Source organism: Cervus elaphus, chromosome 3, assembly GCF_910594005.1.
Source record: "Cervus elaphus chromosome 3, mCerEla1.1, whole genome shotgun sequence".
Lineage (NCBI taxonomy): Eukaryota > Metazoa > Chordata > Mammalia > Artiodactyla > Cervidae > Cervus > Cervus elaphus.
This window is the reverse complement of record NC_057817.1, coordinates 28,692,286-28,756,919: the sequence shown is the minus strand read 5'-3', so window position 1 is coordinate 28,756,919 and position 64,634 is coordinate 28,692,286. Positions and strand designations below refer to the sequence as shown.

The window sequence follows — 64,634 nt, the reverse complement described above, 5'->3', positions numbered from 1 at the left end:
AAACCCACAGCAAATATTATCCTCAATGGTGAAAAATTGAAAGCATTTCCCCTAAAATCAGGAACAAGACAAGGGTGTCCACTCTCACCACTACTATTCAACATAGTTTTGGAAGTTTTGGCCACAGCAATCAGAGCAGAAAAAGAAATAAAAGGAATCCAGATAGGAAAAGAAGAAGTGAAACTCTCACTGTTTGCAGATGACATGATCCTCTACATAGAAAACCCTAAAGACTCTACCAGAAAATTCCTAGAGCTAATCAATGAATATAGTAAAGTTGCAGGATATACAATTAACACACAGAAATCCCTTGCATTCCTATACACTAACAATGAGAAAACAGAAAGAGAAATTAAGGAAACAATACCATTCACCATTGCAACAAAAAGAATAAAATACTTAGGAGTATATCTACCTAAAGAAACAGAAGACCTATACATAGAAAACTATAAAACACTGATGAAAGAAATCAAAGAGGACACAAACAGATGGAGAAACATACCGTGTTCATGGATTGGAAGAATCAATATTGTCAAAATGGCTATTCTACCCAAAGCAATCTATAGATTCAATGTAATCCCTATCAAGCTACCAACGGTATTCTTCACAGAACTAGAACAAATAATTTCACAATTTGTATGGAAATACAAAAAACCTCGAATAGCCAAAGCAATCTTGAGAAAGAAGAATGGAACTGGAGGAATCAACCTGCCTGACTTCAGGCTCCACTACAAAGCCACAGTCATCAAGACAGTATGGTACTGGCACAAAGACAGAAATATAGATCAATGGAACAGAATAGAAAGCCCAGAATAAATCCACATACCTACAGACACCTTATCTTTGACAAAGGAGGCAAGGATATACAATGGAAAAAAGACAACCTCTTTAACAAGTGGTGCTGGGAAAACTGGTCAACCACTTGTAAAAGAATGAAACTAGAACACTTTCTAACACCATACACAAAAATAAACTCAAAATGGATTAAAGTTCTAAATGTAAGACCAGAAACTATAAAACTCCTAGAACAGAACATAGGCAAAACACTCTCCAACATAAATCACAGTAAGATCTTCTATGACCCACCTCCCAGAATATTGGAAATAAAAGCAAAAATAAACAAATGAGACCTAATTAAACTTAAAAGCTTTTGCACAACAAAGGAAACTATAAGCAAGGTGAAAAGACAGCCTTCAGAATGGGAGAAAATAATAGCAAATGAAACTACAAAAGAAACTATAAGTAAGGTGAAAAGACAGCCGTCAGATTGGGAGAAAATAATGGCAAATGAAGAAACAGACAAAGGATTAATCTCAAAAATATACAAGCAACTCCTGCAGCTCAATTCCAGAAAAATAAATGACCCAATCAAAAAATGGGCCAGAGAACTAAACAGACATTTCTCCAAAGAAGACATACAGATGGCTAACAAACACATGAAAAGGTGCTCAACATCACTCATTATTAGAGAAATGCAAATCAAAACCACAATGAGGTACCATTACACACCAGTCAGGATGGCTGCTATCCAAAAGTCTACAAGCAATAAATGCTGGAGAGGGTGTGGAGAAAAGGGAACCCTCTTACACTGTTGGTGGGAATGCAAACTAGTACAGCCACTATGGAAAACAGTGTGGAGATTCCTTAAAAAACTGGAAATAGAACTGCCATATGACCCAGCAATACCACTTCTGGGCATACACACTGAGGAAACCAGATCTGAAAGAGACACATGCACCCCAATGTTCATCGCAGCACTGTTTATAATAGCCAGGACATGGACGCAACCTAGATGCCCATCAGCAGATGAATGGATAAGGAAGCTGTGGTACATATACACCATGGAATTTTACTCAGCCGTCAAAAAGAATTCATTTGAACCAGTCCTAATGAGATGGATGAAACTGGAGCCCCTTATACAGAGTGAAGTAAGCCAGAAAGATAAAGAACATTACAGCATACTAACACATATATATGGAATTTAGAAAGATGGTAACGATAACCCTATATGCAAAACAGAAAAAGAGACACAGAAATACAGAACAGACTTTTGAACTCTGTGGGAGAAGGTGAGGGTGGGATGTTTCAAAAGAACAGCATGTATACTATCTATGGTGAAACAGATCACCAGCCCAGGTGGGATGCATGAGACAAGTGCTCGGGCCTGGTGCACTGGGAAGACCCAGAGGAATCGGGTGGAGAGGGAGATGGGAGGGGGGATCGGGATGGGGAATAAGTGTAAATCTATGGCTGATTCATATCAATGTATGACAAAACCCACTGAAATGTTGTGAAGCAATTAGCCTCCAACTAATAAAAAAATTAAAAAAAAAAAAAAAAGAAAATGCTATAAAAAAAAAATAATAATAATAATAGCAAATGAAGAAACAGACAAAGGATTAATCTCAAAAATATACAAGCAACTCCTGAAGCTCAATTCCAGAAAAATAAATGACCCAATCAAAAAATGGGCCAAAGATCTAAACAGACATTTCTCCAAAGAAGACATACAGATGGCTAACAAACACATGAAAAGATGCTCAACATCACTCAGTATCAGAGAAATGCAAATCAAAACCTCAGTGAGGTACCATTACACGCCAGTCAGAATGGCTGCTATTCAAAAGTCTACAAGCAATAAATGCTGGAGAGGGTGTGGAGAAAATGGAACCCTCTTACACTGTTGGTGGGAATGCAAACTATTACAGCCGCTATGGAGAACAGTGTGGAGATTCCTTAAAAAACTGGAAATAGAACTGCCATATGACCCAGCAATCCCATTCCTGGGCATACACACCGAGGAAACCAGATCTGAAAGAGACACGTGCACCCCAATGTTCATCGCAGCACTGTTTATAATAGCCAGGACATGGAAGCAACCTAGATGCCCATCAGCAGACAAATGGATAAGAAAGCTATGGTACATATACACTATGGAATATTACTCAGCCATTAAAAAGAATTCATTTGAATCAGTTCTAATGAGATGGATGAAACTGGAGCCCATTATACAGAGTGAAGTAAGCCAGAAAGATAAAGACCAATACAGTATACTAACGCATATATATGGAATTTAAAAAGATGGTAATGATAACCCTGTATGCAAAACAGAAAAAGAGACACAGATGTACAGAACAGACTTTTAGACTCTGTGGGAGAAGGTGAGGGTGGGATGTTCTGAGAGAACAGCATTGAAACAAGTATACTATCAAGGGTGAAACAGATCACCAACCCAGGTTGGATGCATGAGACAAGTGCTCAGGGCTGGTGCACTGGGAAGACCCAGAGGGATGGGATGGAAAGGGAGGCAGGAGGGGGGATCGGGAAGGGGAACACATGTAAATCCATGGCTGATTCATGTCAACGTATGGCAAAAACCACTATAATATTGTAAAGTAATTAGCCTCCAACTAATAAAAATAAATGGAAAAAAAATTAAAAAATAAATTTGGTGTAGCAAATATTATCCTTACTCTCTACAGGTGGGGAAAAATAAATAAGTGAAGTTTCTCACATTCCACGAGTTACTGAGCTAGTCTTAGAGCCCTGATTCCTAAAGCCACAACATCTGTTTTGACAAGCATCACTGCTATACTACCTTTGCAGGCCCAGAAAACACACATTTATGATCATTCCAAGAACCTAAGGACATGACTTAAGCCTATGCAAAATGGAAACAGAAAAGAGGCAAAAGATGTCCATGCTTTTTAGGTTCTGTGTTGGTTAGATTCCCTTGATTGCTGGTGACAGAACTCCCAATCCAAAAAGATTTAAGTAGAAAAAGAACTCTGACTCAAATTAGTGAAAGGTTTAGGAACAGAGAGCCTGAGGCACAGTTTGGGCAAGGCTCAGATAATGTAATCAGTGGTCAGACAGTGTCTAGGGTCACATCTGCCCTCCTCTCTCTTTCAGGTGGTAAAGTCTTTGGAAATAATGCTAGTCTTCATGCTTCCAAGATCCATGGCCAGTTGAAAAGATCAAGACAACTTTTTGGAAACACTCCAGAGTTCTACAGTTGAGTCTCAATTGATTCTTCAATTGACAATATTAGGTCAGAAGTCCATCCCTGAGTCATTCATCCTATTTCAATGGGATGAGTCATGTTGATGAGCACAGCATGTCATCCCAAGGGCTGAGGACACCCAAACCTTAGGGACTGAGACAAGGAGAGTTGTGTATCCTCCACATGAAAGCAGGGCCTGTGATTAGGGAAAGCAGGAATGGATGGTGGGAAGGCACACTACAAGTGTCCATTATAAGTACATCACTGCATTCTGATCAGACCCTCTGTCTTGCTAAGCATAGTGCCATGTTCAGAACACTGGCTTTTCCATGGGATAATAGCACACAATAAGAGAAATAAAAGAAAAAAAGAACACTGGCTTGGCCATCAAAATCACATGAATCAAGTTCTGGCTGTGTCAGTCACTGACTATATAACCTGGGGCAAGTTACTTCTCCAGTGTCACTCTTGTCATGTATTAATGGGGATAATATCTACCTAAAGAGTTACTGTGAGGAGTTAATGAAGTGAGGTACTTAGTGCTTAATAAATGCTGAACTTCATTCAACATTTACTTCATGCTTACTGTGTACTCTGCTCTTGGTGCTTGGCTTAGAGCCCTGAATAAGCTAGAATTGTTCTCTGTTCTCTGGGAGAATATACAGTTGTGATCAGTGCTCTCTCTGAGGAAGAAGTTCAGGAGAATGGAATCTGACCCTCCCAGGGAGAGGATCAGAGGCTTCCTTGAGGAAGTGACATCTGAGCTGAATTTCAGAGGATGAATAGAGTATTTCAGCCTAATGGAACAGCTTGTGTCACAAACAAACAAACAAAAAAGAAAAACAATATCTTCAAGGAACTGAAAGACAGTAGGCAGGGTTGGGAACCTGAAGGGCAGATTTTGGGATGGTTACTATTTCCATCAGCTTGTTCCTAATTTTGTTAAGACCCTGGGTCCATGAACTCAACACTTACTTTAATGGCTAAAAACAACAAAAACTTACTAAATTTTATTATATTTATATGTTTATTATATCCTGTTCCTAACTGTTCCAATAATCCAGCGGCTTCCCCTGAATTCCTACATATTTCACACTTGAATAGAAAGTGAGGCAAACATTACATAACAGTTCCTTTTGTACTCTTGACCTTAATATAAGCCATTCTCTTTGGTATTGCTTTAGAAAACACAGAACTTAACATAATTGAAATTCAGTTCTTATTTATCTGTTAAGGAGTTCACGGTGTAATGAATTGTAGCAGAAAATTCCTACATATTTCACACTTGAATAGAAAGTGAGGCAAATATTACATAATAGTCCCTTTTGTACTCTTGACCCTAATATAAGCCATTCTTTTTGGTATTGCTTTAGAAAACACAGAACTTAACATAATTGAAATTCAGTTCTTATTTATCCATTAAGGAGTTCACGGTGTAATGAATCATAGCAGACTAATGTCAACAAAAGCAAAAAATAAAGCAATTCAATAAGTGGCACTCTAAATACCTCAATATTTAAAACCAAAAGTATTCAGTTCAGTTCAGTTCAGTCGCTCAGTAGTGTCCGACTCTTCACAACCCCATGAATCGCAGCACACCAGGCCTCCCTGTCCATCACCAACTCCCAGAGTTTACTCAAACTCATGTCCATCAAGTCGGTGATGCTATCCAGCCATCTCATCCTCTGTCGTCCCCTTTTCCTCCTGCCCCCAATCCCTCCCAGGATCAGGGTCTTTTCCAATGAGTCAACTCTTTGCATGAGGTGGCCAAAGTATTGGATTTTCAGCTTCAGCATCAGTCCTTCCAATGAACACCCAGGACTGATCTCCTTTAGGATGGACTGGTTGGATCTCCTTGCTGTCCATGGGACTCTCAAGAGCCTTCTCCAACACCACAGTTCAAAAGCATCAATTCTTCGGTGCTCAGCTTTCTTCACAGCCCAACTCTCACATCCATACATGACCACTGCATTCAGGCTACATAAAGAATAACCAGGATTCCCTGAACCATGGAATCACCACAGAACTGAGGCAAATGTCATATTAACTTGAAGGCCCAGGAAATGAACATAAAGTGGCCAATGTTCCCAATTTCTAGTTCAGTTTTTAAAATAATAATAATAATACACAGATGATGTATGACATTATTTTGTTTCTAAAGGAAACTATTTGGGAACCTACAGAGAATTACATAGGAACAAGGAAAATTACCATTCAGAATTTACCTTTTTTTTTTTTTGGCCAAATGGCATATGGGATCTTAGCTCCTGGACCAGAGATCAAACTCACACCCCCCTGCATTGGAAGTATAGTCTTAACCACCAGACCACCAGGGAAGTTCCCAGAATTCACCATTTTTAAAGATAAAAATCTCTCACATCCCATAGTGCAACCCAGACATCCTTCACAGTCTTTAAAATGTATCTGAAACTGATATTAACCTTCTCCTTGGAATGATTCATTTATTCTATGACTCTAACAGCAAATAATAAAAAATTTCATTTATTACCCACCTTCTTTATACTAGGGAGTTTTACAGAATTCATATAGTACTCACAACTTTACCAGGCAGGTGTAATTATCTGCATCTGACAAAGAAGAAAGCAGACCAACGGATGTTCTGTCACGTGCCCAGGGCCACAGAGTGAATGGTCATCCTGGTATTCCCACACAGCTCAACTGACTCCAAAGCCCAGACTTCCCTACAATGCTGCCCTGCCTCTCCAGCTCTTCTGAATCCTCGTCTCTATAACCGTTTGCCCCTTCCTCCACCAATTCTCTTGAATCATCCCCTAAGACTCATTTGGTCTGTGTTCAGTCCCTTGAGAGTTCCTTATAAACTTAGGTTGTGAACCACCATCTATGTGAAGAAGATTCCTAAACCTCACAGTTGCCATGACTTTGATATTTTGGATTTACCACATCAAAAAAGAATTCACTCTCTTCTTCCCTAAATAAGCAACATTTTCCAGCTTCCTCAATATCTGTAATAATTTCCTAAGGAACAGGTAAAGTGATGCCCTAGAAAGCATTTGCTGGCTGTTTCAAGAAGATAGTTCTTTGAGAAATCTCTTAGCACTCATTAATAACCACCAGTCTCTTCCTCCTTTCTTCTACATGCCCAATACAGCGTGTACTATATAGCAGGTGCTCACTGTGAAGCCAAAGGATTCATCATGAAGTCCTGCCTCTTCTACATATCTTTCAACTGGTCCGTCTACTGCACTTCCATAGCCACCACCTTAGCCTCAGAATTAATGCCTGGATGACCACATGTGTGGACTGAATGGGGATGGCTAGAGTGATAAACCATTTATGCTGGAACTTGCCAGGCATCACCTGCTTCAAGGGTATGACAGAGAAGTAGCTCTAAGGTAAGGAGGGGATAATACACCTCAATACAGTAGTAGAAAGACATTCCTTTTACAACTGATTTAACCTTCCTTTCCCTCTTTCACCCATTTCAACCCACAATAAAGCAGAAGTTCAGCAAACAACTTTCCTGGGGTACAAAGAAGGGGCTTCCTCACCCAAGTCCTGATCTCTCATACCAGAAAATGCTTCAAACAGGTCTTCATGCCTCCATTCCTTCATCATCCCTTTCTGAGAATGAGCTCATAATTTCCAGAACAATTTAATTTGACCATTCCCACAACTCAAAATTACAAAGATATCTATTCAGCATTAAACTGAATTCAAGCTGCTCAACTCTGTATTTAAGGCCTCTGTCAACTGACACCTCAATGCTTTCCCCAGCATTGTGGTCCAGTGAAAAAAGCTTCCAAAATGTTTGTTAGTTTTTAAATATTTCTTTATTTTGGCTGTGCCAGGTGCAGGATCGTTAGTTGCAGTATGCGGGACCTGCTGCTCGGCTTTGCCCAATCCTCTGTGGCCCCATGGACTCCTGCCAGACTCCTCTGTCCATGGGATTTCCCAAGCAAGAATACTGGGGCAAGTTGCCATTTCCTACTCCAGGGGATCTTCCCGACTCAGTGACCGAACCCACATCTCTTGTGTTTCCTGCATTGGCAGGCAGACTCTTTAACACTACTGCCACCAGGGAAGCGCCCTCGTCCCCTGACCAGGGATCAAACTCAGGTGCCCTGCTTTAGAAGTGCAGAGTCTTAGCCACTGGACCACCAAGGAAGTCCCTGAAGTCAGAATACTTGAACAAATCTCATCACCACATTTTACTAATATTTTACTCACTTAGCATAAGAGGGTGACAGTACCCACATCTCCTAGGATTTTTGTGGGGATGAAACAATATGTAAGATGGTTAGTAAGAGCACTGGAACTGCTCCACACGGCCCCTCACTGTGGTCAAGATCCTGCCACCCTAAGTATTTGTGAGAGGAATAAAGACTATTTTCCTATTAGAAAAGATCCTTCATTTCTATAAATGTCATTCTGGAACTTCAATTGACTTAATTATTACACACTAAAATGTTTTCTGAAGATTCCATATTTTAAAAATCTTTCATAAGAACTTGGCGAAGCTCTCATTTTTGTACCTGACAATAAAAAATTGGCACCTGCATGAAATGCATTTGCTTCAGCTGCTGAAAGTAACTTCTACAGGGAGTACTGTGGATACTTACAGGATTTTCTTAGTCCTTTCAATATTGGCTTCCATTTTACCTGTCAAGCTAAGCAGGCAGTATTAAGCTTATAAAAGAAACAGCACTCCTTTCAAATTCTATCTCACCTCTCAGGTTATGGGAACAGATTATTAACTCTGATCCCAGAGGAAGAGCTTTTTTTTCCACTTTATTGTCCACCAAAGCTTAAGAACAAAGAAATCTAAAAACTTATTTTCTAAAAAACCAAAGGCTTAAACAGTAAGATATACATTTATTTATAAACATAAATGATGCCATATACCAAGCTACATGCCAATACATACCCCTCATCTGCCCCAATATTAAAAGCGGGAGGAAACACTGGAGAGAGCGGACACTATTAATAAACTGCTAACCTGTCAGCTACCTTTTTGCTGTTGTGCTTTTATTTTCTTCCCTTCATATTCTGCAGGGCCCTTCTGAGTTAAATTTTATAAAGAAACATTTGCCTTCTGCTCATATAGCAACTGCATGACAGCCATGTCTGAAAATATGAGAAATAGGTTATGATGGGGCTAATACCAATTCTTAATTTTTATAGGGTCCTAAGAGATTTCCTTGAGAGTCTGATGAAAGATACAGATCCTCTCCTTGGGAAAAAAAGTGCTCCTACAAATAAACTTACCATTTCTAGAGGAAAATAGACATACTAAACATCTATCAAAGCATATCATCATCACCTCCAAAGTGCCACATATAAAATTTTAAACTCTAAAGTTTCATTCTGGAAACCCAGCCTTCCAGCCTTTTACCTCTCCCACCCATTTTTCAATTTAGAAATCTTGGATAAATCTAATCTGTCTTGCCCTACCAACCAAGATGGATTCCCTTCTCTAACCAGGCTGGACTGCAGTGTAAATCAATTCATCACCACTCTCCCATTCATGCCTTATTTTCCTATTGCCGTAAAATCTGCCAATATCTGACTATGGGTCTCCTTTACCTCTAACCTGCTTCTTATTCTGTATTTGTTTAATCTCAGCAAATAGCAAAATCACCATTTGTCACTGTCACTCAAGCTGGGAACCCAACACATCATCCTAGCTTTCTCTCTTTCTTCCTACAACCAGACACTGACCCTTCCTTTCTTCTTCCATTGCTTCTGCACATATCACTCCTTACTTCAATTAAGTAAGCCCCACCACAGCCCCATCCCTCCCAAGCTGTTCTCTATGATGCTTCTAGAAGCTAAATAAAAAACCACTTCCTGCCTGAAATCCTTTGGTGGCTTCTCATGGCTTTCAGATCAAAGTTCAAAATCCTTAGCTTAAAATGCAAGATCCTGTAGTATAGTCTGAAGTCAGGAAGCCTGATTCCCCCAGCTCCGTTTTTCTATTTAAAGACTGTTTGGCTATTCGGGGTCTTTTGTGTTTCCATACAAATTTAAAACATTTTTGTTCTATTTCTATGACAAATGGCATTGGTAATTTGAGAAGGATTGCACTGAATCTGTAGATTGCCTAGGATAGTATACTCATTTTTTAAAAATTTTAAATCAGCTTATTGATGTATAATTTACATATAACAAAGTCAACCCATTTTAATTGTACAGGTTGATGAATTTTTGACAAACATGTATGATAGTATAGTCATTTTGATCTTGGAGAGGCAGCAATGAGTGGTGGTGTGAAGCAAGACCCTAATTCCCTGTCCAGGAAGTGAACCTGAGTAGCCTGGGCTTCCCTAGTTGCTCAGAGAGTAAAGATTTCTGCCTTCAAAGTGGGAGATCTGGGTTCAACCCCCAGGTTGGAAAGATCCCCTGGAGAAGGGAATGGCAACCTACTTCAGTATTCCTGCCTGGAGGATTCCAGAGACAAAGAAGCCTGGCAGGTTACAGTCCATAGGGTTGCAAAACCTCAGACATGACTGAGCGACTAACACTCTCACAGCCTGGATAAAAACCAGGAATCCTAGCCATCAGACCAACAAGTGCTAGAGGCTAGAAGCTATTTTTCCCTGGATCTTTGCCCCCAGGGAAAAATGCATTTCTCATGATGGCAAAAGCTGTAAATGCAGGTACAAAATTTACTATTAGAGACATAGCACAACAATAAATGGGAGAATACACAGAGACAGTTTGTTAAGATAGAAGCGAGGCAGAGATGCACACCCAGAGAGAAAGGGTGTGGGCATCCCCCCTAGGGAGGAGGAGCACAGTAAAGAGGGGGTTAAGTCATTTACATAGGACAGTTCTTCTGAGTCTTTGTTTACCTTTAGCCAATTATCTGGTTTCTCTTTCCATAAGACTCTCCCCAACACACATGTGTACAACTCTTTTTCCAAGAGGGATTCCATCCCAGAGGCTAATGAGATCACATATTAGCATCATATATCATGGGAGTAGGGTCCCCTCCTTTTTAAATCCTAAGGAGCCCTGCCCCAAGGATGGAAAATATACGACCTCCTGATCCTTTTACTCAAACAAGGGTTAGCCCCTCTCTGTTCCTGCCATGACTGTTATTTTAAGGTGTCCTCAGGAGACAAAGCCTGGCTATTTACCCTGTTTCAGTTGTTACTTCCCTGTGGAAGAGCAAACAGGAGGCTGGTTGTAAGTATGTAACCTACAGCTCACCTTTTTCTTGCCCCAAGAAATGTAAACAAGAGTATAGCTGAAATTGCCTAGCCTGGGTCCCAGGTACCTCCTGCCTCAATTTTGACAATACTGATTCTTCCAATCCAAGAACATGGTATTTCTTTCCAACTGTTTGTGTCATCTTTGATTTCTTTCATCAGCACCTTATAGTTTTCTGAGTACAGGTGTGGCACCAGCACAAAAGAAATACAGATCAAAGGAACCGAACTGAAAATCCAGCAATAAATCTACACACCTGTGGTCAATCAATCATTGACAAAAGAAGCAAGAATATAGGATGGGGAAAAGACAGTTTCCTCAATAAATGATGCCAGGAAAACTGGCAGCTACATGTAAAAGAATGACATTAGCACACTCTAGCATTAGAAACAAAAATAAAAATGGACTAAAGACCTAAAACTCTTCAAGGAAAACATAGGCAGCACTCTGACATAATTATAGCAATATCTTTTTTTGATCCACCTTCTAGAGTAATGAAAATAAAAACAAAAATAAACAAATAGGACCTAATTAAACTTAAAAGCTTTTGCACAGCAAAAGAAAACATAAACAAAACAAAAAGATGACCAACAGAATGGGAGAAAATATTTGCAAACAAAGCAACCAACAAAGTATTAATCACCAAAATATACAAACAGTTCATGCTGCTTGATACCAAAATAACAACCCACTCAAAAAAATGAGGAGAAGATCCAGAGACACTTCTCCAAAAAAGACAGATGGCCCAAAAGTACGTGTAAAGATGCTCAACATCACTAATCATTAGAAAAATGCAATGATGAATCACCTCACACCAGTCAAAATGGCCATCATCAAACAGTCTAAAAACAAAAATGCTGAAGAGGCTGTGGAGAAAAGAACCCTCCTACACGGCTGGTGGGAATTTAAAGTGGTACAACCATTATGGAGAACAATATTGAGGTTCCTTAAAAAACTAAATATCGAATTACCATATGATCCAGCAGTCTCAGTCCTTGGTATATGTTCACAAAAAACATAATTCAAAAAAATACATGCACGATAATGTTCATAGCAGCACAATTTACAATAGCCAAGACAAAGAAGCAACAAAAATGTCAATCAGCAGATGAACAGATAAAGAAAATATGGCATGTGTATACAATGGAATATTACTCAGCCATTAAAAAAAGAATGAAACAATGCCATTTGCAGCAACATGGATGGACCCAGAGATTATTATACTAATGAAGTGAGTCAGAGAAAAACATCACATGATATCACTTATATGTGGAATTTAATTTTAAAAATGACATGAGGAACTTATTTACAAATAGTAACAGACTCACAAATCTTGAAATCAAACTTATAGTTACCAAAGGGAAAACATAGGAGTAAGTGATAAATTAGGAGATTAGGATTAACATATACACACTGCTATATATAAAATAGGTAACTAACAAAGACCTATACAGCACAGGGAACTCTACTCAATATTTTGTTAACAACTTATGTGGGAAAAGAACCTAAAAAAAGAACGGATATATATTTATGGAGAGAGAGAACTGATTCACTTTGCTATACACCTGAAACTAACACAATATTGTAAATCAACTATACTCCAATAAAAAAATTTTCATGAATAAAATGCAAGGGTCTCATGAACTGACCCCACTGGTCATATAGCTCCATCCTCTATAAGCCACTCCCACCCAATTCTACACCTTGAACTGCTTTTGCTGTTTGCTTCTGGGCCTTTCCACAAGTTGTGCCCTCTGCCTGAAACATCCCTACCATCTCTTCACCTAAAATCTATAAGTTTTCTAAAAAAAATATCGGGATGGGGAATACATGTAACTCCATGGCTGATTCATGTCAATGTATGACAAAACCCACTTCAATACTGTAAAGTAATTAGCCTCCAACTAATAAAAATAAATGAAAAAAATAAATAAATAAAAAATTAAAAAATTTTAAAAAATATCCCATAAGCCACTTTCTCTAAAAGAATTCTTTAACTCTCCAGTTTGAATTTTAAGATCCTTTAGCTCCTATAAGCCCATACCTCTTCCTCCCATCATCTCAACAGGTTCTCACGTGACACTGCTTTACTCATCCATCTCCCCAACTCGATTCTAAGCTTCTTGAGGACAGGGCATTTGTCTTAAGACACCTTTCTGTCTGCAGCACTCAATTAACCTTTGTTAAGCAAACAATTGATCCCAGCCATTTTCTTCCTCTGCTGCTCTCAGGAGAAAGCACAAAATCTGAGTTAGACTTTCACTGCTGCTAAGAAATCTCATAATTTGCCCTCATTTGCCACAAAGGACAAACCTTCACCACACTCATTTCCACAATGTCCTCTCAGCAGACAGCTTCACTATTCATTTCACAGAAGGGAAAAATAAAGTCACTGGGTAGGATCAGAAATTTAAGAACCTGCAACTACTGAAGCCCACTGAGCTCTAGAGTTCGCAAGACAAACTAGAGAGTCCATGGGTCACAATGAAGATCCCATGTGCCGCAGCTAAGACCCAACACAGCCAAAGCAGCAAATAAATATTAAAAAAAAAAAAAAAAAACCTATCAGTTCTGTATCTCTGAAGTATCTTGAGTAATACATCAATCAACTAAGGAAACATTCCAGATTAAAGGAGTCTAAAAGACACTTGACAACCAAATGTAATATGTATTGGAGTGGACTGAATCCTTGACAAGAAAAAAAATTTTTTTTTTTTTTTGCTGTTAAGGATTATTGGGACCATTAGTGAAATATGAATAAAATCTTGAGATTATCGTATTATAGCACTGTTTATTTCCTGATTTTGCTCTTTGTATGATGGTTATGTAAGAAAATAGCCCAAGTGCACACAAAGTATATAGGGGTACAGGCCTATCCATGTGCAAGTTTCTCTCAGGCGGCTCATTGGAAGGAAGAAACCATATCCAGAGGAAAATGATAAAGCAAATGCGACTAAATGTTAACAAAGAGGGATCTAAGGTATCATATACACAGTTTTTTGTACTATTCTGGGAACTTTTCTGTAAATCTAAAATAATTAAAAATTTCAAACTTCTAAGGTAAAAGCATGAACTCTACCTGGTCCTCTGTCCTCAGCCTGAGGCGTTCGTGGCTGCAGTCGGGAGACCTGAGTCAGAATTTCTCTGAGGCCTCAAGGTTGCACCCTCACAGAAGCAGCGAAAACAGGGTCCACCACCACCCGCAGGGAGACAGAGTAGTCTCGTGCTGCGCAGGCGCAGCTCCCTCACACCGTCTGTCTCCCGCCCCAGGGCCTTTGGATTGGCCGAGGGCGCAGTGATGTCACGTCCTTCCTGGCAGGGCGAGCATGCATCTCCCAGCTCCACGTGTAGCTCAGGTGCGAGGGCTTGGCGGTCAGATGAGCTGGGACAGGCTTGCGGCTCCTCAGCCTCAGATCTCGGCCACCGTGGGCGGCCATCTGGCAAGCGCACTGAAAGACAACAAGAGTCTTGGCCTCATAAGGCTAACCCCACTCCCACCTACAAACCCACTGTTGTAACCCTGCCCCCACTTTCCATTCAATTTCTGGAATAGGAGTTGGGTAATGGGGACTCAACCACAGAGGGAATTGGGAGCGCCCTTTTGAAGGCAGAAGGAAAGGCCTTTTCTTGAAAAGCTTAATGTTTCCTTGAATGCTATCTTCGAAAACCTAATGTTTGTGGTCCAGGTCCTGCTACTAGTAAGTTTCCAGCTGGGGCTTATGAAACCTTGGCCAATACCAGCCGGCCACTCCCCCTTACTGGGGCGAGGGCACTGGCTTTCCCATCATCAATTAGTTAGAAATTGCACCTAAACGTGTCCCGTCTTTGCAAAGCCTGTTCTGATCCACGGCTTCCTGCTAAGCGAACACCAGAAGACAGGCTGCAAGTGGTGGAGTACGCTAAAGGTATTGTGCTTCTGCCACTTACCAGATTACATTTTCTGATGAAAGCTGATTGATATCAAAGAATGAAGCCATCGTATTTCAGATTTGAGGGTTAAAAATAGAGGGTTGCACGGATAACAAACAGATACTTCCAGATCGTGTTGATTGTGATTACAGTTGCTTTTGCTAGCTTCCTCATTCATCCTGTGCAGACAAGGAAGATTATTTCCATTGACTAGGGTAGCACCTGGTACATGGTAGGAGCTTGGTAAAAATCTCAATGACTTTATAGTACCCTACACATTCTGCAGAACTGGAGTGGTCATTCTCCCAATAACTGTAAATTTGGAGTTATTTTTGCCTATGTTGGCTTTGCCATCATTCTTTAAAACTGTATTTTGTAAAAGAAACTCTGCTCTTACTCTCTGTGGAAGTTCTGAGATTCCCAATGATTACAAATGCTGAGCAGTGAAAGGGGACTGAATAACACTTATATGATCTATGTTTTTACTCTGTATTCATGGGATCTGATTATTATTTACCACTCTGTATATTTCTTTTTCCTCCACCCCTAAACAAAATGAAAGGATTCCACAATGCAGAGGGTGAAGGAAAGATAACTTTATTTCAGTTGAGCAGACAGTCATGTCAAACAAATGAAGAACACGTAATCAAGAGGATATTGGAAGAGGGAAACAGATTCTTTCTGAGCATTCATAGCAACCACATTTATCCCCTAGTTATTAGAGAGAAAAATGTCTTCAGATAACCAGTGGTCAGCAGATGAAGATGAAGGCCAGTTATCCCGACTGATCAGAAAATCTAGAGACTCCCCATTTGTCCCTGTAGGTAAGTACAAGCCTTGACTGGATACTGTAAAACTGTTTGTAATAACACAATAATACCTCAACCAGTATCTTTGAGTATTGAAATCTTTTATATAATTGAATACTTTCAGATAATTGAAGCTAACCCCTTCTATGCATGTATGAGTTAAACTTTCAGCACAGTTCCTAGTGTATGACAAATACTCAGTAAATGTTAGCTATTATTATTATGAAACATCAAATTTTTATTCTGTTTAATTCATTTTCATTCACAGTCTATTTAAAAGTACTTGTTGCCAAGTACTTCCCTTGTGGTCCAGTGGTTAAGATTCTGCATGTCCAGTGCAGGGGGCGTGGGTTCAATCCCTAGTTGGGGAACTAGGATCCCACATGCCTCTTGGCACAGCCAATAAATAAATATGAAAAGTAAAATTACAGTTTTATATTAAAAAAAATTTTTTTTAACTTCCCAACCAGTCTAAATAGAATTGATTGAATGGACTGTAACTTTTCTATAATGATTCAGAATCACTGGCAGCCAATTCAGTTTATTAGACTGAGTCTGTTAGGAACTATTGAGATGTATACAGAGACTCTGTATACAGAGTTACAACTTTTTGACTTTGAGATGATGAGAAAGCAATCTGCGTTCAAGTAGAAATCATACTTTGAATGTTGTCTTTTCCTGGGCTAACGATATGTGATACAATACTCTTATGATGGTGCTGGACAGCAGCAGCTCCCAGTCAGCATCACCATCATGAAGGTAAACAACCAATACCCTTACAACCACTCTGTACCCAACATCCTGTTTTTCACTTTCAGTACAATATTCAATAAATTACATGAGATATTCAACACTGTATTATAAAATAGGCTTTGTATTCAATGATTTTGCCTAACTACAGGCTAACATAAGTACTCTGAGCACGTTTAAAGTCGGCTAGGCTGTTATGATGTTCAATAGGTGAGGTTGTATTAAATGGATTTTTGACTTACAGTATTTTCAACTTATGATGGGTTTATCAAGATGTAATCCAATCACAAGTTAAGGAAGATCTACATATCTCTTTAAGTTCTTGTGTCCAATGTTTATAAATCTTTCTCTTTCTTCCATTACTGTTGGGTACCATCAGAAACTTCTGCTTCTAATATTCTGTGTTGCCAGAAGCTAGAAACCCAAGCTCAAAAGAACTGTGAGTCAATTCAGAGTTAAGAAGCTCTGAATGAAAGTCTGTTGTTGTTGAGGCTTGTTGTTGGCTTCCTGATGTGTTCCAGGTGCTAAGATTGATGGTTAAATAAACTCTTGATGCAAGAAGTATCAATATTATTATAATTGTATCTGGAGTCTTGGCCTCTTTATCCTTTCCCAACACATATTTAATGTGTTTACATTTTTATCAAATACTATATATATATATATATATATATATGGAGTTTAAAAAAAAAATCTAAGCACCAGTATTTTGTTTCAAAAGCTAAGCTTTCTCTTCCTTCTCTTTTGGATACTTTAGCTGCCCTAAGCATTATTATTGTATACTTCAGCCATCCCTCTTTCCTTGTGTTTAGTCTGGAAACTATTTTTTAAAAAGTATTTAAATCATATATATACATAGGTAACTAGACTCAATATAGTGTGATTAACTATAAATGGAAAAGAATATGAATAAGAAAATATATATGTAAAACAGAATCACTTTGTTGTACAGCAGAAATTAATACAAGGTTGTAAATCAATTATACTCCAATAAAATTTAAATATATATATGTATTAATCAGACACACATAAGTTTGTGATTAATTCCACAAAAGCTTCTAAATAGGTATAAGTCATATGTTTCCATTAAATGTCACTACAAATCTAGCAACTTTATGTGTCATTATTCACGTATCAAAAAGAATCAAAATTTTACTTTAAAGTAGTATTCTGTGTTTAAAAGTTTCACTTAATTTGATTAAGGCTTGTACTAGCACAAGAAATGGAGGCAAATAATTTTATAGTGATTTATTCATCATCTTTAGCATTTTTAACTAGAAAAAAAAATTCAAGAACTCAGTGTCACTTGAACAGATCACTATAATGAACAGACTAATCACTGTGTCTGTTGTAAGTTAAATTGTTTTTCCAGAGACATTTAGGGTGATTAAAGTAGAAAGATAAAAGTGTTTCCAGCTAAACTCAATTATATACCAACTACAGAGATGCTGTATGGAAAACAGGAAAGGTTCTGACTTTAATTTCTGAAAGAAGCAAAACAAATTTCAGTAAGAACAGAGTCTTAATAAGGGAAGAGAGCCAAGTTCCTACTGGAAAGCTAAATGATAAAATTTGTATATATATTATTAGTTTGTTTTACTTGTTTTATTAAGACTATCTACTAAGTATTTTCTGCCACAGGATGGAGTATCCTCAGATAATTTATAGAACATTTTAATTTCTTATCTTGACTTCTGTCGTTATAAGTGATTTATATTGTTTAAAATCTTATGGTCACTGCTAAGGTCTAAATAATGACACTTTAAATACATTACATGTATTTAAACTCTGTGTCAATAGATTATTTGTTTTTCCTTCTTTTACTTCACATTTCATAGTAGTATATTATACTATAATATAATTATATTTACAAGTTTTTTACAGCTCTGATAGTTTTTCCTCTGTTTGGGCCATTTGGATTGTTTTGTTTTTCCTCATACATAGTGTAGCTGTAAACATCTTTGTGTCAGCTTCTTGACTTTTCTTTTGCTTACTTCCTTGGAGTATTTTCCCCAAAGCAGAATTTTCAGGGCATGAAGCATGTTCAGTTTTTTTAATTTTATTTTTAATTGGAGGGTAATTACTTTACAATATTGTGATGGTTTCTGTCATATATCAACATGAATCAGTCATAGGTATACATATGTCCTTTCCCTCTTAAACTTCTCACATGTTCAGTTTAATATCAATTATTGTATCTTTTCAGATTTCTTTCCAGAATGATTTGGCTAAATCTTTACAGAGCTTTCAGCATTGTACCTGTTTCTCAGTGTACCTGCCATCATTGTTTTACTATAATTTGTTTTTTGCGGCTTTTGTTTGTCATTTTTATTTCAATTTCATTTATTGCTGATTAGCATACAAAATATTCATATAAATGTGATTATTTACTCTGATCCTTATTTCCATTTATTAAGTGGATCTGAGAGAATTAATATATCCTCACCCACCCATAGAGACAAACACATGCCAACATAGTCAAAACTTGCTATTCTACTTTAGCATCAATTGCGTTTCCATATACTAACAACAAACACATGGAAGCCAAAATGAAAGACATGAGACCATTTACAGTCACCCTAAAGAAAATGAAATGATTAGGATTTTCCTGGTGGCTCAGACAGTAAAGAATCTGCTGTAGTGCAGGAGACCTGGGTTCAATCCCTGAATCAGGAAGATTCCCTAGAGAAGGGAATAGCTACTCACTTCAGTACTCTTGCCTGGAGAATTCCATGAACAGGGGACAGGCAGGAGGCTACAATCCATGGTGTTGCAAAGAGTCAGACATGACTGAGCGACTAATACACTTTCAAGCTTCAGAAAACATGTAGAGAATCTGTATGGTGAAAAATACAAAATGCTAATGAAAGAAATCAAAGAAGACCTAAATGAATATAGAGACTGTTGTGTTCGTGGATTGTATGACTCAATAAAGATGTCAGTTTTCCCCAAACTCATCTATGGGTTTAGTGTAATTCCTATCAAAATACCAGCAATGAGGTTTTTTTTGTAGATATAAACAAGCTTATTCTAAAATTCATATAAAAGCAAAAGTTCTAGAATGGCTAAAACAACCTTTTTTAAAATTTTATTTATTTTTTATTGAAGGATAATTGCTTTGCTGTATGGCTCAGGAAATTCAAACAGGGGCTCTGTATTAACCTAGAGGGGTGGGATGGGGAGGGAGATGGGAGGGAGCTTCAAGAGGGGATACATGTATATCTGCGGCTGATTCATGTTGAGGTTTGACATAAAGAAACCTTTTTGGAGAAAAAGTACTAAGTGGGAGGAATCATCCTTACCTGATATTAAGGGTTACTATACAGATATAGCAGTCAAGACAATGTGGTATTGATGAAGGTAGATGCATAAATCAGTAGAAGACAGATCCCCCCCAAATAGAGCCACACTTTTACCATGCAGAAGTTTCCTTTATTCTGTCATCAAAATACAGTATTTTTGTCCTCACTTTAAGTCTACCTTACTCCTTTTTTAGATGTCATAAATATTCTGTTTTATTTTCTTCTATATTTTTTTGATAAATTTGCTTTGTTTTCATACTTAATTCTAACCCATCCAGAGTTTTTTGTAGGGTCTGGTGTGAGATGTAAATTCAAGCTAGTTCAGATAGTTATCCCCTTATTTGTTATATGGTTATTTTGATTTGTCATGGATTAACTTCTCACACTGTTTCAAATCACTTACTAGAATTTTCCCTATTCAGTTGATTCCTATTCAGTTTTCTGTTTTAGAGTCAACTGCATAGAATCTTGGTTGTCACAGCAGTATATTCAGTTCTTGACATATGTAAAAAAATATTTGTATGGCTTCTGGAATTTTTTAGAATCACAGTTCTTCCCAGAGTCACAGGCTTCTCATGCAAATATTCACACCTTTTTAACCTCTTACTAAAACTCAACATGTCATTTTCACTTAAGATATTAAAGTTTCTTTCACTTCACTAGATTTACTCCTTATTTAATATTAATAAAAACTAGAGAGGAATAAAGCCAAACACCCAAAAGCTATGAATGTTGAGATTTTGGTTGGTTCACTCACTGGTTAAACAGCTTGCCCCAAATAAAAGTCTTAACTGCCTACAAATTTGAAACCATGCCTCAGGAAAACTACTAGACAAGTTTCTATACTATACAATTCGATTTTTTCTGAAATAGTCAAAACTGCAAATACTGAATCCATTAATGAAGTATTTTTTGGTGTTTTGCCTGCTTATCTTCCACATACTGACCCCTTGGGCAGTCCTTTATTCAAATCTCTAAGTTCTTGGGAAATTTTAGCCTGCTATTTATATAATCTCTACTTTTTTAATTTACAGGGATAGCAGGCTTTGTGACTGTGGTGTCCTATGGTCTTTACAAGTTAAAATACAGAAGAGATCAGAAAATGTCCATTCATCTTATTCACATGAGAGTTGCTGCCCAAGGATTTGTTGTAGGAGCTGTGACTCTAGGTAACCTACTTAATTTGTATATGATTCAACCATCTTTGAGAGTATTTTTATTATTAATTCATTCAGATTAGAGCATATTTTTATTCATTCATTCATTCATATTCATTCATGAATATTGGATCAAGATGATTAATGGAGGAGGACTGGAAAGAAAGGCAGCAATCTTCACTTGGTTGAGGTTGCTGGCCAGTTATAGGCTTAATGTCTTGGTAGTTTAAGCACTGAAAAAAAAAAAAACTCAGTAGGCAAAGGTACAAAATTCCAGTTATAAAATACATAAGTCATGGGGATATAATGTATAGCATGGTGACTATAGTTAATAATGCGGTTGAGGTTGCTGGCCAGTTATAGGCTTAATGTCTTGGTAGTTTAAGCACTGAAAAAAAAAACTCAGTAGGCAAAGGTACAAAATTCCAGTTATAAAATACATAAGTCATGGGGATATAATATATAGCATGGTGACTATAGTTAATAATGCTGTATTGCATATTTGAAGGTTGCTAAGAGAGTAGATCTTGAAAGTTCTCATCAAAAGAAAAAATTCTGTAACTATATCTGGTGATAGATGTTAACTTGGCTTATTGTGATGATCATTTCACAATACATACAAATACAGAATCATTATGTTGTACACCATAATGTTGTATGTGAAATATACTTCAATTTTAAAAAGGAAAAACCTAGTAGAGAACTAGGTTATAGTTTGTATTATCCTCTGTAGTAAAAGGAGCAGTGAATAGTTTATACCCTATGTAACTCAGCTATTCAGCTTGAGCGATAGGCAATTTTTTTTATTAGTCTGTAAATTAAGTGACATTTACACAGTCAAATCCAAAGAATGGTGTAAAATTATCTGGTTTATTCAGGTTATATCAACAGCTAAATCAGATAGTTCAGATAGAAAAGGAATCTACTTTGGGACCTAAATTATCTAAGGTTTTTTTGTCTATATTAATAAGAACAAGTCACAATGTTCTTAGCTCCCATTCATTCTGTGCAAAGTATATTCAGCCTGAGTAGGTCTAGGATTATGAGATGATGAGTGTGGGACTTGCACAGAGGGAGTTATATGGTAATTATTTTCTTACTATGAGCTGTGATATGTGATACTTGAACAAAATACAACAGGAAACATTACTACACAGTAATGTGTTCTCATTTTCATCATTCAGCAAACACTGCGCATGTGCTATGTGCAAGGCACTGTGCTGGTCTAGAGATATAAAAAGTAACTCCCTACCCTCAAACAGTTTAGTCTCCTTAGGGAGAGAGACCAAGAGCAGGAGAAGACAATATAAAGTCAAATGTACTACAACAAAATAACAGGTTGCTCTGGAAGCGCAAGCATAAAGGAGGGGCATTTAGAGCTGAGAATTCAGGGGAGGCTTCTCTAAGAATGCAAACCATGTGATGAACCAAGAATGCAGAGGAAATAGCTAAGCAGAGAAGGAAGTCGGGACTCCAGGCAGAGGAAAAAGTCATAAAAGCATGGCATGTTAGTGGAATTCTACGTAGCAGTGTGGTAGGTGAGTCAATCTGTGATTGTTGAGACTGTAGAACTACTAGTAGTAGCATAAAGTAAGAGATTTGTTGTAGGTAATTGGATTTATGTAACTATAAGGCTCTTGCTTATGTATCAGGAACTGGGACCTGAAGTGGTCAGAGCAAGCAGTTATTAAGAAATGGTAGATGAAAAATGAGAAAAGCAAGGAAAATCTAGAACCTATAAGGATGACCTAGAAGACACAGGATATTCTGGAATCCTTGTGGATTTCTCACCGTTTCTAAGCCTTCAAAGTAGATGCTGGGAGTGACAGAAAAAGCTGATGCCCCTCATCCTGGAACTAAACACAGACCTGGCCAAGGAGTCAGAGAAAGTGAAAGAGGAAATTCAGCAGGAGCCATAGTAGCTACACTCCTGATTGCTGCCCCATGCCAACAAAGTGGCCCCGCAGATGGGAAAAACATGCTGCAGCAGTGCCTTGTCGGGTTAAAAGAACTTGGCTGCTGCTTTACTTCAGCCTTCTAGGTTCATGCTAAATGTCTCCTGTGCAGTTTTTCAGGGAATGAAAGTTTCGACTTAAAAAAATGCACAATGTGACAGTTGCAAATTGAGGTTTATTTGGGGCAAAATGAAGATTTCAGCTTGGGAGACAACACCTCAGATAACTCAGAAACTACTCCAAAGAGGCAGGGGTGGGGTGGAGTGGGGGTAACATCATTATGTATGTGATTTTGGTGAAGGGGGAATACATAGAGTCAAGCACATATTTTTCCAGAAGGTTTCTAGCTAGTCTTCTGCTAGTCTGCTAGTCTTTCTGGTAGTCACAGAGAATAGTCATCACCTGAAGGATTTTAGTGCTTTTCTAGATAGGAGATAAAAGAATTGGGCTCATAAAGTCAGCTCCTGAAAATATCTAACTATCTGAAGACCTGTCTTCCCAGTTTTCCCCTGAGCACAGAATGGCTCATATCTGCTTTCTACCCTAAACTCCTTTCAGGGGGTGTTGAAAATCAAGAGCTGCTGCAGCAGCACATGATTTAATACTTATCGAGGTAGATGGCAAGTGCCAATTTGTAGCTGACAAAAGGAAAGGAATTCTGGAAAACCTAGTTACATTTTAGCTAAGTTGACATAATACAAATCCATCACCTTCTACTCCTTGTCCACCTGGCATCTGTATATACATCTCTTAATACACTTACCTTCAAATAAAGACAAACGGCAAAATCAAACATGCCTTGTACAACCAAAAACATGCTAACTCTCTCCCCAGGAGGATACAAAGTCCCTTTGGGTGATGCTGATTCATTTTTGAGCTGAGTCATGTTCCCTTTTGATATCCTGTGACTTAAATACTGAGATATAAGGTTAACTACTATTAACATTTTTTATATTAGATGGTAGGTAAGTGAAAGTGGCAAACAGTAAAAAAAAAAACAAAAAACAAAAAACTGGTGAATATACACAAGTGTATTCATATAAAAATAAGGAAGAAATATTCATAACCATCACAGTCTTTGTTTCTGCTACTGGTCAGGTGAGCATGGCTCATATTATAACCATGTTTTTCCACTAGACATTTTATCCATCCTTTGCCTTCCAAAAGCACCTTGGCTATTCATAGTTATTTGACTGGGGTGTTAACCCAAACCTTCATTCTTAAATGATGTGGGTCATTAATCATCCTTCCTGTATTGGGTGTAATTTTCCACCTTCTTTAATCACAGGACATGGGAATACTAAGAAATGCCCCAGAAGGTATACATTCCAGACACCCTTCTCCCTAGCCTAACAATAAGTAGCAATTTCCCCTTGATAGATCCGATCAATGTAATGGACTGATGTGATATCCTGTGGAATAGAGATGATCAAGGTCCTACAGACTAGATTGTGGCATAGGGCTGGAAAGTTCACACAGTCCCGAGACTCAACACTGAAAGTATACCGCTGGCCCTGCCAGATGAAAGCAAACTGCTTCTGACGGTCTTTACCAAAAGGTATACAGAAAAAAGCAATCCATCAGATTAACAGCTGCAAATCAGACAGCAAAAATTAGGTTGATTTGCTATAGCACTGAAACCACACGTGTACGGTAGCTGCAATTAGACTGATCACCTGATTAAGTTTTTATAAATCCATTATCATTCTTTAAGATCTCTCTGCCTTCTGGCAAAAGAGGCAAAATGAATAGAGATGTGGTAGAAATCACCACCCTGGCATCTTTAAAGTCATTGCTGATGATACTAAGCTATACAGTCCCCCTGGGAATGCAGTATAACTTTGATAATAGATGCATATAGAATGGTTTACACTTAGCTTTCCCTACCATAAGAGCCCTTGCTCCATAGGTCAGAAGAATCACTGCTTTACCGTGGAAGTATACTAAGGAAGTTCTGGTATTTCAGCTTCATTTAGTGGAGACTACTTTTTGGCCCAAGTTTCAATCTTTCTCAGACAGATATAGAGGACTGTTTCTCTATAGGAGTGTCAGTAAAATATTGGGGCTCAAGGACCCACTTTCACTGAAATCTGACCATATGTCCCCATTCCAATTTTCAGAGTCCCATTCCTTCCAAAGCAGTGCCCTAAACTTTAATATAAGAGGTGTTGTGAGGCTGGGAATTCATTTTGTGTTGTGATTAATCACTCACAAGATTAGACTCTGTGGATATTTTTCAAAAATAGCAATCTCATGGCCACAGGAATTGAGTTTCTTTTTGGAAAGTCTAAAGCTTTCAGTTCCCTCATGCAAACCTGAGCTAGGAATTAAAAGCTATAAGCTCAGGGACCTCCCTGGAGGTCCAGTGGCTAAGACTCCAAGCTCCCAATGCAGGGACTTGGGTTTGATCCCTGATCAGGGAACTGGATCCCACATGCTGTAACTGAGACCTTGTGTATCTAAATAAAAATAAATAAATTGCATCTTTTAAAAAAAAAAAAGTCATGAGCCCATTGTATAGTTTTCCCAAGTTTTCCAGTACACTTAGAAGTAACCAACTATATTATACTCCTTATTTCCACTAAATGGTCTATGGCAGTATATACTTGATCACCTAAAGCCTTGCTTTCTATAGGCACATGGTAGGGTATCTGCAAGGTGATAATTTTTTAATGTTTTGCTAATGTATGCCATGGACTGTCAGCATACTCTTAGCCACTGGAACGGGGGAGAAAGGCCATTAATACCTTTAAATCTAATCATATTAGAGAACCAACTCCAAATAACCCAGAACTAATTCACAGAACCAATCCTCTGGGTTATGTTATGTTATGTTAGGGTTATGCTCCTCTGGGAGCTTCTAATACCAAATTCTGTATCATTCTGTTCAATCAGATAAGCAAAACTACTAGTTGTTTAGTCACTCATGTCCAACTCTTTCATAACCTCATGGACTGTAGCCATGCTTCTCTCTCCATGGAATTTCCCAGGCAACAATACTGGAGTGGGTTGCCATTTCCTTCTAAAACTACTAGTAGTGATACCGAAAAAGGGATTTATTATAGAGATACGACCTTAAGCAATTTGGGTAGCTGGTTAAACAGTCCATGTCAGGCTGTTGGTTTTATTTCTAATCCTGGCACCTGAACAAGGCAGCAGTTGGGAAGGAAAAAGAAACTAGAATCTGCAAGGATGAACTGGAACCCACAAAGACAAGTGGAAACTTGAGTCAGAATCATGTTGACTCCGACCTAAATGGCATGAACTTTAAGAAAAGCTGGAACCCTCTATTATCCATGTCTGGCCCAGGAGCCAAAAAAGCTAATAGAGGAGATTCATAAGGAGCTGAAAGACCTGTGGGCCTGACTGCTGCCCAACAGTAGCAAAGAGAGCCAGCAGATAAACAACACACACACAAACTATAATAGCACCCGGTCCTCTGCACCAAGCCTGACAAGTGCAAAAAGTATTTGGAAAGGTATCCTTTCACTTTCAAATCTCAAGTAAAATGTCTCTCATGGCCAAGCTAACTCAGAACTATGCAGAGAAGGAGGCTTCCCTGGTAGTTCAGTTGGTAAAGAATCTGCCTGCAGTGCAGGAGACCCGGGTTCAATCCCTGGGTTGGGGAAGATCCCCTGGAGAAGGAAATGGCAAACCACTCAAATATTCTTGCCTAGAAAATCCCATGGACAGAGGATCCTGACGGGCTACAGTCCATGGGATTGCAAGAGTCGGACATGACTTAGCGACTAAACTACCACCACCACCATGCAGAGAAGGGAATCCTGGAAAACATAGTAACAGTTTAGCTAAATTGATATAAAACAGGTCCCCCTATAGATTTTCATGGTTGCTAGTTGAGGAGTAACAAGATGAAGTAAACCAGTGAAGGGTTTAAACAGGGGAGTAACATAGTCAGAATAACAGTTTAGAAAGATGCCTGCGGGGGGACTTCCCTCCACACTCCCAATTCAGGGGGCATGGATGGGTTCTATCCCTGGTGGAGAAATTAAAATCCTGCATGCCTTACTGGGCTTCCTGGGTGCTGCTAGTGGTAAAGAACCTGCCTGCCAATGTAGGAGATGTGGGTTCAATCCCTGATTCAGGAAGATCCCCTGGAGGAGGGCATGACCACCCACACCAGTATTCTTGCCTGGAGAATCCCATGGACAGAGGAGCTTAGTGCGCTACAGTCCATAAGGTCGTAAAGAGACACAGCCGAGATGATTTTGCACCCAAGCACACATGCCACACTGTGCAACCAAAGCCAAAAACAAAATGAAAAAGATTTATCAGTATATTGACTGGCTATAGTACATTTATTTTGTTTATAAATGCACCTACAGGGGCATGCTCAACATAGTTGCTTGTATACAAGTTTTGGAGACCATCTACATATGGGACGTTGAAATGTCACATTTAATATAGTCTATATATAGGTCTCACTCTCAGAAGAGAGATCTACTTGCTTAGGAGTGAAACAATAGGTGTGAATGAGGTGAGAAAAGCATTGGGATCAGAACTCCAGGAAATACCTACATTGTGTCCTACTCTTTGTGACCCCATGGACTGTATAGCCCACCAGGCTTCTCTGTCCATGGGATTTTCCGGGCGAGAATACTGGGTTGGTTCAAGTGTGTTGCTATTTCCTACTCCAGGGATCTTCCCAACTCAGGGATCAAAGTTGAGTTTTGTTTTGTTTTTTCCCTAGAGCCACTTTTATGATCTAAACCAAAAATTAATAAGATAGAGGGTGTTTGTTTTTAATTGTAGGTTAGTTTTAGAAAAAATACAAGTGAAGAAATGCAGTGTTTGTTTCCCATGAATACTCTATTGACATACATATTTTGTTTCTAGGTGTTCTCTACTCTATGTACAAGGATTACATTAGACCTCGATTCTTCAATAGGTACAAAAAATGAAGTTACAAACAAGAAAAATAAGAAGCCTTCTGAAAAGTACTTACGAAGAATGAATTTTCAATATATAGCAAATTATACTGCAGAAGTTTCAGCCAGAATTCTCATAGCCTTCAATTGTTTAAGATGTTGACTTCCAAATCAACAATCATAAATAGTCAACTCAAAAATGTATTTGTTGATGTCTTTTAGAACATTATTTCTTTTAGGACATGATTTTCTGACTTAAAATTTTTATTTTTTAGTTAGTGGCAGAAAATAATCTATATTATGCCAAATCAATCTGAAAATTAGGAGTTATATAATGGCTACAGAAAAATTTTCTCCATATTAAATGTGATGCTGTATTCATTGCTTAATTCTCTCCAGACAGGGCAAGGTAATTAAGGCTTTCATAAAGTCCTTTTTAGAATGGGCAAAAATTACATCAGAAGCAAATGAATGGACATGTTGTTATTTAAATTTGGTTCTGCCCTGAGGGCCCCAGTGGAGCTGCAAGGCTGTGCACTGCAAGGGGGGTACACAGTGAAATTTAAAAAAAAAAATTTTGGTTTACCACTCTACACCTCACTCTCATATAGAAACTTGACTTATTTACCACAAACATAAATGTCTAACATTAAATATTTGTGTATTCATCTTTATACTTCTTCAAAGTATTTCTAGGAATACAAAGGTAAATTGCTAAAATAATCCCTTTTCCCTTCAAATGGCAGTATTGTGGGAGTGGAAAGATTTAGTCCATTTGTGCTACTGCTAATCTGGCATGACGCTGCAGAAAACACAAGAAACAAAGAAGATAATAAATGTGAAGTATACCTGAGGCCTCAAGCTCCTCTATAAGCCCTAAGGTTCTAAAAACTAGTTCCATCTTGTTGAAGTCAACTGCTATGCCTCAGATTTATTCTGACTCCAGGCATGGGAAAGAAAACCAAAGGGGGGACAAAAAAGTACCCACTGAGATAAAAACAAGAATACACGGTAAAAAAAACAAAAAATACACTAAAATGCATATAATATGATCTGTGGTGATAATTTCCTCTTCCTTGATATTTTCTGTAGTAGAGAAATACTCTGACTGGAAGGTGAAGTCTAGCGTTTGGGGAAGGGAAAAATGCAGGAATGTTTGAAAGTCTATCTGCAGTCTAGACACTAACTCACTGTTCTGTGTATTATATACACTTTTCTCTACTGACTCAGGGTAATTATTTTTAAAGGTGCCATCTGTACCTACTATGAGGCTCTTCAAGTGCCACCAACAGGCATACATGTTTCAGTCAACACTTTAGAAAACGGGCAAGGAAAGAATCCAACTACTCTATTCCACTAGAACAAACATTCCAGCAGTTGGCTCTAATATGTTCCATGAAATCAGGAAAATTTAAGACCTCTGGCATAGAAATGTCATCCTTCATGTTGATTACACTATGAAAAGATACTTCTAATAAGGCTACCAGAAAGACCTCCCTCTCCCAAAACACACTCAGCATTAAAAACAGATGAAGTATTTACTCAGAAATGGGCTCTTCTAACAAACTGATTCATCTAGAATTGCTGTCACTGTATAAAGAAACCAAAACACTGGAACTCATTTTTTGAGTTTCTTTTTCAAGTAAAAGCTGATAAACGGTGTTAACTCAGTTTTACTTTTAAGATCAGAAGGTCTATAACCTGTTTGGCTAGGCTGTTGCTCTTATGAGAAGTTTCAAGGGCCACAAAGTAGAAATGAGGGCATTTTAAAGAATCATCTTGGTAAAAAAAATCCCTGCCACTTAGAGGATCAAATTATAAATGAACAAAGGCAATGTCTGGAAGGTGCTAAGTTTTAAAATAAGGCAGTAAGGTTTATGCTGAAGGAGGAAAATGATGCTCAAACATACAAGGCTGCAGGGTTTGTAAACTCAATGCCTTTGGTGCTGAAAGGAAATGAGAAAAGGCATGGAGTGTATTCCATTAAAAATGGATAGTGCCTCCAGTGTAAGCCAACTACACTTCCATGAAGGGATGTGAGCCTGGTGTTGAAAATCTTCTGACTTTTCAATCAGATCAATATGCAGAAACTTTCAAGTATAAGTATTAAATGTTTTATTATACAAATTTTATGGAGGCTGCTATGGGTGCCCAGGTTCCTGCAGTGAGCCACTGTCAACCCACGCCACCACGGGAGAGTCTCCAACACTAGCAGACATGGGGTATTTTTTTTGGTGGGCTCTAGCATCCTCCTGTCAATGGTTGTTCAACAGCTAGTTGCGATTTTACAGGAGGAGATGGGTACGCACGTCCTTCTAATCCGCCATCTTGAACCTAGACTGACTTTTAAACCACCAGCTATTTAATTGTGTTGTCAAGTAAACAGTTTCGACTCCCTTCAAAAAAAAAAAAAAAAGTTATGAAATAAAAAAATCCTAGTTAGGAAGGAGCATCAAAAAAAAAGCTATAACCCACATGCAGGCAGGCAGTTTGTGACCTGTGGACTAATCTTCCAAGCCCCAGCCTAGTTCTAATATCATACCACTTGCTATAAATAACTTAAAATGTTTAACATTCCCTAGGAGAGTCAGCATTAGAAACATTAGCCACTACAGAAATAGACTTTGACCTAGAAATCATGTTTGGAGCATTAATGGGAAAAGGGGGAAGAAAAGACATGGTGGGACTATACATACATTAGGAAGAAAATTATCATTATCTTCTGTTGGGCCTTACAAAGTTCAATGTTAGAATTCTTTTTATACCTAAAATGCTAGAATGGGCTGAGTCACAATGCAGTATGGAAAACTGATCATTGGTTAAAGTATAATTTCTGGATCCTGTTCCTAGGTATTAAGCTCTTTGGAAAATACCATCATATCTCTGAAAAAAATATTCAAGAAAAACAATAGAGAAAATAACAATCACAGAGCATGCTGACAACCAGGATGAAATATAACTGTCAAATAAAGAAAAGTCTTCTTTGGAAATGATGTACTAATACTAGTAGTTACCAAGGGCTATTTAATTAAATCCAAGTCAAGTTTAACCGGCCATAGTCAAGTATCACTTTAAAAATAAGTCAATTTGACCAGTTCATTCTGAAAAAGAACAGTGCTCTTTTTCCTTTGTCATTTGTGATTCAGACAAAATAAATATCTGATTTATCTGAGCAATATTTGTTTTAAAAAATACAACATATCTATCACTTTTATATAAAACTCTACCCAAACTGATATGTTCAGGTTTACATAAACATACACACATATATATTTTTTAAATTGCAGAAGTCCAGACACAAGCCCATAGGGGTGTGTGGCCATCATAGGCTAATCATTTAACTCTGGCAGTTGTAGGACTCTTGTGAGGTGGGTGGGTCTCTGACCTACACTTAACAGCTATCAGCCTTTCACACCCTTCCTATGAGGAAATCTTTCCCTTTTGTTCAAAAAGTTTGAACAAAACTCACCACTGAACAAACAGAGATATATTAACATAACACTTGGCACAAAGGACTAAGAGAAAGTAGGTCATATATAGTTTCCCGGGCTATCAGTTATCAGTCATCTAGACACAAGTGAGTCAGCATCCATGGTGTTCAGAAGGTAGAGTTCAGGTTGAACTGTCAATCCCAGATGGTACTGAGGACAAAAAGATGGAAAAGGGTTACACTGATTTGTTAGTATTTAAAATTGGAATTTAAGGACCTATGATCAGTATATAACAGTAGCTCTTGTTTCAATTCTGCTATATTGATTTTCTTTCAGAAAATAAATGGCTTACAGACACATGAATGGTTTATTGTATATAAAATAATCTATATGAGCTAAAATCAAGATTGAGGTAATACCAAATGCAAAATTATCACTTTAACTATTCTTATGACACTCTACCTCAGGATGGGTGTTTCTGATCAGGATCTTAAGAGCAAATGCACTGCAAGCTTTTATACCTTAATACCAGGTGTGTTAGAAATAAAATTTCAGGGAATTCTCTGGCAGTCCAGTGGTTAGGATTCCTAGCTTTCCCTGCTGAGGGTTAGCATTCAATCCCTGGTTAGGGAACTAAGATCCCATAAGCTGCACAGTGCAGCCAAAAAAGAGAAAAGAAATCAAATTTCAAATGATCTAAATCCTGAGCCCTATTATCTGGGCCTTAATATCCTTTGGTACCTGAGCAGAGAAAAGCCTTTCATTAAAAATAATAATAAAATGGCATGTGCTAAGAGAAAAGGAGATGACCAATGGTCCCAAATGTTTATCAGATTGAATAAGAATTACTTTAGCTGCTTTTAAAACACATTGCCAGGAACTTCCTTGTGGTCTAACGGTTAAAAATCCACCTTGTCAGGCAGGAGACATAGGTTTGAGCCCTGGGCTGGGAACTATGATTCCATATGCCTGAAGGCAACTAAGCAAGCTCTGGCTCTGGGGCCCACAAGCAGCAACTAGAGGGAAGTCTGCGCACAGCAATGAAAGATCCTGCAACACGCAGCCAAGACCCAGCGTGGACAAAAAATAAATATGAAAACAAAGCAAAAAAAATATATTGCCAGACTCACTCCTAGAGACCTAATCCCAGTGGTTTGTACTGGCATTTGTGAAGTTGTATCTTACTCTTTTTCTCTCCTCCGCATTCACCATGGGACAATCACTGAGTCTCTTTTAGCCCACTGGTATTACCTGGGGTTTGAGGAATGTTGTTGCCGCTAGGTACCAACAACCTCTTTTTGACCTTTCAGTTACTTCATCTGTATAGAGGCTAATTCTTTAGTTGTAAGAATTAAAATGAGATCATATGAGTGCTCAGGACACCAAATGCACACTGTAAAATCATAGAAAGAAAACATTTCTAGTATAGTATAGTGGAAAATGAGATATCAAGGTGGCAGAATAGAAGGATGTGTGCCCATAGTCTCTTGCAAGAACACCAAAAATGCAACTAGCCGCTGAGCAGCCTTCGACAGGAAGATGTTGGAACCCATGAAGAAAGATTCCCCATGTCTAAGGACCAAAGAGTAGCCACAGCGAGATGGTGGGAGGGTGTAATCATGTTTAAGTCAAATCCCATACTGTCCAGGTGGGCAACCCACAAACTGTAGAGCAGTAATACCAAAGAAGATCTCTCACTACTGTGAAGGTTCTAGGCCCCAGGTCAGACTTTCCAACCTGGGGGTCTAGCAAAGGAACTGGGAATCCCCAGGGAATCTGACTTTGAAGAGCAGTGGGATTTGATTACAGAACTTGCACAGGACTTGGGGAAGCAGAAACTCTTGGAAGGCACAAACAAAACCTTGTGTGGACCAGGACCCAGGGAAAGGAGCAGTGACCCCACAAGAGACTAAGCTAGACCTGCTTGTGACTGTTTGAGCGTCTCCTGTGAGGCTCTGACCTGCAGTAGCCTGCCACAGGGACAGGGGCACTAGCAGCAGCAGTCCTGGGAGGCACCTATTGACATAAGTCCTTTTAAAGTTCACCTTCAGCCCTACAACAGAGCCTGCAGACTCCAGGACTAGGCCTCCTCAGGCCAAACAACTAACAGGGAGGGAGCACAGGCCCACCCATCAGCAGAAAACTGGATTAAAGGTTTACTGAGCATGGCCCCGCCCACCAGAGCAATACCAAGTTTACCCCACAACCAGTCCCTCCCATCAAGAAGCTTGCACAAGCCTCTTATCCTCATCCATCAGAAGGCAGAAAGAAGAAGCAAGAACTACAATCCCACAGCCTCCAGGACAAAAATCACAATCACAAAGCTAACCAAAATGAACATATGGATCACAGCCTTGTGCAACTCAATGAAACTATGAGCCATGTCGTGCAGGGGCACCCAACACAGACGGGTCGTGGTGGAGAGTTCTGACAAAATGTGGTCCACTGGAAAAGGGAATGCAAACCACTTCAGTAAGAACACACTGGTCATAGGAAACACTCTCTTCCAACAACACAAAACTCTATGCATGAACATCACCAGATGGTCAATACTGAAATCAGATTGATTATATTCTTTGTAGCCAAAGATGGAGAAGCTCTATACAGTCACCAAAAACAAGACCGGGAGCTGACTGTGGCTCAGATCAGGAGCTCCTTATTACAAAATTCAGACTTAAATTGAAGATAGTAGGGGAAACCACTGGACCATTCAGGTATGACCTAAATCAAATCCCTTATGATTAGACAGTGGAGGTGATGAATAGATTCAAGGGACTAGACAGAGTGCTTAAAGAATTATAGACAGCGCTTTGTAACACTGTTCAGGAGGGGGTGACCAAAACCATCCCAAAGAAAAAGAAATGCAAGAAGGCAAAGTGGTTGTCTTAAGAGGCCTTACAAATAGCTGAGAAAAGAAGAAGTGAAAGACAAAGGAGAAAAGGAAAGATATCCCCAACTGAATGCAGAGTTCCAGAACAGCAAGGAGAGGTTAGAAAGCCTTCCTAAGTGATCAGTGCAAAGAAACAGAGGAAAACAATAGAATGGGAAAGACTGGAGATCTCTTCAAGAAAATTGAAGATATCAAGGGAACATTTCACACAAGGATGGGCACGATAAAGGACAGAAATGGTAAGGACCAAATAGAAGCAGAAGAGATTAAGAAGAGGTGGCAAGCATACAGAGAAGAACTATACAAAAGAGTTCTTAATGACCCAGATAACCACAATGGTGTGGTCACTCACCTATAGCCATACATCCTGGAGTGTGAAGTCAAACAGCTCAGCTGGAATTTTGCCACCTCCACTAGCTTTGTTGGTAGTGATGCTTCCTAAGGCCCACTTGACTTCACACTACAGGATGTCTAGCTGTAGGTGAGTGAGCACACCTTCATGTTTATCTGGATCATTTTTTTGTATAATTCTTCTGTGTATTCTTGCCACTTCTTAATATCTTCTGCTTCTATTAGATATTCACCATTTCTGTCCTTTACTGGGCCCATATTTGGATGAAATTCCTTTGATTTTCCAAAGAAATACCAGTAGATTGATATTTAAGTCAAATATCAATAATTGATAGATTCTTGAACAGATCTCTAGTCTTAACCCTTTCTGTGGTTTTCCTCTATTTCTTTGTATCGTTCACTGATGAAAGTCTTCTTGTCTCTCCTTACTCATCTCTGGAACTCTGCATTTAGTTGGGTGTACCTTTCCTTTTCTCCCTTGCTTTCCAATCCTCTTCTTTCCTCAGCTATTTGTAAGGCCTCTTAAGACAACCACTTGGCCTTCTTGCATTTCTTTTTCTTTGGGATGGTTTTGGTCACCCCCTCCTGTACAATGTTACAAATCTCTGTCCATAGTTCTTCAGGCACTCTGTCTACCAGATCTAGTCCTGTGAATCTGTTTATCACCTCCACTGTCTAATCATAAGGGATTTGATTTAGGTCATACATGAATGGCCTAGTGTTTTTCTCTGAAAGTGAAAGTGTTAGTCGCTCAAACGTGTCTAATTCTTTGCATCCCCATGAACTGTAGCCTGCCAAGTTCCTCTGTCCATGGAATTCTCTAGGGAAGAATACTGGAGTCGGTAGCCATACCCTTCTCCAGGGGATCTTCCTGACCCAGAGATTGAAGCCAGGTCTCCTGCATTGCAGGCAATTCTTTACCATCTGAGTCACCAGGGAAGCCCCAGTGGTTTTCTCTACTTTCTTCATTTAAGCCTGAATTTTGCAATAAGGAGCTCATGATCTGAGCCACCGTCAGCTCCAGGTCTTGTTTTTGCTGACTATATAGAGCTTCTCCATCTGCAGCTGCAAAGAATATAATCAATCTGATTTCTGTGTTGACCATCTGATTTTAGTAACCAAGAGCAATTGTCATATACATTGACAATTCACTGTAGCCTTTTCTCAAGTGAGCTAAGGTGGTGGGGTGGGCGTGTAGTAAACAGGGGCTGCTTTTTTAGTCCCATGAGCTCCAGGTTGTTATCATTTGATGACTTAGTAGAGAGAACTCCATTGGAGAAGTTTGTTGCATTTCTCAGTGAGAAATGGGGCTAAATGGTAGAGGAATTGGCTAAAACTTTCAAGGGCAGTGCTGTGTTCTGCTTAGTCACTCAGTTGTGTCTGACTCTTTGCAACCCCGTGGACTGCAGCCCACCAGGCTCCTCTGTCCATGGGGATTCTCCAGGCAAGAATACTGCGGTGACCATGACCTCCACAGAGGATCTTCCCAACCTGGGGATCGAACCCAGGTGTCATGCATTGCAGGAGGATTCTTTACTGTCTGAGCCACCAGAAAATGAATAAGCTATCAGTTCTTACTTATTGCTAGGATAGGATCATACAGGACCCTGCCATTTTCCACATCTACCTGAAAAAGCATCCAGGTACTTTGGAAAATGTAGGACAGGCCAAACAAAATTAGCCTATCAATTGGCAGCTTTTGACCTAAAACATCTTCTAACCCTAATCAGAGTATTAAGCAAAGTATCTTCAATATGGTGCTGTTCTTGGTGCTGCTAAACACCAAAGTTTGGTGTCTTAAAGTACATACTATGAAGTATATACTATATATTGTATAGAATGATTGGTAATGGTCACATGGGCTCTGGAATTTAGCTAGTCAGATTCAAATGTCAACTACACAATTATTAGCAATGTGTTATTCTACTTTTGACTCTTCAGTTGCTTATTTTTGCCCTTTTGTCGTAAGAACTACAAGAGATCTTATGAGTGTTAAGGGCTTCCCCAGTGGTGCAGTGGTAAAGAATCCTCCTGCCAATGCAGGAGGCCCAAGGACACGGGTTTGATCTCTGGGTCAGGAAGATACCCTGGAGTAGGAAATGACAACACACTCCAGTATTCTTGCCTGGAATACTGCATGGACAGAGGAGCCTGGTGGGCTAGAGTCCATGGAGTCTCAAGGAGTCAGACATGACTGAGTGACTGAGCATACATGCACACACACGAGTGCTTAGACCCCAACGAGCATAGTAATGTGTTGGTCATTTTTAACATTCCAAAGCTAAGATGTCAAAAGAAGGCGACACATTTGGACTCACTGGTCCTGTCCAAGGAAGGGACGGAAAGCACTGCAGAGGGCAGAGCTAAAGCTAAACCAGGATCTTCAAATGGTTATGCATCCTATTTTACTTCTGAAATTAAACCCAAATAAGGAGTTCCCCATGGCTTAATGGTTACAATTTCAGACTGTCACTGCCATTAGTCTGGGTTCAATCCCTGGGCAGGGAGCTAAGATCACATAAACCCCATGGCACAGCCAAAAAAAAAAAAGATTAAAAGAAAAAAAGAGCTAAATGAGAAAGGAAAACATGGGGAACAAAATTCTCATAACTTCCATGGTGTTACTTACAGTATTCAGTTCCTGTTAAGACAGGGGGAGCTTGCAACACAGAAAGGGAAAAGGAAGTTCTAGTGACACCTCCGGAACAAATTAAGTGCTGACTTAGCTTTTCTTGCCCCGTGTTTGGTGACAATCCTAGTAGTTTACTGTTTCTGAGCTTTGTCCTTGTATTTATATCTGGTCTCCAAAAATGCTTTCATTTCTAAGCTACACAATTTTGGTTTCTCTTTTCAAATACACATACTTTTTATTGGCCGTATATACAGAATGTAAAAGCCTACATCAATGGTGAAATAAGACTATAGACAGAAAAATGTTGAGCTTAGAGTGGAGAAGGGCAGAATGACAATTATCTTTCAACTTTACATATGGTAATGATGTAATCTTTAGCAATGGCAAAACTAACTAAATTGGTGATAGAGATTAGTGCTTGGTGTCAACAATTCATCAAGTCTTCTGGGAACTAAACCTATGTTGAGCCTTGAACAACATGAATTTGAACCCCTCTAGTCTCCTCATATAGGGATTTTTTTCAATGGTAAATACATGAAATACATGATCCCAGACAGGGTGAATCTGAGAATGCGGAACCACAGATTTGGATGAACACTGGACATGGAAGGCTAAGTATAAACATGAAGAGCTGACTATAAATTACATGCAGATTTTTTATTCCATGGAAGGTTGGCACCCCAATCCCTGCATGTTCAGAGATCAACTGTATTCCTCTATACCTTCTAAAGAGAAAACCACTAACAGCATGAGTCTAATATATCAACCCAGGTGGTAATTGATGTTTCAGTATTTCAAAGTTGGTGTGTGTGTGCTCATTCAGTCGTGTCTGACTCTTCGTGACCCTTTGGATTGTAGCCCAGCAGGCTCCTCTGCCCATGGGATTTTCCCAGCAAGAATACTGAAGTAGGTTGCCTTGCCCTCCTCCAGGAGATCTTCTCGACCAGGGATTAAACCTGAGTCTTCTGCGTCTCCTGTGTTGCAGGAGGATTCTTTACCGCTGGGTCACCAGGTGAAAGTAGCTAAGTTGTGTCTGATTCTTTGTGACATCATGGCTGTAACCCACCAGGCTCCTCTGTTCATGGAATTCTCCAGGCAAGATTACTGGAGTGGGTTGCCATTTCCTTCTCCAGGGGATCTTCCTGACCCAGAGATTGAACCTGGGTCTCCCTCACTGCAGGCAGATTCTTTACCACCTGAGCCACAAGGGAATCCCCACAAACTGAGTTTACATATTGTTAAATGTCACTAAAAGTTCGTTGTAACCACTCCTAAAACCACCAGCAGGACCTCACAGGAACCAAAATACAGCTCTTCCCCATCCCTGTTAATTCCCAGTACACTGTAGCAGCACAGTTATTTCATGACATATTTATGGAGAACAAGGACCAACTTACATAAAGGACAATTGTATATTCTTAAACATTTCACACAAACAGAGTGTACATGCTGGCATGGAAGATGTCAGTTCTAAACATTGTTTACTGTAACCAAAGGAGTGGCTGAATAGAAGGAACACTTTCCATGTGAGAGCATCTGATGGACTATAGCATGGGAGTGTTGTTAATGCTGTAAAATACTACACACATAGTGATATAAACTGCCATTTAACTGGGAAATTTTCATCATTGCAAGTCACATATATAACTTCTAAAAGAAAACTAGCAGCTTTTACCTGGGCTTCTAAATATTTGTGAACCTGAGACTGACTGGACCCACTCAAACTCCCAGCAAAGGTAAATGTTAATGTACTGCCTTTACAAAGAATTTTGTCAACTTGGCCCTCAACCTACTGAGGCCAGACGAGAGCTTAAGAGGTCAGTCTCCGTTATCTCCAGAGTGCCCTTGTGACCAGTCTAGGGAACGATGGTAGGGGAGAGGGAGGGATGTGAGGAGGAATGGTTGGGGAATTTGTCTCTCATGATTTTATGCTATGTCACTGGAGAGGCTGAGGTAAAGGTATGGTCAGTAGAACACAGAAGTTTACCCTTAAAGCCATGTAAAAGACAGTCCATTCAGTCTGTGCTTTTGACTGTGTACAAAGATTTGGAAACAATGCCTTTAGGGGCTCAGGTGAACGGAGAACATCAGTCAACAGGCACTCCAGAAGGAAGACACCAAAAATGCAGTCCTTCAATTGCATTCCCATTACTGTTCTCTCCAAGTCAGTGGCTATAAAAGACCTGATTATTTATGTCCACCAGACAATATGATTTGGTCTGAGACAATCACATGGTGTCAGGCTCCACATGTCAAAATGTCAGAAGTGGCTGAAAAGCAGCAGCTCCATGCTGAAGAGACCCATTTCCTCTGACTCCAGAGCTCCACCATCTGGTCTCAAAGTTTTTCCCTCTGAGGGAATGACTGAAGAGAGGTAGCCCAGTGAAACCCTGCAGAGAAGACTTGGCAACCATAGTGACACCAAAGGACTCGCTGAGAGGGAGCGAGCTTTGCAACGCTCACATCCAGAGCTCCTGAGATTGCCTGGCAAGTTGTCTTGGGCATGCTTCAGAAAAACATGACGATTCTGGAAGACGTTGTTTTATATAAATTAAACAGATGGCTCCTCTTCTTTCAAGTTTTTTCTCCTCACCCCAAAGTCTCTTGAGAACATCAATTCATAAATGCTACCATCTTTTTCTATCACTACCCTCCTGGAGAAGGAAGGGGAAGGTTTCCCAACTCTAAGGGCTCAAGAAGAAATATCATCAGGAGAGCTCTGTACTAACATGAGAGTTATTAAAATCGGGACTCCCAAGAACATTTCAGTAAGCTCTCAATCTCTGAGGGAAATCATCAGAGTGATTTTCAGAAGAGATTAGTATTAGTCATCACGACCACAAATGAGTTTTACCATCTGTCCATTTATCATCTTAATGCTTTCTCACCCCTCTTAACTTCCACTTAGAAATTTAAAGTGAAAATAAGTTAAAAAAAATCTTGAACCTGATAGATGAAGATTATCTCATAATTAAATATAATATGAATCAAACTACTCTGGTTGAGATTTTATTTTTTATAATAAAAATAATTCAAAGGATATGTATAAGGAAAGTATTTCTCAGCCTTTTATTTTTTTGCTGTATACTTTTTATTTTTTTCAAACTTTAAACTTTTGTTTTGTATTGGGATATAGCTGATTAACAATGTTGTGGTGTTTCAGGTGAACAGTGAAGGGACGCAGCCATACATATACACGTGTCCATTCTCCCCCAAACTCCCCTCTCCTCCAGGCTGGCACATAACATTGAGTAGAATTCCATGTGCTGTACAATAGATCCTTGTTGGGTATCCATTTTGAATAGAGCAGTGTGTCCTAAGCAGGGACCGTCCTAAACTCCCTCATTATCCCTTCCCCCCAGCAACCACAAATTCGGTTTCTAACCTATGAGTCTCTTTCTGTTTTGTAAGCAATTCATTTGTATTATTTCTTTTTAGATTCCACATATAAGGGATGTCATACAATATTTCTCCTTCTCTGTCTGACTTACTTCACTCAGTACTACACTCTCCAGGTTGATCCATGTTGCTGCAGATGGCATTGTTTCATTCTTTTTAATGGCTTCTCAGCCTTTTAAATCCATTATCTTTAGATAAACAAAACTTGCATACCTATTTTGTAAACTGTATGATGAAAACTGTATTGTATTTTCCAAATGTTTTTTTTTTTAACATGTAGTCGGTCTTGTTAAGAATAAGGCATGAGGATTATCTCTACTAAAGATAAAACAAGTTGACCCTGGGACAGTGAAAGTGTTGAGCATCGTTTGAGAGCAGCAGATATCAAGTTGTCAGAGATACTACCTAATCCAATTCCCATGTTAGAAGCTTAGAAAGAAAAATAATGCTATCTTTCAAAAGACATACAAAACAAAGTCTTTCCCAACCAACAGCTGAGTCCTAAACGTAGCCTGTGCACCAGCACATACCTTTGGCTGTGTTCACACAGTAAACCACAGAAACACTGGCTCTGATGGCTACCTGTGAACAGCGTTTACTCAGTACAGCCACTGGTGGTTTCTTTGGTCAGCAGGACTTTAGAGACGCTTACCGTGTGCCCACAGTCCAGGAAGGACATGCCCAGTGCAATGAAACATTGCCAACCCTGGAAGAGAAAATACAGTTGGTCATCATTCACTGACCCCTCTGGAGAGCCCGCTTAGCCCCCTCACCGCCCACAATGCACTGCTCAGATGCAAAACTCTTTGTTGTACTAATTTTAATACTCAGCTCCTTCTGTTCCTACTGCTTTGCGTTTGTTTCTTTTATCTGACTGGGAGAGGTCCCTGAAGACCACTTTTTTTTTCAGTCCTATACCATTCCTCACAATATGGGTAATGACTGAACTGTGATAGTCTTCTGAACAAAAGAGTAGTATAGCAATTCATTCTAGAATCAGTCCTCAGGCTTAAAACTGGTCTTCAACAATTTCTATAGCCTCAGGCTGACTGAGAAGAACTGAGCACCTTCATAACCAGTTTGCGTACAAGAAGGATCCCCTTAACTTCTACAGAAACTTCTTTTTGGCCATGCTGCCTAGCTTGTAGGACAGGATCTCAGTTCCCTGACTAGGGACTGAACCTAGGACTTTGAAGCAAAAGTCCGAAATCCTAACCACTAAACCACCAGGAGATGTCCTAGAGCAAATTGTTAAAAAAATTTCTGTCAGGGCCATACTCAGTTATTTGGGTTTCATAGATTAAGGGCAGGAGGAGAAGGGGGTGATGGAGTATGAGATGATTGGATGGTATCAACTCAATGGACATGAGTTTGAGCAAACTCCAGGAGATAGCAAAGGACAGGGAAGGCTGGCATGCTGTAGTCCATGGGGTTCCAAAGAGTAGGACACAACTTAGCAACCGAACAATAACAACTGTCCCTATTTTATAGGGTCAGCTTAATCTAAGTGTACCCATGGTTTACCGGGCAAAAAAAAAGAGATATGTCTATCCAAGACATAATTTCTCAATATTCACTAAAACATTTTCCCAATCAAGACATTGTCTGTGGCAGACAATGACATGGGGACTAGGTAAGTGTTATAAAGATGAGCAGGGCATTTCCACCCTACTGCCTTGCCATTCTATGTAGTAGTCCCTAATCCTCAACCCTGTGTTTTTTTAGAGAAACCTGTGTAGAATAGGGAGGTGGATGTGTTGTTGCTATAGCTATTTTTCACTGATATAAATAATATTACAGAAGAATTGGAAAATAGAGAAAAGGGTATCTCCATAATCCCACCACTGAAGGCAACTACTATTACTATTTTTATATAATTTACTTTAGACTTTTGATAATTTTTTTATTATTTAGGTATACATAATTCTCCATTCTTTTTCTATGGAGCACTATGTTTTACAACCACCATTTTTAATAATTCAGTGAGAGATTATCACTATTTACTTGTGCCATCATTGGACAGCTATTAAGTAGTAGAGTTGGGCAGGGCTGTGAACCCACATGTGCTGCCCTCCAAAGACTTGAAATCACACAACACAGTTCCCTTCTCCAACCGTATCTTGTACCACTCTCTACTTTTACATGGCTGATCTTCTTCGAGTTCTTCAAACATACTACACTCTCTGGTTAGGAATTATTAGAATGGAAATCAGACAGAGTGACAGAAAGAGAAAAATGACAGCTCTTAGGAACCAGGGAAAATTTATGGCTAAAAATATTCTTTAGTCACAGCTGATTTAACAATTTCATGTAAATTGTGTCAATAACCTGAAGATAGATTGGTAAGTGTTCTTTGGGATCCTTTTTCTTCTGAGTGTTAGCCCCACCTCAACCACCCCTGCCTCCTCCCAGCTGGACTTACCAAGTAAAACACAAAGCTCAGATAAACCACGCTGACCACTGCAGCCACCACGTACAATGCCACATGCCCTAGACCCTGGACATAAACCACGACAAAGTACATGTTGATGGAACAGACGACAAGGACCACAATAGCGCCTATGATCCTCCAGCCTCTGTCAAAAGAATCAGCACAATTATTGGTGGAATAGTCCAACCTATTCACAAACAGAAAAGGACACTGTGTCTTTTGAGGTCACGAGACAGGTGTAAGCGGCATTTCAAAATAAACTGGAAAGGGCTTCTTTTGTCCCAGGTTAGATTAAACGAGCAAAAATTACACAATGATACGGAGAAAGAGAAAAAAAAAAACCACTATCAAATAATCCGTATCATATAAGTCCCAAAAAAATGCAACAAGCCCTACAACTGAAAAGGTCATGAGTCCCTAGAGATACCACAAGTCATTTCAAATACTCCATGTCCTTTAGACATGTATATAAAAGGTATTAGCTTATGCCTCTCTCAGCAAGATCATTTAACATGGATTTAAGATGCTTTAACCTTCAGTGGCTGAAGTTGAAGAGTTAAAGCACTAAAAGCTGAAAAACTTCCCCCAGAAATAAAAAATGTGCTTTCCCTTTTTTGTGACATTTACCATCTCTATTTTCTTTAATTTTTTAAAATTGAAGTACAGTTGATTTACAATGTTGTATTCATTTATTTTTAATTTTTGGCCACACCCTGTGGCATTTAGGACCTTAGTTCCTTGACCTGGGATCAAGCCCTCACCCCCTGCATAGGAAGGCAGAGTCTCAACCACTGGACTATCAGGGAAGTCCCCAGTAGTCTCTCCTTTTTAAGTTAGAGATTGAGGGGGCAGCTCTAGCAGCCACCTCTTAAAGCACATAGTACCCTATGACTTATTCCCTAACTGGCCTGTTTGATGAAGATATCTGTCCCCCAACATCTTGGGGAACAAAAAGAAGTACACTCACAATCCATTGGCAAATTCACTCATCACAGGCTGCAAACTTGTAAATGTGAGGATGGGTATGAGAGCAAAGGGAAGCTGCAAAAGAAAAAAATTAGATCAGACGGGGCTACAGGGGGTCCTTGTAACACCCCAGAGAGCAGCACTGTTAGCAAAATGGAACCACAGACCCTGCCTCATCTATTCTGTGAGAAATTATTCCTGTCATCACAACATGCTGGAGGGTTATGTGGAAATCTGTAGCATGAACCCAGAATCAATTATGATCACAGTGTCTTTACAAAATTTGTATCTGCCTTGTCTTCTTAATCTCCATAAAGCCCAACAGTGTCCTATACTTTATTTAATGCTTGTTTGGATTAACAAACAATAATTGTATTCTATGTGTAATTACAGCTTATAATTCCCATTCAACAAGCTTAAAAATAAAGCCATTTCTAAAAGTCTTTTAGATGCCAGAGATTTCATATGCATTCACCATTGACCAAGACTATGCCTCTTTCTTCCTCTGAATTTTCCCCACAACCACACTAGGCTTGTTATCTAAAGGCAATACAGAATATAGGTACAGAATCCCTCCTGACTTAGTGGGATGTGAATTTCCCCAGCTCCCTCCTCACTTGTAAACTCTGAAGAACATTCAGGAAGTCATTCATCCCTGTTAGATGCTCCACATCTTGGAAGACGGCAATAAGTAGAGCGGGGATGATGGCAATAGAGCGGGTCAGACTCACTCGGGCAAAGCGTGACCATTTTAGGTTCAGGAATCCCTGGAAGAAAACACAGAAACAGGATGAATGTCTGGAAGGAAATAGAAAAAGGGCTGGGTAGTTTGGGAAGACAATAGAGGCACGGGATTAAGAAAGAACAAAAGGGCAATGTCCTCTTCCCCTAGTCTATCCCAGTCACAGCAGCACATACCTCCATGACAAATTGGCCGGAATAGGTTCCTGTCATGGTGGAGCTCTGCCCCGCAGCCAGGATCCCCACCGCCCAGATGTAGAGAGCGGCAGGCCCGAAGTAACACCCCAGCACAACACCCTGGAGAGGCAAGGGAGAAAGATCACCTGAGACAACACCCCAAAGTACTCCTCTGTGTCACCTCTCTGTCTTCCTGGCCACACACCCACCTCTACCAAGCACTGTGCTGAGCACTGTCCCAGAAGCTAGACTTGGGTCCTGACCTCATTCAGAGGCTTTCAACCTAAATTCTGCTGGATGGGTCCCCATTTCTCCTTAGCCTAGTCCCTTCTCTTGTCTAGGTTCCTAAAGCTTTTATCCTTAACTTATACATTAACTATTAAAAAAAAGTCTACAACACATTTCCCAAATTATATTCTTTAACACAGTATTCTGGAAGATGATAACAGGAACAAAGAGAAAGCACAAATGAATTTTGGAGATGCTTATATTCTACTCTTGGAGGTTCATAATATAACTAGCATAAGGGACAGAGAGGCCCCGATAAAGATGACTTTACGGGGACTTGCCTGGTGTTCCACTGGTTTAAGACCCTGTACTCCCAATGCAGGGGGTATGGGTTCGAATGCTGGTCAGAGAACTAGGTCCCACACGCCACACAGGACAGCCTACATAAATAAAGTGTCCCGTCACTGGGGCTAGGTGGGGAACAAGTATAAAAAATAAATCACTTTACTAAGAACACTTTCTCTAGTCACCCCGATTAATGCCTATAGCAGCACAGGTTTGGGAATTGCTGATTCAATTAATTCATCTTTTCAGCAGATCTCTATTGCCTTCTACATAATCCAAAAGTCTTATCTGGTATCTGGACCTCTGGAAAAAAAAACAACACTTCAGAGAAGGTATGCTGAGCTCTGAAGTGAACCCATGGCAAAGACCAGATATTATGCTGAGAATATTGATTCAGGAGCAAAGATCAGAAACCTGAACAGGTTTACCCCTTTGTAGATGTCCACAGTCAGTGTTGAGTTATCATCAGGGAAAAGGTGAGTATGGGCACTGCTGCTGTTTTTACAGACCGCAACCTGGAACCAAAGCAGTTTAGGAACAATTTTTAATTTTGAGTCCAGGACTCAGATAAGAAGACCTCTCCTATAGATCACACACAGGTCATCTAAGAGATGGATGCTGAAGGCGAGACACTGGACGTGGATTGATGACAGCAGAGACTGGCAGCAATGGCCTTGAGGTCTTCCTTGATAATTTTTCTACACTCCCAGGTCATCAAAAACTTTTCCTGAGTTACAGTATGCATGGTAATACATGAATGTTAGGTCAATTTAAATGGTGACATGAAGTGAGGGCCCTTAGAAGGCTTCAAATATGAAGGGACACCCAGAATAGAGAGTCCTTAGTCAAAGCAGAGCCAGGAATCAGAGGTCCTATGAGAGTGAGAGGAAACAAAGGAGTGATCAAAACTAGGTTGGCAATCAGGAGTCAAGAGGACAGAGAACTCAGTGTGATAAAACAGTCTGTCTAGCCACAGATTCTATTTTCTGTGTGCTGACTCCTCCCAACCTGTCATCACCAAATGGCAGGACTGGAAAGCAGTCAGTAGTTGGAAGCAAAAGGGGATGAGAAAGAGCAAATAGACGTGAAGCCACTAACCACAGCATGAGGCAGTTTTTATCTGAGGACTGGTCCCTTCCCAGTCCAAAGCTGAGAATGATGGGTCTGGACTTGGCCACAGCCCTAGACTACAAACCCGACTAGCGCAGCGACTTAAGTCAGCACTGAGATCTATTTCGCCTGAGCTCTGAGTCACTGTCGTGCCTTCTGCCCCAGTCAGCCTCCTCCTTACCCTCACAGTCACTGCTACCCAGGTCCCTGGCTTACTTACCACCTGCTGGTTGGTTTTCTCAAAAAATGCTTCGGCAAACACGGAGATGACAAAGACATTGATGATAAGGGAAACAAAGAGAGCAATGCAGGAATCAATGAAGAAGTACTTATTCGCTTCTTGAACTTCCTGCTTATTGGCTCGGTCTACCTGTCTGGACTAGAGAGGTAATAGCAACAGTCATTTTTTGACTAGTTGGAACAAGTTTCCTTGTAATATTTCATGAGTTGGAGTCAGCTGAAAGTCCTAGAGGTCAAACAACTGACCACATGAAGTGTGACAGACCCCACATACATCCTGGTTCACTGAGTTTAATCACGACCCTTTGACGACATCACACATACCCAAACAGGGAAAAGTGACTGAGTGAGTGATGAGCCCTCAGTTACTGTGGCTTGAAGAACCACTGACCTACAAAAACAACCTGATTTTAGACATAAGGGGGAGTTACCCTTAATTACAAAGGTCTCTGAAACTTTCCAGCAAACAATTGTGTTGGACTGACTGGTAAAAGCTAGGTTGGGCTCCTTCCTCCTGACCTCCATGAGGCCATTGAGGTTTCTGAGATTTAAAGACAAGAGACACGGTGCCCCTTCAGATCTTTTAAGGACTTTCGTCCTTTCTCTATGGGGTCAGTCATCTCTGGTCACCTTGGTGATACAAGAGTGTGGTGTCCAACTGTGGAAAAACACCGTGCTCCTTCAGGGCTCCAATAATTGTAAACTAAATATGTATCCCTTGCAACAAAAGGAAAAGATGCCATGAACTACATAAGTCACTGAGATAAGATAGGTCTTGCTTACCTTGACTAAGGCAGAATGCAGGTATATGTTGTGTGGTGTGATAACAGCACCCATGATGGCCACAGCCTGAATGATCTGTGGGGTACGACAGCCTGAACAGGATGGTAGGAACATGCCTTGGAGGACCTGGGTCTGGCTAGGTTTCACTGTAACATACTACATACAAACAGAACAGCTATTAGCCTTTTCTGGAACTTGACACTAGGAGAATAATACGGTACTAGATAACATTGCATCCTTTACTCCTTAAACCCCTTCATCAACACTATTTAGGAAATGAGGAACATAGAACCACCCAAAAGAAACCAAGCACCACAAGGTTAGAGAATTTATGACTGGGGTATCCAGACATTTCACATTATTTTACATATACTAAATAGATGTGTAAAGAATATAATTAATATTCTAAAGAAATAACATGGTTGCTAAGGGCCTTATTGATATTAGTGTCACAATAACTCCTGTGAGACACACCTTAGAATACAGTGAATTCTTGATTACCCACACAAATCATGCTTCTGTGCTCAGTTCAGTTCAGTGGCTCAGTCATGTCTGACTCTTTGTGAACTCATGGACTGCAGCACACCAGGCTTCCCTGTCCATCACCAACTCCAGGAGCTTGCTCAAACTCATGTCCATTCAGTTGATGATACCATTCAACCATCTCATCCTCTGTTGTCCCCTTCTCTTCCTGCTGTCAATCTTTCCCAGCATCAGGGTCTTTTCCAATGAGTCAGTTCTTCGCACCAGGTAGCCAAAGTATTGGAGATTCAGCTTCAGCATCAGTCCTTCCAATGAATATTCAGGACTGATTTCCTTTAGGATTGACTGGTTGGATCTCCTTGCAGTCCAAGGGATTCTTAAGAGTCTTGTCCAACACCACAGTTCAAAAGCATCAATTTTTCAGAGTTCAACTCTCACATCCATACATGATTTCTGGGAAAACCATAGCTTTGACTAGATGGACCTTTGTCAGCAAAGTAATGTCTCTGCTTTTTAATGTGCTGTCTAGGTTGGTCATAGCTTTTCTTCCAAGGAGCAAGTGTCTTTTAATTTCATGGCTGCAGTCACCATCTGCAGTGATTTTGGAGCCCCTAAAAATAAAGTCAGCCACTGTTTCCACTGTTTCCCCATCTATTTGCCAAGAAGTGATGGGACCAGATGCCACGATCTTTGTTTTCTGAATGTTGAGTTTTAAGCCTACTTTTTCACTCTCCTCTTTCACTTTCATCAAGAAGCTCTTTAATTCCTCTTCGCTTTCTGCCATGAGGGTGGTGTCTTTGGCGTATCTGAGGTTATTGAAATTTCTCTCAGCAATCTTGATTCCAGCTTGAGCCTCATCCAGCCTGGCATTTCTCATGATGTACTCTGCATGTAAGTTAAATAAGTAGGGTGACAATATATAGCTTTGACGTATTCCTTTCCCAATTTGGAACCAGTCTGTTGTTCCATGTCCAGTTCTAACTGTTGCTTCTTGACCTGCATACAGATTTCTCAGGAGGCAGATAAGGTGGTCTGGTATGCCCATTTCTTTAAGAATTTTCCACAGTTTGTTGCAATCCAAAGTCAAAAGCTTTAGCATAGTCAATAAAGCAGAAGTAGGTGTTTTTCTGGAACTCTCTTGTTTTTCAATGATCCAACATCTGGTGCTCACATATGTATATAAAAATTACTTATGCTTGCCACTAGCATCTGCTGAGACTCACTCAAAAACACTTCTCATACACTGTTTTTCCTGGTTCAGCATTTCTCTTGGAAGCCTTAGACCAAGCTGTATCATCTACTCATAGAGTAGACATACTTTTAAAAGCTTAGCTAGTCCAATAAACAGAAATCAGTTTATAATAATTGGACATAGAAAGGTGCTAGGTTTCACTTCACTGCATATAATGATAAGGTTAGGGATAACCCAACGCAGTGTTGGGGCTGGGGCACAAAACAGGAAACATGCACTGTATCCCCTATAGTTCATTAACTGTTACAATGCAGAGAAAGTCCAAGCTGGAATTACTGTCAACCAGGATGAGCAAAAACAGAACCCGTCAAGGTAACAACCAAGAATAACCCTGCAACTCCTCTCCTAATCCTTGCCAAGGCTGTTCTGTTGTTGAGATGGCCAATTTGGGACCAGGGAGTCTAGTCTGGAAAGTCCTAGAAATTCTAGTCATTTTTCACCTAGGAGCCCCTGCAGAACTTCCTGGACACTAGTCTTTCCTATATCCTTATTCCTTTAAAATTGTCCTAGTGCTGAATTTGGGTTTTGTTAACACACGCTGTCTTTTATAATAAAAGGACAAAAATTTTGTTTAAAAAGCTAATGAAAAAAAGACAAACAACAGCTAATGATCAGCCTGTAATACTTGCCTCATAACCAAATGTGAGGGCCATAATAGTGATGAGAAAACCAAAAAACGCTTCCAGCTTCCGCAAACCTGAAGGGGAAAATGTAGCAGTGAGTTCACAGAAGGCAGATTTCCCCGTAAGCCACATGATGGAAATTTCAGTGACCCCTCTGTTCCCACTGTCCTTACCATATTTGTCCAAAAAGAGAAATATAAGGGTATCTGCAATGGTGATGAGAACTCCACCCCATAGAGGAATCCTAGGTCAGATATTAAAATGGGAGATTAAAGAAAAGAAAAGAAAAGAAACAGTAAGAAAAAGACTCTCTTCCCAACAACTCTCTAGATATATGACCCTTGGAGGAGCAAGGACCTGGGGAAAAGGGAACAGTGGTAAGGAGGCCAGGCCTTGGGCGTTTTAGGATCACAGCACTAAGTAAAGTAATACATTCATTCAAACTTTATCTACTATTACAGACATTCAGGACGCAAAGCTGAAAAATATGGGTCTTATCTCTCAAGGAGTTCACTTGACAAGTGGGATAAGCTGACATACAAATTAATTATAATATACATTGCCACACACTGGATAACACAGATATGCATGACCAAACATGAGAACATGGGAGATAAAGAGCCTACATCTGCCAGAAGAGAAGAAGGTGGTTCCAGAGTGGTTAAATGGAAAAAATAATACTTGAGTTGAATTTTGAAAATTGAAAATGACTTGGGTTTTTGTTTTTATGTTGTTGTTGTTTCATTGCTAAGTCATGTCCAACTCTTTTGCAACCCCCATGGACTATAGCCCACCAGGCTCCTCTGTCCATAGGATTTCCCAGGCAAGAATACTGGGGTGGGTTGCCATTTCCTTCTCCAATGGATTGTCCTGACCCAGGGATCAAACATGCATCACCTGCTTGACAGGCAGATTCTTTACCACTGAGCCAGCTGGGAAGGACTTTTGTTTTTATACTTGCTTTGAAATCCCACAAAACATTGATTACTTTCTAGAGAAAACCCCCTCACCTTCCTACAGACAGGAGATTGATGGCAATAGCTGAGCCAATAACTTCTTGCATATCTACACCAATGATAGCCAACTCCACCATCAGCCACAGAAGGATTCGTGGAACCTAAACATCAAACAGCAGAAAGATATGGTTCTAATTAATCATTTCTAAGAACTTCCCTATAGTTTGGAATTCACATTTTGGCACTGTGATAAGGACTTAATAACAGTCCTTTATTAAGCCTTAGGTCCAGAGATGAAGGACCAGAACTCAGCTTTGGCCCCCTGCTGGAGAGGGCCAGGGTGCTCTTTGTGGCAGAGCCTGTGAGTCAAGGTCAGGGCAGCAGCTGATGCCAATTTCTTCTCCTTCCGTTTCACTTGACAGAAGAATGGAATTTCCATTCATTATTTCCACTTAATTTTTCATCTAAAAACAATCCTGAAAGTTTTAGTGGAAAATGAGAATGCTAGGATGGTCAAAATATTGTTCAGGAGAGAATAAAAATACTGCAGAAGAAAATATCTATCCTGACCACAGCTGAAGAGACAAAACAAACGTGAAAATGTTGGAGTCATCCTTAGTGTAATAATACACAAGCAAGTAAAAAAAGACAGATATGCAAATGGACTCGGGGCAAAGTGTTGGAATTGGGTGTCCTATAATAAAATCTGGGATCTAATCTGGTCAATAATTGAACAGAAAGAAATTTCTGTTAGCTCATTGAGGCCAGGAAAAAAAAAAAAACAACCTCCAGGAATCTACTACCTAACAAATATGTCACAAAAAAAAAAAAAAAACCACTAAGATACATGAAGAAAGAGAAGATAAAACAAACTATGAATTCCCAAGTTTTTTTGTTTTTTTTTTTTAAGAGGCATACAAGATAAAAAGCAGGTAAGGATACTCTCACAGCCAGGAAAGGAGATTGAACATTTAAGACAAACTGGAGGCAGATTAGTACTTATCCAAAGATCAAGTCAGTTTAAACCTGTCTTCCAGACACTGTTGTTGTTGTTCAGTCGCTCAGTGGTGTCCGACTCTTTGCGGCCCCATGGACTGCAGCACGCCAGGCTTCCCTGTCCTTCACCATTTCCCGGAGTTTGCTCAAACTCATGTCCATCGAGTCGGTGATGCCAGCCAACCATCTCATCCTCTGTGGTCCCTTCTCTTCCTGCCTTCAATCTTTCCCAGCATCAGGGAAACACGGTTTAGCAGCAAGAGGAGCTAGAGAATTTCCCTTGGGATTCCCAGCCCTCAGGGCCACGATCCCCACATCCTCCACTATTTTAGTATACTAGGGGCTAGCATAGGTTACCAGACACATAGTTACCTATGATGTGAGACGAACACTGCTTACCCTGGGATACTGGCGGTGACACACTTCAGCAAGATGCAGCCCAGTGACCACTCCCAGTCGGGCTGCAAGGCTCTGCAGCAGGAGTCCCATGATGGTGGAAAACAGAACAACCCAGAGCAACTAGAGAAGAACAAAATCCCGCCATTACACTCTCGAGATAACTGGAAGTTTTGGTTTGGTTGTTTGGCAATGGGAATGAGAAACAGCACACTCAGGGAAGAGCCCAGTTCAGGAATCCAATGACCTGAGTTCTGTATCACCTTCTGTATCACAGAACTTGCTAGGTCGCCTTGCACCTTTCCAAGTTCTAGTTCTGCTGTTTCACTTTTGTTCAAGGAAACTACCTGGGTAAATAAAACTAAAAACCAACTACGTGATAAAATAAAATTTAAAAACAGAAAAGTACTTTTCATCGAAGTGTTAGAGCCAATGAAGAGTCAGCATGTAGCCAACCAAGGTTCATATCCAACAGGCAGAGCAGAGGAAAAGGATGTGGTGTGCTGTGTGTGTTTAAAAAGGAAAGAAAAAGTTAAAGTGTTAGTCACTGAGTCGTGTCCGACTCTTTGTGACCCCATGGACTGTAGCCTGCCAGGCTCCTCTGTCCTGGAATTTCCTAGGCAAGGATAATGGAGTGGGTTACCATTCCTTTCTCCAGGGGATCTTCCTGACCCAGGGATCAAACCTGTGTCTCCCTCATTGCAGGCAGATTCTTTACTACCTGAGCCACCAGGTAAACCAAAAAAAATGGATGAGGGAGGACTCTATGTTCACCTTAAATCCAGCCAGTGCTCCAGACTGCAAATCACATTCAATGTTTCCTGGATCCACAATGCTCATAAGAAATCCTGGTCCCGTGAAAGCCCAGAGTTTGCGAAAGCTAAAACAAGAGGGCTGTACAAGAGAGGAAAACAGAGCAAAATGATTATCTCCTCCAGGGGGAGAATAGATACATGCCTATGTATGGCTGACTCCCTTTGCTGTCCACCTGAAACTAGCCAATATTGTTAATTGACTAGACTCCAATATAGAAGAAAAAGTTTTAAATAATAATAATAAAAGTGTCTCTTGGAGAAAAAAAAAAGGTTATCACCTCCAAACTGCTGATCTAATTTATCTATTATTTTATCACATAAAAAGCAGCAATATCAGTTTCATAAGAACAAAGGGTTCGAAAGTTGGACATGGGTGAGTCCAAGTTTCTCCTCCATCTTATCCATTCCTTATCAATAACCTGGTGAGCTCTCTGTCCAAATAAGAGCCCTTCTCTTACCTGCCCTTCCAACAGCCTTTCAGTCTAAAACCGCAGCAATAATAGCAGTACCTCTGTGCTCAAACACTACCCAAATGGGACAAAAGGCACCGGAAAAAAGGGAACATGAAATTTTCCCTTTCTGGGTCAAAAAATGCTCACTAGTACAACTTGGCAATGGTTTTTCAAGGGCCTTAGTTTCCTTAAAAGTTTCTGTTTACTCTGACTACAAAAATTCAGTCTTCAGAGATTGCTTGCCAGAACTGACTCTGAGGTTGCTGATCCTGAGTTATCCAGCAGACATTGTACATAGGTCTTCCCTAGATGATAATATTTTTCTCTAAGGACCTGTCACTAACCTTCTCCTCAGGAATGGCAATCTTCTCATCAAAGTAGGTGGTAAAGGGCTCCTCTGTGTGTGCCCCAGGGGACTGTGGAATTGAGGAGTTACTGCAGGCAGGGTTGATGGCACCAAGACTGACAGAGACCCCATGGTCTCCAGAAGCATTTTCTGAATTAACAGATTTGAAAAGAAATGAGTTAAAATTAACAAAATACACTAATATTAATAATCATCTTAGAAATACTGAAATTAAACCTTTTTAATACCTAAATGCACAAGATCAACCTGACTCTGTATCAATTTCTGGTTCAGTTCAGTTCAGTTCAGTTCTGTCGCTCAGTCATGTCAGGCTCTTTGCGACCCCATGAACCACAGCACGCCAGGCCTCCCTGTCCATCACCAACTCCCGGAGTCCACCCAAACCCATGCCCATTGAGTCAGTGATGCCATCCAACCATCTCATCCTCTGTTGTCCCCTTCTCCTCCTGCCCTCAATCTTTCCCAGCATCAGGGTCTTTTCAAATGAGTCAGCTCTCCGCATCAGGTGGCCAAAGTATTGGAGCTTTAGCTTCAACATCAGTCCCTAAAATGAACACCCAGGACTGATCTCCTTTAGGATGGACTGGTTGGATCTCCTTGCAGTCCAAGGGACTCTCAAGAGTCTTCTCCAACACCACAGTTCAGAAGTATCAATTCTTAGGCACTCAGCTTTCTTTATAGTCCAACTCTCACATCCATACATGACCACTGGAAAAACCATAGCCTTGACTAGATGGACCTTTGTTGGCAAAGTAATGTCTCTGGTACTTTATTTTTATTTATATTTCTAATAAATTAATTTCTGAATAGGCAACACATTCACATGGCTGAAAATTTGAGGAATACAAAATTGCTTATGGTGATAAAGCTCCCTCTCAACCCTCTTCCCCGGTCACTAAGCGCTACATCAGTTTTCAACACTAATCTCACAAATGGTCTCCCCCTACTTTCACGCTTCTATTGTACTGCACTGTGAAAGTCACTCAGTCGTGTCTGACTCTTTGCGATCCCATGGACTATAGAGTTCATGGAATTTTCCAGGCCAGAATACTGGAGTGGGTAGCCGTTCCCTTCTCCACGGGCTCTTCCCAACCCAGGGATCAAACCCAGGTCTCTGCACTGCAGGCGGATTCTTTACCAGATGAGCCACTGGGGAAGCCCTCACGCTTCTACTGCCACTTGCCAATTTTTAGAATCATTTTCTTCTAAAATCACTGATGTCTAGCGCTTAATATATAACATCCCTAGACTAGCCGCACTGATAACCTAAAATCTTAACTTTTAGAAGGAAATTGTCAGGCTAATGGGACACTCCAGTCTCCACCCCCCACCCATTTTTTTAGTAGGATTTACTCAAAGGATCATCCTTGGACATGATATCTCCATCAGGCTGCCCCAAAAATGGGTAACTTGCAAAATACTGCCACATTTCAGGCTAAACTCTGAAGTTTCAGGGAAACCACCAAACAGGAACCTTTTGCCACCTGACTAAGACCGGCAATGAAGAGCTTGGGGAAGGGGAGGTGTCACCCTCGTGACAGGAGCACTCATCGATGACTAATCAGCAGCGTTTCCCTTGTCTGAATGGAGCAGGTCTCCATGATATTGATGGCTGGGGGACAGGAGATGGCGACAATTTTTGATGAAACAGAGGACAAGAAGGACAATATGGTAAATCTCTGTTACTGGCTTAAGCCTAAATCCAAACAAAAATGAGTCAATGACACAAAGCTGTAAATTACCATCTGGCATCTTCTGTTCAGGACCCAACACCGTAGTGGATACCTGAGTGCCTGAGTTCATAGAATAGGACTCTGGAAAGGAGAGAAGAGAGGGAGAGGAATTAGCAAGAACAAATTAAAACAAGTTTCACGAGCAGCATTCTGTGACACTGTATGACTGAACCCTTACTATGTGAAAAGAATAACTGTTCTACTGAATTAGATAACCTTGGAAATAATCACAGTTCGCAGACTATGATTAGAGATGTTTAATAGAAAAAATATAAAAGTCTTAATCATATTTTTGCTGGCAACACTTCAAAACAAAATTGAAGTAAAGGGTATTCCAGGAAAGTGGGCAAGTAGTTTTTAATAAGTATCCACAGGAAATAGTGAGGGACAGGGACACCTGGGGTGCTGCAGTCCATGGGGTCACAAAGAGTCAGACATGGATTAGCGACTGAACAACACAACAAAAGCATCCACAGAATGGCTTTGAGGCAATCTCCCAGTCTCTGCCTTTGCCTCCAGATTAACCCAAATATTTAAGAGACTGACTTCCCACCATTTTGATGGGTTTCTAAGGACAGAGATCTATAACTCTCTTTGATCTAACTAACAATTTAAGCTCATATTTCAAGCTTCTGGGTCGGGGGGAAGCATCTCACGAGCACACTGGTAGAAGAGGGCCACTGTTTCGCAGCCTCACCTTTCCGTGAACAGAGACTTCAGCTGCAAGGTTTCAGGTCTCATTCCTCAGCACTTCAACAACTAAGAGAAAAATGAATGACCAGCTCCACCTCCCTGCCCCCCCAGAGGCACCAGGAGGACAAGGCATAGTCCACATTCCACCTGCACTTCTCTCCATCAGCAATAAGCAGCCTGGGAAGGGAGAGCATGAGGACTACTGGGTTAAGTTTAACTGGGGGTTAGAGGGGGTATATTAGTAAATCCATTGGGTCACAGATCTATGGCATATTCTCCAGTCAACTCCACCGATAAGGCTAATTTTAAAAAATTTTGATCTACTGATTAAGGAATCTATTTCTCAGTTAAGTTCAAACTTCGAAGGGGAAAGGTAAATAATATTAATTGTTAACCACCTCCCCTTGAACCCCAACAACTATCCTACTAAAAAACTAAGGAAGCCTCCCCTTCTCTATCCTTTACTAGTCTTTTTCCACTCCTATGTGAACAGTGCTCTACTTTCTTTTTTAGATATTCTGGTAACATATTCTGGGGTTTTCCTGGTGGCTTAGCCGAAAAGAATCCTTTTGCCAATGCAAGAGACTTGGGTTTGAGCCCTGGTTGGGAAGATCGCCTGGAGAGGGAAATGGCAACCCACTCCAGTATTCTTGACTGGGAAATGCCATGGACAGAGGAGCCTGGTGGGCTACAGTCCATAGGGTCTCAAAAGAGTCAGACATGACTTAATGACTAAAACAATAACAAATTGACATATTCTATACCTATTTTGCAGAATTAAGACCTGAAGGGGGTGTTAGATTTCATCTATATTCTGGAGTATAAAACATACCACCTCTTGCTAAGTTAGGAAACATAACCTTTCATCTCTATAGTTACCAATATCAAGAACTTTGTATAATGAACAAAATCCATGTCCTTCCTATCAGAGTTTGAGCTACCAGATGGTTTCACCAGCAGATCTCAATACTGCTGACTAAACCCCACCCTTATCTCAGCCAGCACCTCACCTAAATGGGACTTACACATCTGACCACTCAGTAGCAGTACCACTTGAATTCCAATCACAACACAGCTCCTAGACCCCACTGAGAGCGTTTTTACTTTTATTTTACATTAATTCTAAGAAATCAAGATAACACACAATAAACTAGAAACCAAAAATCCGATCTGGGACTATGGCTCTTACACAGAAAATCATGGGCTATTTATATGAGAAAACTTCTGTATGCTTCAATCCCTCAGAAACATTATTGTGGGAATTCCCTGGTGGTTCAGAGGTTAGGGCTCCATGCTTTCACTGCCAAGAGTGTGAATTTGATCACTGGTCAGGCAACTAGGATCCCACAAGTCACACAGCAAAGGCCCTCTCCAACCCACCTCCCAAAGAAGAATATTATTATGGGAGTTCCCTGGTGGCATAGTGGTTAGGATTCTAGCCTTTCACTGCTGTGGCCCAGGTTCAATCCCTGGCTGGGGAACTGAGATCTTGAAGCCACACAACATAGCCAAAAAATAAACTAATTAAATAAATAAAATAGAAAGAAGTGCCAAAATGTCGTGAATGATTTTTTTTAAGATTAGTATTATTAATATTATATTAGTAAGAATAACTCAAGTTTCTAATTGCTGCTCTACTCAGGAAGGACCAATTCAATGAGATTACTTTTGTCTTGATGATTGATATCTGGTTTCAGAAGGCACAGAAGTATTCAACACATTTGAGGAAGATTCCTATTCAAAACAGGCCTTTAAAGGTTATATTTAAAAAGCAAACAATTGAGACAGAAGTGTGTTTTTCCCCAAGTATCATGTGTGAAAGGGTGATAGTTAAATAATTTTAAAAAGAAATGTCTCACAAAAAAATCGAATTACTGTAATTAGTATTCTAAGTGATTATTCCCATAATTACTTACAGAACTTTTAAACACAAGAGTCTGATCTTCTTTCCAAAATCTCTCTCCAAGAAAGAAAATGCATTCTAGATTTCAACTTCTTGCTTTTTTTTTTTTTTTGCTACGCTGTGCAGCTTTTAGGATCTTAGTTTCCAGAACAAGGATGGAACCTGGGCCTGGAAGATAAAACCCCCGAGTTCCAACCACTGGACCATCAGGGAATTCCCTAGATTCCAACTTTCTCATCAAAACATTGAGTGAACAACTCTAACTTTCATTGCTTGCAGTGTCTAGAGAACATAACGAGGGCAAGGAATGGAGAAATCAATGCGCTCTGCATGCTGCCAGTGTTTAGGTCTTCACGAAAATTCAACACCCAGATAGAAGCAGTAATTTAATAATAAGAACACTTTGCTCTCTAGGACCATACCTCCAGGTCATTTTAGTCATTAAATTATGTTAAGAAAAAGATCAAATGGAGATACAAGTAATAAAAATCAACCCTCCAGTACTCGGACAATTATGATTAACAGTGTGCCTTGACATTCTAGCTCACCCCCAACCACTAAGTGTCACCTTCTCTTAAAGCCAGCAAGTTTCCTCCTATCAAACAGCCATCAACAGCAGGGGGGGAAAGGCACTCATGGGTCAATGCAATATAACAATTTTATCCCATTCCTCATTTAAAAAATTTTAAGTCTGTTTTACAAGATAAGAATGCTAATTACATTTTCTGTCTAAATGTCAAAAGTCTACATATCCTTTGACCCAGCAATTCCATTTCTAAAAATGCATACTAAAGAAACACTTGTACAGGAAGTATCAATATGTGCAAGAATATTTCCCACAGCACTGTTTGTAGTTTCAAAAGACTAAAACAACCTAGGACATTCATAGAATGGAATACCATAAACAAGGCAAATCTAAACAGATTGACAGGAAACAATCTCCAAGATACACTGTGAAGTTAAAGATACTATAGAACAGTATGCTATCATTTATGTAGCAAAAGAGAGACACAGAATATATACAATACACGTACAAACGAAATCCAAAGGACACACCAAACTGGTATTGCCATCTCCAAGAGGAAGGAGTGGAGGAGCACAAATGAAGTCAGGCAAAAGGACCTCTCATGAATATACACTGTATAAGGTTTTGCAATTTTAAAATACTTTGCCAAGTAAATGTATTGTTTATTTTTTAAAATCATAAAGCATGCAGATTTACTCAGTTTCCCAACAAACACCTCAGGAACCTTCCGTTTCTCAATGAACACTTCAGGGATATATCAGTTCTCTCTGATAAAGCTTCAGCAATGGATAACCAGAGATCTGAAGCTGTCGGTGGGCAGGCATATGTGGCCTTAAGCTTAACTTACTACTACTTTGACTTAGTGTGCAAACAGCCATGCTCTGAAATTGTGATTTGGAAGTTTCTCCTGAATCCAAAGAAATAAAAAAGTCTTCCTCAACAAAGTGTTTCCTCACTCCTTAACCTGGGTTATATGGCCCTCTTTCATGTTCCCCCAAGGCACCTGCAGCTTACTATTATCAAACCATGTTACTCTGAAAGCATTCATTCCCTGATACTACTCTTGCAACTTTTCTGCAAGTTTTAAATTATATCAACATAAGAAGTTATATCCCCCAACATTTACTAGCTATCATAAATTCTGAATATTTAGTTGAAAATACTTCCAAGTGTTTTCTTAGCATTTACAAGAACTCTGAAGAACAATCTGGATAGCCCAAACCTGGTTTAAAAATTGACAACAAGAAAGTGTGAAATACTGAGTACTAAAGTATATAAAATTTCAACTATTCCCCCCATGGTTAAAAAAAAATTGAATTTAAACTAATATTTATCTTATTAAACTCTCTTATAAAGAGCAAAGTCACCCAAAACCATTTCATTGATTTTAGAGCTGTGTTCAATGTTGCAAAGGTCTCCCTAAAATTAATCTTAGTTTTGGAGAGGAATGTTTTTTGAACAGTCTTCTAATTCTTCTCCCCTTCTTTCACTCCTTTATATAGATAAAACCGGAGACAGCATTAAGTAGGAAAAGAAGTTTCATAGGGGCAACCAGAAAAGTGCGCATGGAATCAGCTGATTAGATAAATGTGAACAGGAATATTTAAAGCTGACTGGCAAAGCCACCTCTTTTCCCTCTTGATATTTCCTCAGCCAATGTTCAGTGTTCAACATGCTGGTGACAAAATGGAAACTGCTGAAATAGGCCTTAAAAGTCATACCCAAGTTGCTTATTAGAGAATAAAAAGGAGTTGTGATTTAAAAAACAAAACAAAACACAGAATTCCATTTGTTTTGAAGAAAATGTAAAGATTTCCAGATCCTTCTAAAATTCCCTTTCCTCTAAAGGTCTACTTTAAGGCTAAAATACTTGATAATCCTACCAAACCATTATTTTTAGTATAGCTTTCATATTGTATAAGATGCTCTTCATGAAGGTGAGCTCCTGCCCCTGAATGATTAGGAGTCAACAAACTGAAATATTCTGTGTTTCAAACAGAGCTAACTGCTCTCTGAACTTATGGATTTTAATAAGGAATATTACTGGCCATTTTTTAGAATGAGAAATGATAGCTTCCTCTGTTTTTCCATTCCAGGTCAATAAAGAAGCATCAGTTTCTGAGTCTTTCCATCTAATTGATTCTGAAACTCAATCTGCCCCCACTAGGGGTGATAAGAGAGAAACCAAGTGAATTTCTAAATTATAATTGAGGATGGGAAGTTTGGAATTATTTTTAAAATTTGAATACAAAATAATCCCATTTTTCTTTCATAAAAATGATGTTGATATAAAATGACATAATAAAAAAAAGACAGGTTGGAGACAGATTACATCTACTTCCTGACAAGCTTCCCTGGTGACTCAGATGATAGAGAATCTGTCTGCAATGCAGGAGACCTGGGTTTGATCCCTGGATCAGGAAGATCCCCTGGATAAGGGACTGGTTACTCACTCCAGTGTTCTTGCCTGGAGAATACAGGCAGAGGCGCCTGGTGGACTATAGTCCATGGGGTCTCAAAGAGTCAGAAATGACTGAGCAACTAACACTTTCAATGTTTTTCACCTGACAGAAGAACAAAGTGAAAAGCCCCTCTGGTGTTAGTTTAAGAAAAAAGCCTTGAAACTCTAACCCTCTCTACCCTGCTGCTAAGTCACTTCAGTCGTGTCCGACTCTGTGTGACCCCATAGACGGCAGCCCACCAGGCTCCCCCGTCCCTGGGATTCTCCAGGCAAGAACACTAGAGTGGGTTGCCATTTCCTTCTCCAGCTCATGAAAGTGAAAAGTGAAAGTGAAGTCACTCAGTTGTGTCCGACTCTTAGCGACCCCATGGACTGCAGCCTACCAGGCTCCTCTGTCCATGGGATTTTCCAGGCAAGGGTACTGGAGTGGGGTGCCATTGCCTTCTCTGCTCTCTACCCTAGTGGCTAATATTTCAGTAAGCTGAACGTCACACAAGCACGCCCAGTTCATAAAGTACAGTGCTGCTATTGTACAACATGCCTAACTTGCTTCAGAGACTCTCTCTCTCTCTCTCTCTCTCTCTCTCTCTCTCTGACACAATGGCCACTGAGGTGGACCATGTTACTGACTTTTTATGTCAAGGTAATAATCTCAAAATTGGAGACATCTCAATTAGTCAATCAGAGAACCACAATTTCAACTCAACACCAAGTTTGCTGTTTCCACTTGACTTAGACTTTTGAAAATCTGTTTGAAAGTTGAAAGGCAAATCTGACATGCAGAACATCTAATGATTAAGAAAAAAAATAAAGAGAAAATGTTAGGCAGCAAGATGAGGAGAGGGAGTAAGATACAAGGAGGAAGAGTACAGTTGAAAATAACATCAACTGCCTTGGTGTCAAAGGCGATAACTGGGGAGAGATATGGCCAGGCTGTCGAGAAGTACTGAGTTTTTAGACAAAAATATCACTCATTAACCAGAGACTTGAGAACTAGAATGGCCCAATTAATACCCATTAAATAGGGCTCTTCACTTTCTCTGCTCAGCCCTCTGAGGCTTTGCCAGCTTCCAAACCTCCTTGCCTGCTCACATGTCAGGGCCACTAATATCTTCCTTTCAGACATTATAGCTTGGTCTTTGTCCCTCCCAGCTCTCACTGGAAGCCTCCCCTGATTTCCTCCCAACCGGAAGTTCACAGCAGTGTATTTCCCTTTGACAGCCCAACCTGGCCTCCTATCCTGACACAACTATCTCAGAACACAACTCCAAGCTCTGTAAAAATTTCAGAGACTCCTTTACCCTGAAATAAGAAGTCTATTAAACCAGTCTGTACCCACTTCTTATCTCAGAAAAAAATGTTTTGCCCTTATACTTAAGTAGCTTTTCTCTCGCAAATGTGAGGAATGATTACCATTAGGTTACATTCAACTTATTTATTCCAGTGACAGATACTGGCTGCCCCCAATGTAGACTGACCTTAACAATTTTTAGTAATATGTGCCTCAAAGTTTCTTTGCTTAAAGCAAAGAAAACTTGTCTGTAATGACAGACAATATATATATAAGATTCTCTAGTGTGCGAGCAAGAATGTTAAGTCACTTCAGTCGTGTCCAACTCTTTGCTACCCAATGGACTGTAGCCTGCCAGGCTCCTCTGTCCATGGAATTCTCCAGGCAAGAATACTGGAGGGGATTTCCATGCCCTTCTCTAGGAGACCCTCCTAACCCAGGGATCAAATCTGCATCTTCTGCATTTCATGCGGATTCTTTACCATCTGAGCCACCAGGAAATCAAGACTCATATATTCCTCCTTCTACCCTTTGGAACCTGCTGAAATTTCAATAGATAACCTTCAGCCTCCTTTCATTTCCTAGGAATTTTACAGACACTCTATTATTAGTGACAGATGGAACAAAAGAGAACAAAAATAACCCATACAAGATGACCTACTAGCAATAAGAACAAAGACAAGACTGAGAACCCTAATTTTCCAGTGTAAGTCTTTACTGGGAACTGATCCTTATTCTAAAAAAAGTATGTTACTCTGAACTTAAATTAAAAATGGAAGAGGAATTAGACAATAAATATATTTTTATCGTTGGTCAACTCTTTTATATTCCATTCTGATGGTATTACAGTTTATAATTCATATTTATTGTTTTACTATGTCCATGATATTCCCGATGATACCTGTAGGGCTCTTCCTGTGTCTCCAGGGGCCAATAAACATTAATTGTTCAATACATGCTTGTTAAATTATCAAAGACTAAATGGCATTGGATGGCTTAGACAGCAAGGGCCTAGTTCTTCTGACTCCTTATATTCTGCACATTCAAATGCTCTCTAACCAGAGAGACTCCCATGATAAAGAAGACAACAATAATAAGGCAAAAGGCTTCCTTTTCTGCCTCAAACGCTCCACTTTTTAAAGATGTTACTCCCTGTCTTCCTTATATAAACAGGATTCATAAAGACAATGTCCTCCACTCAAACCAAGCCAGTATCCAACTTTCAACACTATGCAAGTACTGAGTTGTCTTTATCCAAAGCTGAATAACTAAGCTTATACCATGTGTGTGTATACTCAAAGTCTCTCTGTCATGTCCAACTCTTTGCAACCCCACAGACTGTAGCCCACCAGGCTCCTCTGTCTATGGAATTTTTCAGGCAAGAATACTGGAGTGGGTTGCCATTTCCTCCTCCAGGGGATCTTCCAACCCAAAGATGGAATGTGAGTCTGCAGCGTCTCCTACATTGGCAGGTAGGTTCTTTACTACAAATTAGTTCTGAGGATCTCTCTGCAATGCATATGGGGTGTTTCAGAAAAGCTTGATGAAGTCCCTCCAGACCAGAACCTTTCCTTTGGGAACTTCTACTGCAACTAGAAAATAAAATGACTGGACCTTCCTTTTCGCAATACAGGTCCGCTCTCTGGTGGGTAGATTCCCTGGGCTGTTATATACTTACTTGCTGGCTACTTACTTAGCTCACAGTGTGGGGCTGCCTCCTCCTTAAGCTGTTTCTTCATTGTGCAGGCTCTGTCTGACTTTTCCCAGTGCCGCTCCTGTCTCTTGCCTTTATATATAGAGACAAGTGCGCCTCCCCTTGGTCAGACAAGGCCACTTACCCTGCTCTGGGCAACACATTGTTAAAGACACCACAGGGAGTTTCAAGAAGCAAACCACAACCTTCAAAGCATAATCAGATTTCATCTTTGACCTGTCGTGAAAAGGAAAGCATCATATATCTGCGGGAGCATCCAAAGAGGCTCATAGTAAAGAATC

General features: G+C 39.8%; 2 protein-coding genes across 2 annotated transcripts; one reads left to right on the top strand and one right to left on the bottom strand.

Moving 5' to 3' along the window:
* Positions 1 to 15,828: 15,828 nt before the first annotated feature.
* HIGD1C (HIG1 hypoxia inducible domain family member 1C) lies at positions 15,829 to 28,092 on the top strand. Its single transcript, XM_043878453.1, has 3 exons — positions 15,829 to 15,930; positions 21,002 to 21,136; positions 27,937 to 28,092. The coding sequence occupies exons 1-3, from the start codon at positions 15,837 to 15,839 to the stop codon at positions 27,999 to 28,001; spliced, it is 294 nt and encodes a 97-aa protein (XP_043734388.1). The 5' UTR covers positions 15,829 to 15,836; the 3' UTR covers positions 28,002 to 28,092.
* Positions 28,093 to 31,531: 3,439 nt separating this feature from the next.
* LOC122686125 (natural resistance-associated macrophage protein 2-like) lies at positions 31,532 to 64,378 on the bottom strand. The gene is made up of 17 exons (XM_043891241.1): positions 64,333 to 64,378; positions 55,775 to 55,846; positions 54,010 to 54,161; positions 53,173 to 53,292; positions 52,402 to 52,521; positions 51,061 to 51,167; positions 50,224 to 50,294; positions 50,057 to 50,124; positions 47,693 to 47,848; positions 46,890 to 47,048; positions 45,988 to 46,074; positions 44,987 to 45,106; positions 44,686 to 44,835; positions 44,070 to 44,143; positions 43,094 to 43,247; positions 41,324 to 41,377; positions 31,532 to 31,609 (listed from the first exon to the last, which is right to left on the bottom strand). The coding sequence occupies exons 1-17, from the start codon at positions 64,376 to 64,378 to the stop codon at positions 31,532 to 31,534; spliced, it is 1,788 nt and encodes a 595-aa protein (XP_043747176.1).
* Between the last annotated feature and the right edge of the window lie 256 nt (positions 64,379 to 64,634).

Coding starts and splice junctions, on each gene's coding strand:
- HIGD1C (XM_043878453.1), top strand. CDS start 15,837: ATGTCTTCAGATAACCAGTGGTCAGCAGATGAAGATGAAGGCCAGTTA. Junction 15,931..21,001: donor CTCCCCATTTGTCCCTGTAG/GTAAGTACAAGC, acceptor TTTAATTTACAG/GGATAGCAGGCTTTGTGACT. Junction 21,137..27,936: donor TGTAGGAGCTGTGACTCTAG/GTAACCTACTTA, acceptor TTTTGTTTCTAG/GTGTTCTCTACTCTATGTAC.
- LOC122686125 (XM_043891241.1), bottom strand. CDS start 64,378: ATGAAGAAACAGCTTAAGGAGGAGGCAGCCCCACACTGTGAGCTAA. Junction 52,522..53,172: donor GAGCACTGGCTGGATTTAAG/GTGAACATAGAG, acceptor GTTCTTCTCTAG/TTGCTCTGGGTTGTTCTGTT. Junction 46,075..46,889: donor AGAAAACCAACCAGCAGGTG/GTAAGTAAGCCA, acceptor CTTTGGTTCCAG/GTTGCGGTCTGTAAAAACAG.